This window comes from Chelonia mydas, chromosome 1 (assembly GCF_015237465.2).
Source record: "Chelonia mydas isolate rCheMyd1 chromosome 1, rCheMyd1.pri.v2, whole genome shotgun sequence".
Lineage (NCBI taxonomy): Eukaryota > Metazoa > Chordata > Testudines > Cheloniidae > Chelonia > Chelonia mydas.
Window position 1 is genome coordinate 211,258,296 of NC_057849.1, and position 70,981 is coordinate 211,329,276.

The 70,981-nt window shown below is 48.0% G+C and overlaps 2 protein-coding genes across 14 annotated transcripts; one reads left to right on the top strand and one right to left on the bottom strand.

The window, feature by feature from the left end:
* Positions 1-10,149: 10,149 nt before the first annotated feature.
* LOC119567341 (tapasin-related protein) lies at positions 10,150-28,541 on the bottom strand. 13 transcript variants are annotated; one of them, XM_037912446.2, is made up of 8 exons: positions 28,338-28,511; positions 27,292-27,543; positions 15,576-15,851; positions 14,718-14,813; positions 14,263-14,604; positions 13,719-14,048; positions 13,000-13,095; positions 10,150-11,932 (listed from the first exon to the last, which is right to left on the bottom strand). In XM_037912446.2, exons 1-8 carry the CDS (start codon positions 28,384-28,386, stop codon positions 11,892-11,894), a joined length of 1,482 nt encoding a protein of 493 aa, XP_037768374.1. In that variant the 5' UTR covers positions 28,387-28,511; the 3' UTR covers positions 10,150-11,891. The 13 variants fall into 13 exon arrangements, with proteins under 13 accessions (XP_037768374.1, XP_043408132.1, XP_043408384.1 ...); XM_043552197.1 differs by having other exon boundaries at positions 27,292-27,540; positions 28,338-28,510; XM_043552449.1 differs by lacking the exon at positions 14,718-14,813 and having other exon boundaries at positions 27,292-27,531; positions 28,338-28,541.
* A 1,288-nt stretch (positions 28,542-29,829) lies between these two features.
* LOC114019696 lies at positions 29,830-45,738 on the top strand. Its single transcript, XM_043546714.1, has 5 exons — positions 29,830-29,856; positions 30,467-31,189; positions 41,966-42,068; positions 43,324-43,442; positions 45,464-45,738. The coding sequence occupies exons 1-4, from the start codon at positions 29,830-29,832 to the stop codon at positions 43,359-43,361; spliced, it is 891 nt and encodes a 296-aa protein (XP_043402649.1). The 3' UTR covers positions 43,362-43,442; positions 45,464-45,738.
* The last annotated feature ends 25,243 nt before the right edge of the window (positions 45,739-70,981 follow it).

The window sequence follows — 70,981 nt, forward strand, 5'->3', positions numbered from 1 at the left end:
AAATGCCCTGTAACCCCCATATTCATCATTTGTATATAAATTGTGATATTTTATGCAGAGCATGCCATATGAGGTATCGTGGGAAAGATTATGATCTGCTCAAAGCCACTGTTCCATCTAAATATGCATATCATTAATGCATTTGAAGTTATGAGAATTGTGTTGTATGATTGTCACAAATATATGGTGTGGGTTTGGGAAGTGCCAGGATACTAGCTCCCCAAAGACAATAACCAGGGGATAACCAACACCCAGGTGGGTGTCGAACAACCATCAAAAGCCATTGTCCAGCGAAAGAGCTACAATGCAATGACTCAGCTGCACAAGGCCACACCAGGGGAATTGCTCAACCTTGCCTGGTGACTCAGCAATGTACCCTGACATGCCTGGACTTGTGTTCTCCAACCACATGGTGGGACTAAGGATATAAAACAAAACACAGTGACCCTATACTTTGCCTTTTCTCCTCCCCCCACAAATGCTACAAGCAACAAGGACACTGAGAAGACTGAAGACTCCAACAGAGGAGACTGGCCCAGGTTTCACGGGTGAAACCTGTGTACCATGAACTGCAATATCTAGTGGGGTGAGAAAAACTGCTTAATCTAGATGTTGCCCAGTCTAATTGGGTTGAGAGTTTAGACTGCATACTTATATTTTATTTTATTTTGGTAACCACTCTGATGTTTTGCCTATCACTTATAATCACTTAAAATCTATCTTTTGTAGTCAATAAACTTGTTTTACTATTTATCTTTACCAGTGAGTTTGCCTGAAGTGTTTGGTAAATCTGCACAGGTTTACAGAGGCTGGTGTATATCCACTTTCCATTGATGAAGCGGTGAACCAATTAATAAACTTGCACTGCTCATCAGACAGTATATTCCTGAGGTACAAGGCTGGGAGGATTTGTCTGGTGCCTTTCTCTGTGTGATTCATGAGTGGGTCTGGGAGCATTCATGCAATCTACCTGGGTGTGGGGCTCCACATGCTGTTGTGCTGAGTGATAACAGCACCTGGAGGGGTTTGCTGTTTGTCACTAGCAAAGCATTGTAAGAGATAGCCCAGTCTGGAGAGTTCAGGGGGCACAGCGGTCCCACAGTCCCAGGCTGCACGCCAGGGATCCCATCACAGCATGATGACATGTTTAAAAAGACAATAAGGCCTCTGAGACAGCTGAGACAGGGCTAAGAGCCTGGAGGATTTCATTGTCTGAAAAACTGGACATGGACATGGAGAGCATCCCCTGCAGGCCCAATCAGACATGTTGAGGCATCTGGTTGAGCTTCAGGAAAAGCAGCTTGAGGCTAAACTCCTTCTGCAGCCCATGCAGAACTGCCTGCAAGCATTGCCCTGTTCCCAATCCCTCTCCCACAAACGTTCCAGGAGCTGGGAGTGGGATGTGCAGTATCCCTTCCGCTCAACACTGGGGAGGGTACTAAGAACAAAAGGCAGCCATTCGAAGATCTTTGATGGGCAAGACTTCTGTGCTTTCACAGACAAACTGATTTGGTTTCTCCCCTCCCAATATTATCCCACCATTTGCCCAAGGTTAAAGAAACAGAAAGAACAGGAAAATAATGTATGTGTGTGCAATAAAGGTAATTGTTTAGAGAATGAAATGCTCCTTATTAATTCCAATCATTGGGGTTGGGGGGGGGAGGGTACAGAGAAATTGATGCAATGGAGGGGATGGTAGGGGAAGGCACAACACAGATAAGCGGTGCACATTACTGAAACAAGTTTTCAAAGCATCCAGGAGATGCAGAGCTCCTTGGTGAGCTCTTCTTATTGCCCTGGTATCTGGCTGCTCAAAATTAGCTGCCAATCTATCTGCCTCCATACCCCACCTCTGCAGAAACTTCTCTCCCTTTGCCTAACAGATATTATGGAGCACACGGCAGACAGTGATAACAATGGGGATATTGCTTTCACTGAAATCCAACCTAGTAAGCAATTTGTGCCAGCAACCCTTTAAACGTCCAAAGGCACATTCCACCACCATTCTGCACTTGCTCAACCTTTTGTTGAAATGCTCCTTACTGCTGTCCAGGTGGCCGATGTTTGGCTTCATGAGCCATAGGAGCAAGGGGTAGGCTGGGTCTCCCAGGATCACGATTGGCATGTCAACATTGTCAGTGCTTATTTTGCGATCTGGAAAAAAGTCCCTGATTGCAGCTTTCTGAACAGACCTGTGTTCCTAAAGATGCGCGCATCATGCACCTTTCCTGACCCTCCCACATTGATGTCGATGAAACGTCCCCTATGATCCACCCGTGCTTGCAACATCATTGAAAATTATGCCTTACGGTTTATGTACTCTTTGGCAAGGTGGTCTGCTGCCAAGATAGGCATGTGTGTGCCATCTATCACCCCACCGCCGTTAGGGAACCCCATCGTGGCAAAACCATCCACTATGTCCTGCACGTTGCCCAGAGTCACTACCCTTCTTAGCAGAAGTCGATTAACGCCCTGCATGCTTGGATCACAACAGATCCCATGGTGGATTTACCAACTCTGAATTGATTCAGACTCTGAACTGGATGTGCCATGTTTGTCTTTCTTCCACAGGACAGAAGCGACTTTATCTGTACAAAGTGCAAGCTAGTATCCATATTGGAAGAGAAGATTGAAGGTCTGGAGCAACAGATATCGACCCTGCGTTGCATACGAGAATCTGAGGATTTCCTGGACAAAAGTCAGGATATGCTTCTAAAGATTTAGAGCAGGTTGCACAGCGGAGCCAAGAGGCCAGTGAAGAAGCTTGGCAACATGTGACCTCCAGAAGAAGAAGGGGGAATGTCCGGGTGCCAGCAACGCAGACACAGGTAAGTAACCGTTTTCATGTTCTCTCCACAGGTACCATTGCGGAGAGTGGACCAGATGATACGTCTGGGGGGAGAAAGCAGAAGGAGACTCCGCTGGTTGGAAGGCATGAGATGCGATGTCCTGAGGTTGGGGGTTCCACGACCACCACTCCCAAGAGAAGGAGGCGGGTTATGGTGGTCGGGGACTCTCTCCTCAGGGGGACTGAGTCATCTATCTGCCGCCCTGACCGGGAAAACAGAGAAGTCTGCTGCTTCCCAGGGGCTAAGATTCGTGATGTGATGGAGAGACTGCCGAGACTCATCAAGCCCTCGGATCGCTACCCCTTCCTGCTTCTCCACGTGGGCACCAATGATACTGCCAAGAATGACCTTGAGCGGATCACTGCAGACTACGTGGCTCTGGGAAGAAGGATAAAGGAGTTTGAGGCGCAAGTGGTGTTCTCGTCCATCCTCCCCGTGGAAGAAAAGGCCGGGGTAGGGACCGTTGAATCGTGGAAGTCAACGAATGGCTACGCAGGTGGTGTCGGAAAGAAGGCTTTGGATTCTTTGACCATGGGATGGTGTTCCATGAAGGAGGAGTGCTGGGCAGAGACGGGCTCCACCTAACGAAGAGAGGGAAGAGCATCTTTTTGAGCAGGCTGGCTAACCTAGTGAGGAGGGCTTTAAACTAGGTTCACCGGGGGAAGGAGACCAAAGCCCTGAGGTAAGTGGGCAAGCAGGATACTGGGAAGACGCACAGGCAGGAACGTCTGTGAGGGGAGGGCTCCTACCTCATACTGAGAATGAGGGGTGATCAGCAGGTTATCTCAAGTGCCTATATACAAATGCACAAAGCCTTGGAAACAAGCAGGGAGAACTGGAGGTCCTGGTGAAGGCAAAGAATTATGACGTGATTGGAATAACAGAGACTTGGTGGGATAACTCACATGACTGGAGTACTGTCATGGATGGTTATAAACTGTTCAGGAAGGACAGGCAGGGCAGAAAAGTAGGGGGAGTAGCACTGTATGTAAGGGAGCAGTATGACTGCTCAGAGCTCTGGTATGAAACTGCAGAAAAACCTGAGTGTCTCTGGATTAAGTTTAGAAGTGTGAGCAACAAGAGTGATGAAGTGGTGGGAGTCTGCTATAGACCACCGGACCAGGGGGATGAGGTGGATGAGGCTTTCTTCCAGCAACTAGCAGAAGCTACTAGATCGCACGCCCTGGTTCTCATGGGCGACTTGAATCATCCTGATATCTGCTGGGAGAGCACTACAGCGGTGCACAGACAATCCAGGAAGTTTTTGGAAAATGTAGGGGACAATTTCCTGGCGCAAGTGCTGGAGGAGCCAACTAGGGGGAGAGCTTTTCTTGACCTGCTGCTCACAAACTGGGAAGAATTAGTAGGGGAAGCAAAAGTGGATGGGAATCTGGGAGGCAGTGACCATGAGTTGGTCGAGTTCAGGATCCTGACACAGGGAAGAAAGGTAAGCAGCAGAATACAGACCCTGGACTTCAGGAAAGCAGACTTCGACTCCCTCAGGGAACTGATGGGTAGGATCCCCTGGGGGAATAACATGAGGGGGAAAGGAGTCCAGGAGAGCTGCCTGTATTTCAAAGAATCCCTATTGAGGTTACAGGGACAAACCATCCCGATGTGTCGAAAGAATAGTAAATATGGCAGGCGACCAGCTTGGCTTAACAGTGAAATCCTTGTGGATCTTAAACATAAAAAAGAAGCTTACAAGAAGTGGAAGATTGGACAAATGACCAGGGAAGAGTATAAAAATGCAGCTCGGGCATGTAGGAATGAAATCAGGAGGGCCAAATCTCACCTGGAGCTGCAGCTAGCAAGAGATGTTAAGAGTAACAAGAAGGGTTTCTTCAGGTATGTTGGCAACAAGAAGAAAGCCAAGGAAAGTGTGGGCCCCTTACTGAATGAGGGAGGCAACCTAGTGACAGAGGATGTGGAAAAAGCTAATGTACTCAATGCTTTTTTTGCCTCTGTCTTCACGAACAAGGTCAGCTCCCAGACTGCTGCGCTGGGCAACACAGCATGGGGAGTAGGTGGCCAGCCCTCTGTGGAGAAAGAAGTGGTTAGGGACTATTTAGAAAAGCTGGATGTGCACAAGTCCATGGGGCTGGATGCATTGCATCCGAGAGTGCTAAAGGAGTTGGCGGCTGTGATTGCAGAGCCATTGTCCATTATCTTTGAAAACTCATGGCGATCGGGGGGAAGTTCCGGATGACTGGAAAAAGGCTAATGTAGTGCCCATCTTTAAAATAGGGAAGGAGGAGGATCCTGGGAACTACAGGCCAGTCAGCCTCACCTCAGTCCCCGGAAAAATCATGGAGCAGGTCCTCAAGGAATCAATCCTGAAGCACTTACACGAGAGGAAAGTGATCAGGAACAGTCAGCATGGATTCACCAAGGGAAGGTCATGCCTGACTAATCTAATCGCCTTCTATGATGAGATTACTGGTTCTGTGGATGAAGGGAAAGCAGTGGATGTATTGCTTCTTGACTTTAGCAAAGCTTTTGACACGGTCTCCCACAGTATTCTTGTCAGCAAGTTAAAGAAGTATGGGCTGGATGAATGCACTATAAGGTGGGTAGAAAGTTGGCTAGATTGTCGGGCTCAAGGGGTAGTGATCAATGGCTCCATGTCTAGATGGCAGCCAGTATCAAGTGGAGTGCCCCAGGGGTCGGTCCTGGGGCCGGTTTTGTTCAGTATCTTCATAAATGATCTGGAGGATGGTGTGGATTGCACTCTCAGCAAGTTTGCGGATGATACTAAACTAGGAGGAGTGGTAGATACGGTGGCAGGTAGGGACAGGATACAGAGGGACCTAGACAAATTGGAGGATTGGGCCAAAAGAAATCTGATGAAGTTCAACAAGGATAAGTGCAGGGTTCTGCACTTAGGACGGAAGAATCCCATGCACCGCTACAGACTAGGGACCGAATGGCTAGGCAGCAGTTCTGCGGAAAAGGACCTAGGGATGACAGTGGACGAGAAGCTGGATATGAGTCAACAGTGTGCCCTTGTTGCCAAGAAGGCCAATGGTATTTTGGGATGTATAAGTAGGGGCATTGCCAGCAGATCGAGGGACGTGATCGTTCCCCTCTATTCGACATTGGTGAGGCCTCATCTGGAGTACTGTGTCCAGTTTTGGGCCCCACACTACAAGAAGGATGTGGAAAAATTGGAGAGAGTCCAGCGAAGGGCAACAAAAATGATTAGGGGACTGGAACACATGACTTATGAGGAGAGGCTGAGGGAACTGGGATTGTTTAGTCTGCGGAAGAGAAGAATGAGGGGGGATTTAATAGCTGCTTTCAACTACCTGAGAGGTGGTTCCAAAGAGGATGGTTCTAGACTATTCTCAGTGGTAGAAGATGACAGGACAAGGAGTAATGGTCTCAAGTTGCAGTGGGGGAGGTTTAGGTTGGATATTAGGAAAAACTTTTTCAGTAGGAGGGTGGTGAAACACTGGAATGCGTTGCCTAGGGAGGTGGTAGAATCTCCTTCCTTAGAAGTTTTTAAGGTCAGGCTTGACAAAGCCCTGGCTGGGATGATTTAATTGGGGATTGGTCCTGCTTTGAGCAGGGGGTTGGACCAGATGACCTCCTGAGGTCCCTTCCAACCCTGATATTCTATGATTCTATGATTCCCCACTGACCGGTAGCAGTCTGGCATTGCAAGCTTCCACAGAGCGATCACCACTTGCTTCCCCATAGTCAGAGCAGGTCTCATGTTAGTGTTGCTGTGCTTCAGGGCTGGGGAAAGCTCTGCACAAAGTTCCTGGAAAGTGGACTTATGCATTCAAAAGTTCTGTAGCCACTGCTCGTCATCCCATAGCTGCCTAACAGTGCAATCCCATCACTCAGTGCTTGTTTCCCAGGACCAGAAATGGCGCTCCACCCTGTTCAGCTGCTGCACGACTGCCAGCAGCAACCAGGAATTTTTTCATCCTATGGCTTGTGGCAGGGCTGCCTGCATGACATTGCAATGTTCCACACGGCAGTGCCTTTCTCAGCTCTGGAAATACTGCAGGATAAGGCGCAAGGTGTTTGTAATGCTCACAACAGGAGTGCACAGCTGAGTGGGGTCCATGCTTCTTGGGCTACAGCATACGCACGGCTAAGCCAGGCTTTCGAAGAAAGGCATGAGAAAGTATGGGTTGTTTGCCATTGATATCAAGGTAAGGAGGGAGGGAGGAAACTGCATCACGGGAAGCCAAAGCCATGTTTCCATTCCCCCCTGAATCGATGTTTTGGTCCCATGAGGTGTTGTAAGCTCTTCCCCAAACCCCCTGTGGCTAGTTGCACTGTGGGATAGCTACCCACAATGCACTGCTCTGTGCACTGATGCAAGTGCTGCTAGTGAGGACGCACTCCACCAACACAATGAGCGTGGCGTGGACTGGCACAACCAACTTAATTACTGCAGCGGCCGGATGTCAACTTACCTTGACTTAACTTTGTAGTGTAGACATGCCCTCACAGTTACTTTTTAGTTTGCAGTACACCAACCACCAAACCCATGGAGATAACTTTCATAAAATTAATGCAGATATCTCCCAGTTTCTTCACAGCAGTATTTTAGTAGCGGTTTTACCAATGAAGTCTACCAGTATATACTTCCCTAGTACTACTCATTACTCCCCTCCAAGGAACTTTTTGCCACAACATTGCTTTGGGATCTCATGATCCCTACATCCTTTTTCCAGGAGATCTCATTTGGTTGCATTCTTTCTTCTTAGATATATGACCTAAACTTTTGCTGTATTAAAATGCATTTGGTTTGAATGAGCTCAATTTACTGAGAAATCCAAACCATCTGGATGACTGCCTTGTCCTCATTTACCACTCTGCTAATCTCTGTGTCATCTGCCAATTTCATCAGCAGTGATTTCATATTTACTTCCAGATCATTGGTAAAAATATTAAATATCATCAGCCTTGTAGAACCCCACTAGAAACACCTCCATTCAAAGATTATTCCCACTGATTATTCCTTTTTGAAATCTGTCAGTTATGTCTGTCCATGTAGCATGAGTTTTATTGATATTGTCTACATTTCACCAGCCAGCTCTTTCAGAGCTCTTGTTATCTGGTCCTGATGCTTTTAGAACACTTATCCCTAGTAGATGCTGTTTTAACATCCCCCTTAGTTACTAAAAGGCAGGGAAGCAGTTCATCATCCTCATGTAATCCAAATACATCAGTTGGCTTCTTTCCAAATATAGAACAGAAATATTTATTAAACACTTCTGCCTTTTCTGTATCATTTTATTAACAATTTTACCATTTTCACCTAGTAATGGGCCTGTCCCATTATTGGGATTTCTTTTGTTCCTGGTATACTTTAAAACCACTCCTTATTGTCCTTAGTTCTGCCAGCCATGGATTTTTTCTGGATGGCTTTAGCTTTCCTTATCAATTTTCTACACTTCATAACCTCTAATGTATATCGTTTGCCATCCGCCTCACTTTTTTCCATAGATATATCTGCCAGATGGAATAGGCAGCAACAAGGGCTGGGGCTCATTGTTTAGGGATTCCTCTTACCAGTACAAAACAGAACCATCTCAAGCCCCTACCCAGTAATCTGATAAAACTAATTAGCACCCTTGGGCACCTCTAAGAGTCAATACTTACCCACTCAGAAGCATTGAGTCTGTGTATAACACAAGAAAACTTTTTTTAAAAGGGAAATAGAACCCAGCATTACCTTGGGAAAACACCACAACCATGATTCAAAAGCTTGTAACCATAAGCAACACTCACCTCACAGTCCCTTCGGGCAGTGTCCTTTGTCTCAGTTTCCCATCTTGCAGCATGAAAGTCTGACAAATAAATGTCCCTTTAACACACCACTCCCCTCTCCCTGCACTGCACCCTACTCACAGTTGGCTGTTCTTAGTCAGTGAAGACCCTTAGTTCAGAGGTGCACTCCCCTGGATTCACCTCCCACCCCTGAAAAGGGAGGGGGAGCGTCGAGCAGTGTCTCTGCTGCTGCTTCCACTGTACTCTGCCGCCGTTAGCTATGTGCTACTACCTCTGTTGCTGTTACCTCTGCCGCTGTTCAGCAATGCTGCTGCCATCAGTGCTGCTTGCCACTCACTACCACTTCTGCAATGCCCCATTTTGAGGTTCCACCACTTAGCCCAGCTCTTAGCCCAGGTCTACACTGGGGGTGGGATCGATCTAAGTTACGCAACTTCAGCTGTGTGAATAACGTAGCTGAAGTCGACGTACTTAGATCGACTTACCGTGGTGTCTTCACCGCGGCGAGTCGACTGCTGCCGCTCCCCCGCCGACTCCGCCTGCGCCTCTCGTGGCGGTGGGTACAGGAGTCAACGGGAGAGCGCTTGGGGGTCGATTTATCGCGTCTAGACTAGACGTGATAAATCGATCCCCGCTGGATCAATCGCCATCCGGTGAGTAGTGTAGACATACCCTTAGTGATTTCCCTGGACAGCGAGGAACCTCTCTACTGTTGCTTCTTGTCTTTCATTACAACACTGTGCTCACACCAGGCTGAAGGCTTAGAGCTGCTCATCAGTGATTTCAGCTCTAGTAACCACCCAACAGAAACAAGAACTTTTAACTGAGTTTACTCAACTCTCCCTTTGAACACTAAAGAGAAGAGAATCAAATAGTATCTAGAACCCTGTAAAGCAGAGCCCCCCCACTAGATAAAAACATCGATCCCTAACCCCTCTAACTTTCACTGGGATGTGACATCCCTACCCCCTGCTTAGCAAGCGGGTTTGAGGTTAGGGTGACCCCTTCAATCAGGGCATGCTAAGCACAGTTCTGCTGCCCTTTATTCGTACAGTGAGGATAACAACATTGCATTCTCCCTGCATTCAAAGTGTTTTGTATCCCAAAACCAGCCACAATTGATCACTTTGGCGATGCAGCTCTGTCTGCTGAACACCTAGGTGTGTGTGCACATATAGTCCGGTCCCGAAGTCTTCCTCCCCTCCCCCCATTTCTTTTTGCTGAGTTTTCTTTCTGCTGCCGTGGTTGAAACTCCTGCATGGGGATGGGGATCATTACTGAGACAGCCTTTACCCCAGTTTGTTTCCTATCAGTTACACTTCATATTGCCCTTTACAGAATGAGGCTGGGAATTAAATACTTCTTTTTACCTTATTACTTCTGAAGAAAAGGACAAAGAAGAGAATTGTATAATAACCAGTAAACCTCTACTGTGATCTGTCACTGCAATTTCACCCTTCCACCCCTCCTGAGAAGTGGTGGCATGATGCTTCTCCCTCCCCAGACTTTCCAATTCAGATGAGTTTGGAGTTAAAGTGGAAATGTGTTAGAAAAATAACAACAGGGTTTTATTCAGAGGTCAAATTCAAACTAGCACAAAGTGCAGTGAATACCGTATCTCGTTTGAGCCAGTTACAGAGTGAGCCCCACTTCTCGCCCACTCCCTCTCCACCCTGAGCTTCCCAACACAGCTTTTCATCAAGATACTAACAAGGGATGTAACTGGCTCTCAATCTCTCCTGCTGAAGAACCTCTTCATTATAAATAATTAAATATTTATTTAAGAAAGAGGAGTCAAAGCAGGAGTTTGACTCTGTAGCTCAGTGGTCAGGGCAATCCCCTGAGATGTGGGAGAGGCCCGGCTCCAAAAATATTTCATTTATATCAAGTGGAACAGCTGCAGCAGGGGAGACTGAGACATAACCACCCCAGAATACTCAACGACTCAGTGGTTAGAGCACTCACCTGGGATGTGGGAGAACTGACTTCAAGTCCCTGCTCCAACTCAGGCAGAACAGGGATATAGACTGGGTCTCTCACATTATAGGGGAGTGCTCTGTCCACTAAGCTAATAAGGTTATTAGTTGCATTATTGTAGCACATAGGATCCCTAGTTGTGGACCAGGACCCCATTGTGCTAGGCACTGTACAAACAGAACAAGAAGACAATTCCTGCCCCAAAGAGCTTACAATCTTGAGCGTAAAGCAAGAGACTTGTAGGGGAATAAAAGGAAGCAATGAGACAATAATGGTCAGGACGATTGGCATTCTAACCATTGTCAATATATTACAGGCATCGCGCTAAAGGAGAGTTTTGTGGATGTATTTGACGGTGGATGCTTTATGGATGGTCTCAGGGAGCCCCTCCCAAGTGTGCTGAACAGCGTGGGAGAAAGTAGAAAGATGCTTGTCTGAAAATGTAACCTGTGGCCAATGGAGGCTGGCATGATGGGCCCATCAGAGATGAGCATCAACAGTTCAATAGCAAATGAGAGATGATAGGTAGGGTGGGAAATGGCCAAGAAAGGACTAGAAGGTGAATATAAGCAGCTTATATTTGATGTGATAGAGAAGGGAGAGCCAGTGGAGGGATTAAAAGCTAGGGATGACATGGGCAAAGTGACAGTAAACACGTACACACATATGTGTATACACACACCCACCAAATTTCTGACCTGCTTGCTCCTAGCTGTCTCTGTTCAAGGCCTGCTCTGATAGGTATGCTCTGAGCATGCCTCTGGGATCAGGCCCTGCAGGCGACAAAGGCAGGGTATTGCCTAGGCTGACAATCCTACCAGGGGTTATGCATGAGCTAGGGAACCAAGCAGCTCAATGGCATCAGGAATTAGGTGATTTTGTGTATGTCCACAGGCAGAAACTTAGGTGCTTAAGGAATTTAGGTAGCTAAACGGTTAGGCACCAGCTGAGCAGAGCTTTGAGGATCTCAGTGGTGCCTAAATGTTGGTCTTAGGCACCTAAAATGTCTACATCCCTTTGTGTATCTAGCTCTGTGTACCTGAAAGTGTGAGAAGAACAGTGTTCCAGTGAGGTTAATGGTATTACCCCCGCTCACATGATGGAGACACCCCCTTTTCTCTGACTCCACCTTTCCAGGGTCACAAGGGTCCTCCAATCCCTTCCTATAGAGCTGCAAGAGGGTCCCTGGAAATGGTGATAGCTCCATTAATGTAAAATGGGAGGTTAATTTCTGAGTGGCTGGGTCTTCATCTGGTATGGGGTCTGTCAGAGGGGGCGCAGGAATAAGGGTAACTGAGTTAACTGTCCCTTTTACCCTGAAGTCTCCAGAGATTCCTCAGATTTTGGATCAACTGAAAAGAAAGAAAAATAATTGATTCAGGAAGACAAAAACAATCAGTAAAATGTCATTCTCTTCCATGATCTGCAGCTACCAGGGCGATGGTAGGCTACTATTAAGAGCTTTCCCTTCGCCCTGCCCTGGTTCTTGTCATGCAGACAGAAAGTAGAAGAGCAGAAGTAGTGCACCTCTGATCCTACCCCTTATAATGTATGGTCATTTTGGAGGGTTTTGGGTCTGGGGGCTTCAGTACCACCTCTTTCATATCCCATGGGAGGAGTAAGGAGTGAGGTTGTGCTCCAGTCAGGGACAGGGATTTCTTTGGCTTTTAGTGTTTCTTATACCTTCCCCTCCCATCCCCCTTGCCCTCCCGACTGGTTGCTTGACCTTATCTCGGGAGAGGAGTTGAGGCAGGACTGTCCTTCAAGTGACTGCTTTTATATTACACACCCATTCTGCCCAACAACACTTTAGCACTATCTCTTATCTCTTTTCACCTGATCTGCTTGTGGGCAGATGTAACACCCAGTATCTTTGTTCTTTGTTCATACATATTAGTAAGAATATAAAAATATCAAAAGTCAAATGAGCAAACAAGACCCAAAATTCTATCTCAGGCAAATATACAGGTCTGAGTACTACATTATCATCACTAACACTCCTAAGAGCTACCCCCTCTCCTACCCAGCAAGAGACACTGTAAGAAGAGAAGCTGGAGAACTAGCTATGGAATCATCTCCCAGTTACTCCATTTCCAGCTTCTCCCTCAAGGAGGCAAAATGGAAAGGAAGTAGGCGCACGAAGTAGGAGGGGAGCTCCCAAATACTCTGGTCCAGGCTTCTCCCAGCAAGGCTGCTGTAGGGAAGGAGGCAGGACAGCTGGTTGTGACGGAGCTTCCCGCTATGCTACTCCCTGCAGGAAGCACTGTAATTAGAGTGGCAGGAGTGCTGGCTGTAGCAGGTGCTCCAGGCTACTCCAGTCTCTGCGTCTCACAGCCAGCGGCACCATGGGGAGCAGGAGATGAGCTCTGACTGTGGAACCTCAGTCTAGGGAGAGGGCTGAAGTGCTTTACACTCTGACCTGCTTTTCTTCTCCTGAGCATGAGGCCAACGAGAGCAGCAAGGAAGATGGAAGTAGCAATGAAGGTTCCCACAAGCCCATTAGATGTTTTTTGCTCTGTTGGAGAAAGAGGGGGAGTCAGTGATGTGAAGCTCATCTGAGTCTGTTTCAGAGAGCTAAAATTCTTCACACAGATCACACACAGGGCAGGGCTGGGATCCTACTGGAGGAGAGATGTGGAAGGTTTCTGGGGAAAGATTAGGATCTCATTAGAACAGTGCCACAGGGAGCAGGGACTAAGCTGAGTTCCTATTGGGGAAGGAAGGGGGTGGGGGCAAAGAAGGTCCTGGTTCCCTTGGAGACAACAGTGTATAGGGGTCCTTGGGGCATGGTTGGGTTCCCAATAAGGAGTCCGTGTGCTGCCTTTTTGCTCCCTTGAAACCACTGCCCCCTTAACAGTGTAAGGTGCTGCATGATGCAGAGAACATGCTTTACAAAGAGCTGTAGAGGGTGCAATGAGAGCTGAGGAAGTGCGACTGCCAGGAGAAGCCAGGAGAGGAAAGAACGGATGGGGAATGAGGGCAGGCAGGGGAAATGGGAGGGTGCTCCAAATGGGATGGGGCTTCAGTACCCCAGAATTGAGAGGTGAGGGAAAAGCTGGAGCTAGGAGATCAGAGGGTTGAAGCAAAAGCTGAGAGGCAGGGGCAATAAGGAGAACTCGCCCTCCTTTCCCCGTTTACCTGGTGTCCTGAGCTGGGCACTAGCTGTAATTGGCTCTTCAAGGGCCAGATGCGAGACATGGCAGCTGTAGGTGACAGGTCCCAGCTCTATGGCTGTGTTGATACTCAGGTATGAATTGATGCCGTAGGTGCCATCCTGGGCTTGCCTATGGCTGGAGAAGTATGTGCTTGAGCCTGAGATAGGGATCTTGTCCTTGTCGTCAGGGGCCTCCCGTGTCCACTTCACCGACACATCCAGGGGGTAATAGCCAGAGATCTCACAGGTCAGGGTAGTGGCTCCATCCCCCTCACGTGACACCAACTCTGGGAACAAACGGACTCTCGGGGGCTCTGGAGGGGGGCAAACAGGAAATTAAATCCAGCTGGTGATAAACTGTGTTTGAGGGAATGGAGTAGTACAGAGGAGTCCCTCATCCCCACTGGGTGGGGCTGGGGAAGCAAGGAGGGGAGCAGAGAGATACGGGGAATGGTCAGGTTCCAGTGAATGGGGCCTGTCTCCCCTATTGCCCCCTGACTAGGTATCCTTAAAGCATCATTGCCTCACCGACCAACTGCAGCTGGATGATGTTCTGGGCCTGGTGCTGGGGGGTGGACACTAAACAGATGTATGTCCCTTCATCCCCCACCCCCACTCCATGCAGGCTAAGTGATGCATCTCCAGTCTCCAGCAGCTGCACCACATCCACGTGGGCCGTTGACTGTTCTGCTTGTGCCACGTCCCCCGCCTGGTAGTGGAAAACTCTACGCCCGCTGCCTCGGTGCTGCAGCCTCCACTCCAGCGAGGCCAGCGGAGAGCTGGAAGCCAAGGCAAAGCTGCAGTCCAGGGTGACGGAGGTGCCAAGTCGGGTACGCAAAGTAGGGGTGCGAGATGACAACTGGAATTCAACTAGGAACAAAGAGAAGGAGAAAGACAAATAGACTGAGAGAGTGTTAAATATATGTGGTTATGGAAGACTCCCCCTGGCAGGACATCAGGGACTGGGTCACAGCTCCACCCACCTGGAGGAAGCATGCTGTGGACTGACTGGCCATGCTGGGTTGAAGGGTTGGACATGTGTCTCCCCACAAGAAGATCCCATCCTGCAGGCTGCAGAGCTATTAGCAGGATACGGGGAGTAAGTGCATATTGCTCTCCTTGCTACACCGAACTCTTGGAGAGCAGACATAGCACTTGCCAAGGGTCACAGTGGTGTGGCAAATAATGAACATAAGAACATAAGAATGGCCATACTGGGTCAGACCAAAGGTCCATCTAACCCAGTATCCTGTCTTCTGACAGTGGCCAATGCCAGGTGCCCCAGAGGCAATGAACAGAACAGGTAATCATCAAGTGATCCATCCCCTGTCGCCCATTCCCAGCTTCTGGCAAACAGAGGCTAGAGACACCATCCCTGCCCATCCTGGCTAATAGCCATTGATGAACCTATCCTCCATGAACTTATCTAGCCCTTTTTCAAACCCTGTTATAGTCTTATAGTGACAGTGGTGGGGAGAACAGCGGGGCCAGAACTGGGGAGTCAAGGGGCACAGAAGTGCAAGGGCAGAGTGATCAAGGGGTCACATTGGTGGCCCAGCGGTTACATCCCGCAGATAGCAGGAGGGCCCCTACATTTGAGCTTCCCTCAAGAAGGGAAGGATTATCTATCCTGCTGACTCACAGCATGTGCAGTCCTTTTCTCTAGTTCCCTTAAGTCCCAGACTACAGAGTGGGGTGGTATTCCTGGGGTCTCTAGTTCCCCTAGCACTCCTTAATGTGGAGGCTTCAGCCCTGGAGTGTCTGGCTCCCCTAGTGCTCCCTGGTGCAGTAGGTGCATTCCAGCACTAAAGTCTTTTCCCCTCATTCGCCACTTTCTTTACCTGTGGTCAGCACTGTGCCCTCCTTGCTTATAGGAACCTTCAGCCTTGGGTGCAGTACAGCCATTCTCTCATCTTCTTCCCTGACACTGCTGACCTTCAGCACCAGGGCTATGCTGATCCCACTGGATAACTTCAGGGTCCCCATGAACCAGGAGGCCTGGCTGGGCCCCTCATCTGCCAGGTGTAAGCTGTATGGAGAGATCTCACAGGTCACTTTCTCCCCAGCACAGTCTGCATGCAGCAGGGATTCCGCATATGGGATGGGTACCAAAGTTTCTGTAATGAGAAAGAGAAGACATGTAGTTTGATGAATGGAACAGGAAAAACAGGATCAAGTTTCAGTAGGGACCTAATCTGGTGAGACACCAAGGGCTGTGTCTACACCTAGTGTAAAATGGGGTCAGGCTGCTGCTATGCAAACACAAGAGCCTTAGCATGTAACATTGGTCTCCCAGCTTGTTTAAAGAAGTTCTTGTGGCGAATGAGGAAGTCATATGTATTATTTTTATGAATATCATATATTCCTCAGTTTACCTGTTTGCTTTAACTTTGCAGCCAGACTGGATAAGCTCAAAGGCTGTTGGGGAAAAACAACAGGGAACAAAACAATAACAGACAGACGATACCTTAAGGGAACAATAGGGAGAGCTATAAATTGGGAAATACCTACCTGCCTACATACCAACCATGCTAGCAAGGTTTATTCTTCCCAAGCCTAAACCTAGGAGCAAAGGGGATGCTGAAACATTAAAGGTCCCAGCCTAAAAAAGGAAGAGGTATTGAGGGTGCAGCAACAGCTAGAGATGAGTGTCTGTCAAAGAGAAAATCTACCTGCCAAATCCATTATTGTTACTGAAGCACATGCCAATCTTTCTTGTTGCCCTGCACTCTCTTCAGCTATACTCCCCATGACAAAATATGGGAGCACTTTAAATAATTTGTTAATACTGTATATTGGCCTGGCTCTGGTGAGGTGGTTTTTGTGAGAATGTCTTCGATTAAGGGCTTCCCAACAGGTAACCATCTGGGATGGTCCAGGCAGAAAGGAGAAGATGGCTCAAGATGATCCTGTAACAGCTTTGCCAACTTTTTCTTATAGCCCCCGCTGAAATCAAACAATTGCATGAGAATTTCAGCTTCGATTAAAAAAGTAAGTTTCTAACTGTCATGATTGAGGAGAAAAACTTTGTTTCAACTGCTAAGTAAATATTCTTTGAGCAGGGGGTTGGACTAGATGACCTCCTGGGGTCCCTTCCAACCCTTATATTCTATGATTCTATGATTTTGTTTTAAAATATTTGATTATTTTGTTGGTCATTATTACTGGTCACAGGTTCCCATGGGAAGGAAACACAGGTGCCCCAAACCTAGCTGGACCTGCACGGTGATAAGCAGTTGTCATACATGGGGCAGTGGTCCCAGACCTGATCCAAGTATGGAAGAGTCACAAGATTCCATCCCAAAACAGACAAGGGCAAGAGGCCCAAGACCTGATTTAGGTTCTCTGAGAGAGACTAGAAAGAGGACTGAAGTGCAGCTAGTCCTGTAGCTGTGATACTCCCTTTCTTGCACCCTCTCCTCTCCTTGTATCCCTCCCTTATATCCCTGGCAAGTTGCAGATCCAGGGTGAAGTGTACATTCTTCCACGAAGGAACTCTGTCCTCAGTTGAAGGCAGCAGGTTCTGCTGCTTGGTGTCTAGGTGGGACATGAGGGCAAGGAAATGTATAGTACAGAGCATGAGCATACCGAGATGTTTCACAGATAGTCCAAATGTATAACATGCAGCCGGTTTGAAAGGTGCACAGTGAGGAAGGTGCTTGCAGAGTCCGGGGAACAGGGTACCTGTAATTCTGCTGCTGGGTTTGATGCATATTCATTACGATGATATGATTACATTTTTAAATTATCATCACCCATGATTTTTCTCTGCATATATCATCAACTGGTTTGAACTCAGGACTTTCAGATCAACACCACAGACTTCTACCACTTGATCTCACTGGGTATGTCTACACTGCAAGTAGACACCCCCAGCTGGCCTGTGCCAGCTGACTCAGGCTCATGGGGATCAGGCTGCAGGGCTATTTAACTGCAGTGTAGACGTCCGGGCTTGGGCTGGAGCCCAGGCTCCAGGACCCTGCGAGGTGGGAGGGTCACAGAGTCTGGGCTCCAGCCCAAGCCCAGAAGCCTACACTGCAATTAAACAGCCCTGCTGCTTGAGTCCCTGAGGCCCAGTCAGCTGGCACGGGCCAGCCACGGGTTTTTAATTGCAGTGTAGACAAACCCAAGGAAGCAGTAAGTGGAAGCAGAAGTATCCAGTCGAGCCTACGGACCAGGCACGAGAGGGTAGCGTGACATACTTTGCTAGCAGGTTACACAGCTGCTTGCTTGACAGCACAGAACTGTGGGTATCAGGATTCTCAGGCTCTCTCCTCCTACATTCTCTCTAACCAAACAGCACTTCTGCACTCTCATTGCAGACCATCCTCAAATCCCCACCACTTCTTTGCCACTCTCACGTCCATCCTTAAACTCTCCCCTCTCCTGTCATTTCCACTTTTCCATTCAAAATCTTGCTGATTTTTTCGGCAAGATTAGAAAAGGCCACCCTTTCCTTTCCTTTTGCTATCTTCTCCTCCTTTTTCACTATCACTGAAGCCGGGATCTCTCACCTGTAGCTTTCCTCCACTAACCATTTCAGCAGCCCCACATCCCATCCAAGTGTGTCATAGAATCATGGAAGATTAGGGTTGGAAGAGACCTCTGGAGGTCATCTAGTCCAACCCCCTGCTCAAAGCAGGACCAACCCCCACTAAATCATCTCAGCCAGGGCTTTGTCAAGCTGGGCGTTAAAAACCTCTAAGGATGGAGATTCCACCACCTCCCTAGGTAACCCATTCCAGTGCTTCACCACCCTCCTAGTGAAATAGTGTTTCCTGATATCCAACCTAAACCTCCCCCACTGCAACTTGAGACCATTGCTTCTTGTTCTGTCATCTGCCACCACTGAGAACAACCTAGCTCCATCCTTTCTGGAACCCTCCTTCAGGTATTTGAAGGCTGCTATCAAATCTCCCCTCACTCTTCTCTTCTGCAGACTAAATAACCCCAGTTCCCTGAGCCTCTCCTCATAAGTTATGTGTCCCCCTTCATCATGTTGTTGGGGACACTGGGGCATGGCCACTAGGTAACTCGAGGGGATGGAAGACCACGAGTGTCGATGAAGCTCCCTCGCACTAGGCCCAAGTCTCCTTGGCCCCCCCGCCTGGAGGCACTCGCAGCAGTTATGCTGAGGATCTGCAACAATATGTTGCAGAGTCAGACTGCCTGAAACTAAACAAGGCCAAACAGGGCAGATATGGAAGAAAAATGCTGAATAAAGCAGCTTTATGTATAGTTTAACAAATGATACAGAGAACAAGGGCACTAGCTGGGAACTGGATTGGCTGGCTATATGGATACTTAGGGCAGCTTGCTATTGGATAAGTATGCTGGGAAAAAAGGATGTATAAAAGCCTGTGTAACTTCCTGCTCTGTGTGCAGGATTTGAGATTCTATTCTCCCTGTACCTTTTTGCAGCTGCAAATAAACTTTTCTGCTTCTCCACCCCGTTGTGATTATTGGGTGTAGCACACCGGGTAGCGAACCAACCCGAGCTGTTGTTTAGCCTCTCGGCACTGGGTGCCGGCAACAATGTTCTCCTTTGCCCCACTCTCCCCCTTCCTATCCTCCCTCATTCCCACCTTCTTCCTTACCTTCATCCCACACCTTCCCTCTTGCTCTTACTTATCCCTGCTCTCTACCTCTCTACCATCAACTCCACCATGCAACTTTGCACTCTCTCTCTCTCTCTCTCTCTGAGTGTGCCTCTGTCTTTATCTATGTGGTTATGTGATTATGGCAGTGGTGGACTAGAGTTCAGGAGCCCAGGGTTGCACACTGCAAAATTGCCACGCAGTAGCAGCTCCTGGGGTCCAGGAGTGTAAGTACACCTACAGAAATCACGCCTGGATATGCACTGACTTGCATGGGCAGGACCACCTGGGGCAGAGTGTGCAAAAACATCCATCCCAAGATACCCCACACCTGGCCCCCATTTTTTAAGTTCTCCCGTGATCCTGTATTACCCTTGCAAAGTCCCAGCGCCGGCTACTCCGCCTAGCAACAGGTCTCACCCCCCAATAAAAAATTCAGGCGGGGAGGGCAGCAGCCAATCGAAATATGATTTTGCCCTGGCCAATCATTAGGCTCCAAGCTCAGCCTCCTCTGCCAATTACAGTGCCAGAGAAAGAGTGTTTTTTTCTACCCAGCAACATGGAACATGTGGCAATCACAAAACCACACCAATGGAAATATCAGGTGGGCAGAGCCAGCCCTCACTGCTATCCTGCCTAGCAATGTCTCACAAAGGGCCTAAGGCGGTAACATCAGGACAGATTTAGCCAATCAGGAAAGGAAGCAAGGTGATTGACAGACCAATATTAACCCCTTGAGGAAGCCAGTGCTGCAGGCTGCTGGTTTGCTGTCCTTGCCTAAGTAATGGAATTTGGGTGAAGACAGCTCCCCCACTGCATTGAGAGGGGGTGAGGCTGGGAGTATTCAGCAGATCTTGGCTGGATCTAGGATGCCCTCACTGATCAGGAGGGCAATTCTTGCAGGTGCTGAGGCTGCTGAATACCTTGTGTGCGTTTTCCTGGACCACAGTGTCCTGTATCCACTGTCCTCGAGAGTATCTCCTGGGATGCCCAGCTGAAGTCATCAACAGCTGGTATCAGAGCCACTGTAACTGTCTTGTCCAGGGACAAAGAAGATTCTTCTGGTGGTGAAGGCAGCTGGAGCATTTCCCTCACTGCTTCTATCACATCTTCAGAGACTCCCTCCGGTTCTGACGGGGGTGCTCTGGCCAGCAACACCAGAGGCAACTGAAATCTTCTCCTCTTTGCTGAGACATGGGAGGGGACCCTGCTCCAAGATCTATGGGAGGGCTGGCCAATGAGGCCATGGTGGCAGGTTGTACTGATACTGGCATAACTGGGTATGCCCCGTCCAATGCTAGTTCTGCACCAGGACTCAGTGCTGCATGCTTCAGAGTACCCTTGGCGGTATCGACCTCACTCCTCAGGTGAGGGTCCCTGCTCAGAGTGGCAGAGAAGGAGTATATTGGTGACAGGGATGAAAAGTAGCTCTCAGGAAATGGCAATACTGATAGTTGTGACAATGGCTCCAATGCTAGGGCCGATGGTGCCAACATCAATGTTGATGCCTCTACCAGCATTGGGTCTGGTGCCAGTCAAGGGCATATTTTGAAACTCAGAGGGGCTCCAGTTTTGAAGTTATGAAGTGTAGAAAATTGATAAAGAAAGTTACAGACATCAAGAAAAAATGCATGGCTGGCAGGGGCAAGGACAATAAGGAGTTTTGTAAGTATATGAAGAACAAAAGAAATCCTAGCAATGGTATAGGCCCATTACTAGATGGAGATGGTAACATTGTTAATAATGATGCTGAAAAGGCAGAAGTGTTCAATAAATATTTCTGTTCTGTATTTTAAAAGAAGCAGGATGACATACTCATATCACATGAGGATGATGAAGTATTTTCAAGAACTTAGTAACTAGGAAGTATGTTAACCAATATCTATAAAGCACAAAATAATTTAAATCACCAGGTCCCCAGCACCCAAGAGTCATAAAAAAGTGTTGGCTGAGGATATCTCTGGCCCACTGATGTTCATTTTTAATAAAGCTTGGAATATTGGGGTGCGATGGGGTACTCATCTCCTGAATGCCTCCTATTGGCTGGGTGTGGTACTGCAATCCTCTTTTCCCCACTCGTGGTACCCTCTATAGGTTGTCAGCCACACTAGGCAGGTCTTCAGTGGCTCAGCCCTCTGGCCAACTCACTGTCCTCAACAGATGAACCCCTTCCGGGGTAGCAAATGTCCGACAAACTATCTGCCCACATGAGGGTCTTCAGACCCACCTCTGGGACCTTTAAATCCAGTCCCTTCGCTCAGGCTTCTAAAGGAAACTTGTCCCCTTCTTGGGGCTTAGGCCACTTTGCTAGTGGCCAGTGGGGGAACACAGGCCCACCCACTACTCCAGGTCCCAACCCAGGAATCCTATAAACCGCAGCCACATACTGCTGCCTCCGGTGTGCTGCTGCTGTTCCCTGGGCCTTTTCCCACATAGCCCCCTTCTCTTCACCCTTCCCTTAGGGCTGAAGTTCTCAGATCTTCTTCCTCCTCACAGAACACAAGTAGCACCAGAACCCTCCCTCTAGTTCTCCCTCAAGCTCCTGTGACCAGCAAGGCGCACCCTGCCTTGCTCCTCTGGGCCCAGCTAGGAACTGACCTGCTCAGGCCCAGCAGCAGCTTTTATTTGATCCTGCGGGGCTCTGATTGGCTGCTTCTATGCAACCCCTTGAAGCAGGCCTGGAGGACCCACCTTCACTGCTCCTTTCCTGAGGCAGGGTGCGGTAAGACCACAAGGCCTCCAGCAAGGGGCCTCGAAGGGCCAGGTACATCCTGTCACATGGGAAATTCCAGAAGACTGGAAGAGTGCTAATGTTGTGCCACGTTTCCAGAACAGCAAGCAGGATGACACAGGCAACTATAGGGCAGTTAGCTTGATATTAGTCCCCGGCAAAATAACAGAATAGCTGATACAATTAATTCAATTAATAAAAAAATTAAAGGACAGAAATATAATTAATGCCTCTCCAGAGGCTTTTATTTTAAATAGATTTTGTCAAACAAACCTGAATTCATTCTTTGATGTGATTGCAAGTTCGGTTGACAAAAGCAGACGTAAGACATTTAGACTTTTGTAAGGTGTTTGGCTCAGTACTGCATGCCAATGTGATTCTAAAAATTAGCATGAACACAATACCAATACAGCACATGTTACATGGATTAAGAACGTTTTTGTCGATGATATGGAATTAAATACAAAATCACTGCTGATAAAATTTTCAGATGACACAAAGACTGGCAGAGTGCTAAATAGCAATGAGGATAGGGCAATCATACAGAAGGAACTGGACCAGTTGGTAACGTGGTGTGACATTATCTGATTAAAATATGACCATGTAGATCAGGGGTGGGCAAACTACGGCCCGTGGGCTGGATTCGGCCCTTGGGATTGCCACCGCCGTGGGCCCTGCACTGCTTCTGGGAGCGGTGCGGGGACAGGGCAGGCAGGCAGGGAGCCTGCCCTGGCCCCACTGTATGCTGCTGCCACCCCGGAGCCGCTCCAGGTAAACAGCGCCAGGCCGGAGCCTGCACCCTAAAACCCTCCTGCACCCCACACCCCAACTCCCTGCCCTGAGCCACCTGCTGGACCCTACCTGCACCCCTGCCACACCCCGCCTCCACCCCAACCCCCTGCCCTGAGCCCCCTGCCGCACTTCTCCCTGCACCCCTGCCCCGAGCCCCCTCCCGCACTCCGCACCCCCTCCTGCACCCCAACCCCCTTCCCTGAGCCCCCTCATACACTCCGCACCCCTCCTCTGCCCCAATCCCCTGCCCTGAGCTGCTTCCTACACACCGCACCCGCTCCCACACTCCGCACTCCCTCCCGCACCCTAACCCCCTGCCCCAGCCCTACATTCATGGCCCTGCATGCAATTTTCCCACCCAGATGCGGCCCTTGGGCCAAAAAGTTTGTCCACCTCTGATATAGATCATTGTTGCTATCACTGTTATATAACTGCAACAAATACTGTACGAAGGTTGTCAATTAAGGTGTCTCTAGAAAGGCTATGATTTGCTGAATATGATTATGCTATTTGTATGCATGTAACACTTTGTATTTGAAGTTATGAGCATTGGTTCTATACCTGGATTTCAAATGTTTGTGCCTGGGGTAGTGCCCACAAGGTAGTTAGCCAGCACATCTTGGAGGAACTATTGAAATTGAGTGGCCCATCAAAAGAACATTTAACTTACAGTGGAAGACGCCCACCTACCCTGAATGGACTTTCCTGTGAACATGCTGTTTGAGGTATAGGTAATGGCTTCTACTGTGTCTAATCATGCATGGACATGTGACTTGCCCATGTGACTCCAAACATTATCTTGTCACCTGTGATTTTCCACTAGCTGTGCTGAGTTCTTTGTTTGAAACAATGGGTTTCCCTCCACATGGCAGAAGCTATAAAAGGCCCTGGAAATACCTCCATGTTGCCTCTTTCCTGCTCAAACCTCTGGACTATGTATGGACTTATACTAATGGGAGCATTCTAACCAAGGGATCGAGGACCTTCCATTGATTTGGAAGCAACCAGAGACTTGACTTAAGCCAGCAGTTTATTCCATCACCGCTACAAGCCTGAACGAAGAACTCTGCAATTATTTTATGTACTTGATTCCTTTAACCAATTTTAACTTTCACCTTTCTTTCTTTTCATTTATAAATAAACCTTTATATTGTGCATACTAAAGGATTGGCAACAGCGTGATTTTTGGGTAAGATCTGAGTAATATATTATTGACCTGGGTGTGTAGCTGGTCCTTTGGGATCAGAAGAAGCTTTTGTTTGATTAAATTGGTTTTAAAGAACCACTCATCTCTAAGTCTAGTGTTTACAGTGGTGATACAAGGACTGGAATGCCTAAGGAAACTGCTTTTATGACTTCTTGTTACCCAGTGTGGTGAAACAGAAGTTTACTTTTGTTGCTGGTTTGGTATATCTCATGGGAGAATAACCACTAGTCTGGGGTATGTCCGCCCTATTTCTCAGCAGTTTGTCCTGAATTTGGTATTCTCAGTCGTGACCCACAAAGGCACTGTTACACCTGGGTGCATGCAAACAATTTGCACTTGAATACAGCCAAATGCAAAACTGTACATCTAGGAACAGGAGATGCAGGCCCTAGTTATAAAATTGAGGCTGTATCCTGAAACTAGTGACCATCCAACAGATTTAGGGGCTATAGTTGACAAACATTCAATATGAGTTCCCAGTGTGATGCTGTGGCAAAAAGGGTTAATGTGATCCTTGAACATATAAACAGGAGTGTAGTGTGTATGCCCCTGGTGAAACTGATAATGGAATGCTTGTACAAATGTGGTGTCCACATTTTAAACAAAACATTGAAAATTTTACAGAGGGTTCACAGACGAGCCACAAAAATTATTTGAGGGCTGGAAAAAATGTTTACAATGAGAGGCTTAAAGAGCTCCACCTGCTTAGTTTATCAAAAAGACTGAGAGGTTACTTGATTCCTGTGTATAAGGGCCTCCACGGGGAGAAAATATCAGGTGTGAAAGAGCTCTTTAATCTAGTGAGAAAGGCCTAACAAAGAACTAATGGCTGGAAGTTGAAGCCAACCAAATTCAAATTAAAAATAAGACAGATTTTCTAACAGAGAGGGTGATTAACTCTTGGAACAATTGCCATCTCTTTAAGTCTTCAGATCAAGATTGGATGCCTTTCTGGACAAACACCAGTGACTGGGCTCAATACAGGGATAAAGGGGAGAAATTTTATGGCCTGTACTATATAGGATGTTAAACTAGATCAGCCGTTCCCAAACTGTGGACCAGGACCCCAAAGTGGGTCACAACCCCATTTTAATGGGGTCGCCAGAGCTGGCTTCGACTTGCTGGGGCTTGGGGCTGAAGCCTGAGCCCCACTGCCCGGGGCCAAAGCTGAAGCTGAAGCCCGAGGGATTCAGCCCTGGGCGGCGGGGCTCAGGTTACAGATCCTCTGGCTGGGGCTGAAGCCCTTGTGTTGGGTCGCCCACAAAGTTATATAAGTATGATAGAATTATAATTATGTAGTAGTAGAAATAAAGATAGACAAAAGAGTATATAGGTATTGTAAAAAGGTATGAACATCAGTTCCATGCTGCTGAATTTCACTCTGTAACAAATGCAAGGCCAAAGTGCGAATTATTTCAGGCCAGTACAGGACAAAGAGTCTGTGCTGGAAAGTGATAAGAACTTTGAGGAAACAATGCTGTTCTTTAAAACAACACCCTGATGCTCTTCCCCCGCGGGGACCCCTTGTCATGCCTATGTAAATCTTGGTATCCAAAGAGGGAAAAACAGATAGTGGGATAAAACTTGTTAAATGAATCAAGAGTCACAGATTGTGTTGTTAAGTAAAAGAATGAATGATGAGTGCATGGAATTGAGAGCCTGAAGCAGGGAAATAATTGGTTAGTAAATGGTGCCAGCCTAATCCTAAGAATTTCAACCTTGATATCGATGGGCTGAAGAATATGCAAAGTGGAGATAACCGGATGACCCCCGGAGGGAGAACCGGAATCCACCCAAAACGCATCAAGGAAGAACAAGAAGATAACACCTAGCCATCATGGAGCCCTCATGGATGTATCACCTGCTGATTGAGCTGATTGATGGTCATCTCAATTGTAAATTCAGCATGATGAAGCAACTTCCATAGACTTGTATTGAACCAGAGACCTATAAAAATTGGGTCCAGGGACTGTGTTCTTTGAGTCTGGTTCTACGACCACCCTCCAGGAGCATCGGATGCGCATCTGACAACGACTTGGCTCCACTCTCGTGTCCAGGCCACCTGGCCAGTGACTTGGCACGAGCAACATCTAGGCTGGTAACTATAACAACCTTTATGTAGAACCTGCGTGTGAATGTCTGTGTGTGTGAATGGATCTATATAGAAATTGCATATAGGAATATTTTGTTGTATTTACAATAAACGTGGCAATTTGCCTTGTCCCTCTTACAAGATCCTGTTGGTATCATTTTTATTAGTGTAACACTTGGGCTTCGGCTTTGACCCCTACCCTTTCCAGGGAATTGTGGCTCAGGCTTTGGCTTTGGCTCCCCACTTGGGACAGTGGGAATCATACAGACTCAGGCTTCGGTCCCCCCTCCTGGGGTCATGTAGTAATTTTTGTTGTCAGAAAGGGGTTGCGGTGCATTGAAGTTTGAGAACCCCTGAACTAGATTATCTAATGGTCCCTTCTCGCCTTAAATAGATGAATATATTAATTAAAATCTATGAATATTCTGGTCTATGGCCTTGTCTATCTTGAGACTTTAGCTACTGATATAACTGGGATTTTAGCCAGAGTGCAAACTCCCTTCTGTATGATACAATTTATACAGGTGAAGCCTGATTATCACCAGGGCAGTTTATTCGGGTTTCAATCTCCATCAGTGAAAATAATGGCTTTGCCTTTTTTCACTAGGAGTACCAATGCAATTATCTCAGAAGGGCATTGTGATAGTAATTCATTAATAAGTATGCGGTGCTCAGATATTCTGGTGGTGGGGTCATGTGGGTAAGCAGTGTTCGTGTAGCCATGCTGGTCCCAGGATTTTAGAGAGACAAAGTGGTTGAAGTAATATCTTTTATTGGAGCAACTTCTGTTGGTGAGAGAGACAAGCTTTCAAGCTACACAGAGCTCTTCTTCGGATCTCAAGGAGGGCTGAAGAAGAGCTCTGTGTAGGTCAAAAGCTTGTCTCTCTCACCAACAGAAGTTGCTCCAATAAAAGATTTTACCTCACTCACCTTGTCCCTCTAATGTAAGTAAGTTGATAGATAGTGACTCTGTCTCTATTTACACAGTGCCCTTCATCCTGCTATCCCTTTGTCCATCACATGTCCTATGTGAGCCCCTGGGGCAGGGCTCTGTGTTTTGAGTCTGTGCAGATTTCAGTTCACTCATGGCTTACTGTGGCTGGCATGGCAATTCTCCTATCCCCAGCTCCTCACTCACCTGAGACTTCAAAGATGATGGGAGAAGCGGAGTCAGTATTTGTGCCTGGCACCTCATAATTGGTGACGCTGTCCAAGCTTCCATCATCGGCAATGCTGACACCTCTCAGCACTAGGGTGGCAGGGTCTGAGGAGAATGATCCGGCAAAGGCACCCGGAAATCCACCCACAGCTTCCTCTATATAATGACAGTCCAAGACCACATCCACAGAGCGTAATTGGGACCCCGGGGCCAGCTCCACTGGCAGCTCTGCTGAGAAGGAAAAGAACCAGCTGAGAGGTGGGGTGCACACACATACACACACATACCTGCTGCCCCATCGGGACAAGACATTTGGCACTGACATCTTGCCCTTTGCTGGGGCAGCCCTATAGAAACGGGGATGATCCAGGTGAGCCCTGGGGCACGCTACCACCACACAATTCCCCTCCTTCCCTGAAACACCTCCCCTGAAGTACCTCTTCCCAGTTTGGTATTACTTCCCTGTCCCCCACTGCCATCATCCTTTTGGAAGACCCCAAGCACCCCCCCATGATTATCAGCTTATACTATCACACCTCCCTCTGGTCCATCCATCGTTGGGGGGGGGGGCACGGGGGCTCACTTGTCTAATCCCTTCTGGGACACAAGCTGCTAATCAAACTGTTCCCCCTCTTGCCCCCTGAGCCTATAACGCAGGGGTGGCCAAACTGTGGCTCATGAGCCACATGCGGCCCTTTTACCGTTAAAGTGCGGCTCACGGAGCCCCCCCTCCCTTCCCCCCATTCTCCACTTAACAGACTGGGGGGTGGGGAGGAGCTCAGGCCCTCTGCCTTGCAGCAGGGTGGTGAGGTAGGGGCTTCTGCCCAGAGGGGAGGCGGGTCTCAGGGCTTCAGCGGAAGCAGGGCTGAAGGACCAAGGGGAGCCCTGGCAGGTGCGCCCTGGCTCTGGAACTTCTGAAGATTGTGCTATGCGGCTGGGAGGGTTTGGCCACCCCTGCTATAATGGGCCTTCTGAAGAGGCATCCCTGTAGACCAGCCAGAATCCCTGACACCTCCTAAACTCACCAGCCTTCAGAGCCAGCACTCCACAGATGAGGATGAGCCCTAGATTCATTCTGTGCCCCAAAAAAGGGGTTCCAGACACCCTAAAACATCAGGCGTCTGTGCTAGAATCAAACTCTGAATGAGTCTTCAGACTGCCAGTGCCTTTCCTTTCACTTTCACTCTGACAACCAAAAACAGACTGGAGAATATTAACTCCTTCCTTACCTAAGAGAGGAGCCGGATAGCCTGAAACACTTGAGAACTAGATAATGGGAGATCGCAGGTTAGGATTGAGGGGCATCAGCAAAGCTGGGTGTGGGAGGCTGTTTTACTCTCTTAATTGGTTTTTTAGATAAAACTCTCCTGTGTCAGTCTCTTCCAAAACCCATTTTGTGCCATGTTTCCTTTTTTTGAGAACCCCAAGCTTCTGTGAAGCCTTTTGAATCTGGGTTCAGATGCATTTTTAAAAGATTTGTGCTCACAAAAAAGTTTTTGCTGATCATTCTTCAGCTGAATAGAAGTGTTTGAAAGTTGTCTCCTCTATGAGTTATGTGTGACAAACTATCTGAGTTCAGTGCGTGTGACATGAATTCCAGAAACAAGGAGAGTTTGTTCTCAGAATGGGGAAAAAAAATAATCTAGATTTAGAAAGTGAAGGAAAAATCCAGCAACTCAACGGAGATGAGTGAGCAAGAGGCTGAGCATTTCTGATATACCAAAGGTTGACTAAGTTTCTCTGTGTCTCTCACATATACTGCCAGAAAATGGCTTTTTAAAAAAACAAAATTAGGGAGGAGCATACTGTTATCTTCCCACAGATTTACAGTTGTAGAGCTATGCTGTGAAAAAAAGATCTTCTATACTTTCCACAGTATGCATCCGATGAAGTGAGCTGTAGCTCACGAACGCTTATGCTCAAATAAATTGGTTAGTCTCTAAGGTGCCACAAGTACTCCTTTTCTTTTTGTGTTGGAAGTGTCACTTTAACTTTGCTTTTCCTTGCTTTATGCTTGTTGTTTGTTTGAGTTTGAGGGTTTTTGTTTGTTTGTTTGGTTAGTTAGTTTTTGTTTTTCTTTTCTTCTTTTGAGGCTGTAAAGAGTTTTGCATGTGAATTTCACTTGTTTTGGGAAGAACTGGGGGTAGTTAAGGGGGTGCGATTGAGGTGCATCTGTAGGAGGGCTTCCTGTATACAGTAAGCTGCTCCACAGGTAGTCCCTCAGTCATGGCCCCCTTCATGCTGGAGCTGTGACTCTCATGAGGATCGGAATGGGTTTAAGGTTTTACAGTGTTCCCTTTTCCCCAGAAAACTATCCAGTGGAATGGCCTTCCATCCCAACATTACCGCAAACCCACCCACACCTTGGGAGTGTTCGAATGAACCCTTTGAATCCCAAGGTTCCTGCATCTTTTTCTGAATCTGCCATGTTTCCTTCTCTCTAACTCCTCTCCACAAGCAGAACCTCCCTACATCCATTCCCCACCCTAAGCAGACCCTTACACACCATCATCAGTCATGACACATGGCTTCAGAGGCAGATTGGTAGATGTTACAGTCTTCTGTAGCAAGCTGAGTTGAAAGAGAGAGGTTAGCATGTGAAATCCACCAGGCTTTGTCAGAGAAGCAAAATGGTGCAGAGCTTTCGTTCCTTAGTGGAACTCTGGATTGCTAGAAAAAGCCTCAGAATTAAACCTCCCACCTTACTGTGAACCCGTTTTCTCTCCAAAAGCACTGGGAGTCATGCTGAAACTATACCTTGTGTCCCAGAATTTGCTGCACCTCCAAGCCTCCTCCCAAAATGATGTCGGGTGTCCTTTAACACACAGCTTCTGAATGCTCTGTCCCTCCTCCCACCCAGGTGCAACGCGTTCCTTCCTTCCGGAACCCAGCCCCCAGCCCTGCTCCAAGTCTCTCCACATTGCCCTCACTTCTGCAACATACCCTGGGCTCCCTGGCCCGACACACTGTCCTCAAGTACCAGGAAAGACAGAACAGAGCTCAGAAAATGTACACTGGTATTTCTCCTCTGTCGTGAGTGGAGCTGTCATTCCAGCCAGTTGGAAAAACAAGGAGGCGTCCTTGGGGCCCCTTAGAGACTAACACATTTATCTGGGCATAAGCTTTCGCGGGCTAGCCCCCGCTTCCTCACTAGCACGGCTACCACTCGGAAACCAACTGGAAAAGACACCCCAGCCACCTCCTTGAGTCCCACCATACCCTTATCTCCGGTGTCTCTGAAGCAGAAACATCAGAGCTCCTCGCCCCCACCTCCCAGCCGGGTACAGCTACGAGCGGCTGGGAGGAGACCCGGCCACGTCCCAGCATCCCGGCCCCGGGGCTCGGCGCGATCTCCCTTGGCCGGGGGGGTGCAGTGTCCGCGGTGAAATCCTTCCTCTCCTGGGCGCGTTCAGCCTCTTTCCCTACGTGCCGGGCGGCGGCTGCGCTGCAGTCTGTGCCCACAGCTGTGTGGGAGCGAGACCCGGGCGGGGGAGGCTGCGCCGCTGTCTCTTCACAATGGGCCCCGCGGCCGCGTCCTGCCGGCGCCCGGGCGCTCCCACGCGGGGCAGAGACACCCGGCGGCTGCCCCGCTCCGCCTGCGGGCGCCACCTGGCCGGGCCCGGGGTCGAAGCGCTGCGGCGGGCGCGCCTCGGCCCCCCGCTGGCCGCACCCCCGGGCCGCGGCGCCGGCCGCTGTGTGGCTCTGCGAGCGGCGCTGCCGGGCGGGCGCCGGGGGCTCGGGCTGCGGGAAGTGGCCGCTTCGCCAGGACACAGCGTATCCGCAAGTGCTGCGAACTGCGACACAGACACAGACAAGAAGAAGCTGCCGTGCACAGACCAGCAGAAACCACACAGAAGGCGCAGAGAATAAAGACACAGTGAGTACACACAAGTGAAGGCCAAATTAAAGCCGTTAAACTAGAAAAGGCTATTTTCAAAAAAAAAAAAAAATCCGGAAGAGGGAGGACTGTAAGCCAACCCCACCTGTATCTTTCTGTTGTAATCCTGCTGGAGATGGGAACAAACCTTCCAGATCTATATGAAAACTTCGGGAGCAGATACAAAAGAACCGGGGATAAGAGTAGCCATTTTACCGGAAGCTCTGGAAGTTTATAACATTCTTACAGCAGCCAGCTGAAAATGCTTCTCTTTTGGATGAGATCTTCACAAGGCTTAGGAACTATGGTAACCGTAAGAAAAATGTTGTGTTTGAACGGCACCAGTTCTGTCGTGGCCTCACCTGCACTTAGGGGAAGAGCAGATAGATAAGTATGTCACAGAGCTGAGGCAAAAAGCAAGCATTTGAGTTTGCAAATACTGAAAAGGATATTCTCAGCTACAGTACTGTGCTTAGGTTTCAGAGTAGCAGCCGTGTTAGTCTGTATTCGCAAAAAGAAAAGGAGGACTTGTGGCACCTTAGAGACTAACCAATTTATTTGAGCATAAGCTTTTGTGAGCTACAGCTCACTTCATCGGGAGCTGTAGCTCAGGAAAGCTTATGCTCAAATAAATTGGTTAGTCTCTAAGGTGCCACAAGTACTCCTTTTCTTTTTGCGAGTACTGTGCTTAGTGTCACTGATAAAGGGCTAAAGGAAAGGTTGTTGAGGAAAGTGGAAACCTGATTTGGGCTTGCAGAAAGGAATAGGCATTCGCAGAGCCTCACAAGCTGCAAAGACACAACTAGAGATCCCGTCTGGGCCACATACTGGCAAGTTTGTAGAGGCTGTTACACAAAAGAATACTCATGGGGAGGGTCCAGCGGCTGGTGAGTCAGAGCAAAGCAGGCACACCAACCACTCACACAAAAACTCTGTACACACTGTGCTACAACACACCTAGCCTATGGAAAAATATGCCACACGTGGAAAATTAAATCACTGTTCTATTTGCAGAGCAACACACTTACCCAAAAGGCAAAGCCACAAATCTCTGACTGAACTAGAATGCGAACAATCTCTTTTTGTGTGTACAGTGTCACAGGGAAACAGAAATCCTATAGCTCTGTCAGAAATCATATAGCTTGCTCACAGAACCTTGGTGTCCTACACTGTATGTAAGGAAGGTACCTATGAAGTTTAATCTTGATATTGGGGTGGAAGCTAAATGTTTTCCAATTCAGTGTTTGAGAAAGATAGCAGGTCCCATCTAGATAAAGCAGTCTGATGATGTGCTTATAGCATATGGTGATTCCAGAATATACTCTGAAGGGGAAGTCTCTTTAACAACAGCAACTGTTAAAGCTAAGGTCAGTCTTCAATTGAAGACTTCACCTTAGTGATGAAGACTTAATCACTAAGACATTTACAACACTACTGACAGGCAGAGAAGCCTGCATACGGGTACACCTAGTATGTATGAATGAGTATGCTGCACACCAAAGCACACAGCACTAAGAAGAATTGCTTGCACAATACCTGGAATTCTTCAGGGGACTAGCAGAGTTCTGTAGGAAGCATCGCATATATACAGACCCATCAGTCACCCTTGTCATACAGTGCATGGCTGCAGAACTACACCTTTTGCAGTGACAGACTCAGAAATTCACTCAGACAGTTAGAAAAGGAAAGAGTCCTAGCCAAAGTGAACTCACCCACTCCATGGGTTAGCAGTTTAATCATAACTGAGACAAAATATGGCAAGATTAGGATTTGTTTGGATCCCAGATGCCTTAATAAGACTATACTGATACAGCATTATTCTATCCCCACACCAGCAGATGTCCTGACTAGCTGGTAAAAAAGCATATTTATTATGCTAGATAAGAAAGATGGATATTGATAAGTCACATTAGATAATGAGTCATTTGATCTTTGCACTTTTACTACACTCTGGGACAGATACAAGTTTCTCTCTTTACCTTTTGGAATAAGAGATAAGGTGGTTCAGTAAAGATAATGCCATAATAAATAGACATGAGGAATGACTAAGAGAAGATGCCACTGTGTTCTGTTGTGTTCCAATGGTTTGAGCTGCACCGTTTATCTGCATGCACACCAGCTGCCTGAGGTGTAACTGTATTGAATGGTGGAGCAGTTGGAGCAAATTGGCTGCTCTGTCACTGTGGTATGAGGAGAGTTGCCTCTGTACTTTGAGGGATCAAGTATTCCTCATTTCGGCATTGAGTTTATAGGCTTTGTCAGTAGGGGGTGCCGGGAGTGTGTCTTGCTATGGGGATTGTCAGCTATCTGGTGGTCTACGTGACTAGTCTCCAGGCCTTAGTGAGGAGTCAGTGAAGGCAATGTCTCAGAAGGAATCCTCAGGGCAAGGGTGAAGAGGTAGTAACATTTAGCAAATCTGGGATGGTTAGTATTTGTGTGTAGGTCGCTGCTGTTTGCTATGCCTGATCTAAACTTGAGTTTTGCCTTAGCAAAGAGTAGATGCTAGACTTTGTCCTACAGTGCTTATGTGCTCTGTTCCCAGAGTGTCTGTAGTATCTGTAAGGGCAGTGTGTTATTGGCATGCTGGAGTATCACTCAGAGGGCAGAGTAAAGGTTCCATTGCACAAATGGTTTGTACCTTAACTTTTTATTTCCTTGTTTTCAGAGGTTTAAGGTTACCCACTGTCCACATTCTGGAAGGGCATTAGGCCGCACCGAGTAAACCTAACTCTGTATTAATGAAGGTTTGGGGCAGTTAATTTCCTTGGTATTTTAAGGGGAAAAATTCTTACTACCCCATAGAGTGGTTGCCCTTGCTGAACCCCTGAGGGGAGGTGCAGTTGCCCTGAATTGTGACACCTGCTACTAGAGGGAGCTGTGGAGACTGTTCTGTTGTTTGAATCCATAAAGAAAAATGCACCAAAATTTGAAAATAAACTCTCCCCATCATGCCAGGCCTGGAAAGAAGGGATTCAGCAGGGGAGGAAGAAGATGACAACACGGGTCAGCACCTCTCACAGGTTCAGATAAAACAGAGGGAGCCATGTTTCCATGGTTTAGGGATATCACACCAGCAGGAGCACTATTTCTCTGCACTGCAAGAAGTGCGGTAAGCGGGAAAACATCACCTGGTCTTTCCACAGTGCCCCACAGAACAGCAAAGAATACGCTGAGCGGAAGCCATCAATGACTGCAGATAGGAGCCACGGAACTAGTTATGTGACTAGGAGGAGTCGGGCCCGGAGGCAGGTTGTCTCCAGATGAAAGGATATGTGAGCTGTACCATTTCACAGAACTGTATATGGTGGAGACTAAACAGATGTCATCACCTGTATTATGTTAATGTAAAGGTTAATGATGTGATATTGACAATGGAGAGAGATACAGGAGTGGCAATGACCATGATCTCTGAGGGGGCTTACAAAAAAAATGTTATCTGAGGTAAGAAACTATTGTGCTTTTACAGAATTGCAATAAGGGCAGAGAGGGGTATTAAGCTGTCTCCCTGTCACTGTAACTTATAAAGGTGTCTGTTCACCGTTAGAATTAATTGTAATGGAAGGAAATGGCCCCCTAGTAATCGGCAGAGACTGGCTATACAAGATTAAATTGGATTGTGGTACATCATTTGCCAGACAGAGTGGGGGCACTAAAAGACCAATGTAATTAGTACAGATATGGGTTTGGTGAAAGACATACACCAGCAAAGCAAAGGCCAGTCCTAAATTTCTGAAGGCTACACCTGTTCCATATGCTCTGTAAGAGCCCATGGAAAAGCAACTGGATGACTTGCAAAAGGAGGGTATAATTTCTCTGTGGAGTCCAGTGAAAGAACTGTACTAATTGTGTGTATCCCAAAAGGTGATGGTAGTGTAAGAATTTGTAGGGATTATAAAGTCACTATAAACCCCGGGCTGGAGATGGACAAATATCTGTTTCCTAAACCACAAGATTTATTTGCAAAAGCTGACAGAGGGAATGAAGTTGAGCAAACTCGACTTGCCCCAAGCTTACCAGCAGATGGCAATGTAGCCAGATGCAAAAACATTTCTGTCCACAAAACACACACAAGGGTATTTAGGTATGAAAGATTACCCTATGGGGAGCTAGCACACCTGTTCTGTTTCAATGAATAACAGATCAGGCACTGCAGGAGGTAAATGGTGGTGTCTGTTATTTAGAAGATCTATTAATAACTGGGAGGACTTCAGAGGAACATTTAAAATATCTAGAGGGGACTTTAAAGAGATTGCAAAAAAACTTGTAAAGTTAACAGAGATAAGTGTGCTCTTTTTCAAAATCAGGTTACTTGTTTGAGGCATTGTGTAGATGCAGAAGAGGTTTACCTATTAAAAGAGAATACAAAATCCATTGAGAACGCTCAAGTGCTATAGGCTGTCTCAGAGCTTAGATTGTTTCTGACCATGTTAAATTATTATGGAAGATTCATTCCAAATTTAGCAACATTAATTGCAGAAACTATAAAGTGGGTTTGGATGGAAAAGGAACATAAAACTTTTGAGGTAGTGAAAAAGAAACTAGTTCCAGTTTATTGGTAGATTGTAAAACTGAGCTTTCCATAATTAGGGCCCTGAGAAAATTGTGACTGCACAGAAATTGTGGAATTAGCCCAGTACTGCAATTTTTCCTACAGTAGGAAAGTAAAAGTGGGCACCTGTACATTCTCATGCTTGGGGAAATCTGTAGCCTCACCTGAACTTCTGCTTCAACGTAAAACTGCCCATGGATGCCTGCTTCTGTTGCTCCATTGTAGGGGAAATTGCAGCAGTTTGGGGTGATTCAGTGTCTGTTTTTATACAAAGGAATGCAGCAGTGACCTTTCACTGATGGCATTCTGTGTACATCCTGTGAAATTTGCTACTTTACCTGTGACTGCTATAATTAAAAAACAAACAAAAACAAAAAAACCCAAGATTTTCTCAGGGCCCTACCCATAACTTAGCCTGTGATGCCTCTCCTGTAGGAATTGGGCCTGTCATTTCACACATTTGTAAAGATGGGAGTGAAAAATCCATAGCATTTGCTGGCAGAACATTATCAAAGGCTGAGAGAAAAGACTCACAAATTAAAAAAGAAGCTTGAGCATCATTTGGGAGGTTATTAAATTCCATGAATACCTGTTTGGAAAACAACTGACCTTAATCACTGATGTAGAAGCATAGGGTTGGAAGGGACCGCAAGGGTCATCTAGTCTAACCCCCTGCTAAGATGCAGGATTTGTTGTGTCTAAACCATCCAAGACAGATGTAATCCAGCCTCCTTTTGAAAACCTCCAGTGAAGAAGCTTCCACAACCTCCCGAGGCAGTCGGTTCCATTGTCCTACTGTTATTAGTGTTAGGAAGTTTAATCCACAGGTAAAAATACTGGGTCCAAAGGCGTTCCACCATTAGTGGCAGCAAGGCTGAAGCGATGGGATTTGATCTTAGCAGCGTACCCGTATGCCATTTATTATAGACCATCAGAAAAACGTGCTACTGCAGAAGCACTGTCCTGTTTGCCCCTTTACACAGGGAAACAGAGAGGAAAACTGCGTATCGAGTCTCTTTCCTAGATGACCGTCCTATTACAGCTAATGAAATTGCTCTGGAAAAAAGAACCAAAATGGGATCTTTTAAGGTGATGCACTATCAGGGTGGCCAAATCACATAACCGAAGAACAACTTAGCCCTTACTATTTCAGGAAACTGGAGTTATCCCTGTAGGATGGTTGTTTACGATGGGGACTAGGGTTGCCTGGTGTCCAGTTTTCGACCAGAATGCCCTGTCGAAAAGGGACCCTGGTGGCTCTCGTCAGCACTGCTGACCAGGCCTTTAAAATTCCAGTTGGCCGCCCACAGCAGGGCAGGCAGGGTGCCTGCTCGGATCCATGCAGCTCCTGGGAAGCTGCCAGCATATCCGTCTGGCTCCAAGGCATAGGGGTGGCCACAGGGGCTCTGCATGCTGCCCCCACCCCGAGTGCCAGTTCTGCAGCTCCTGTTGGCCAGGAACCCCAGCCAATGGGAGCTGTGGGGATGGCGCCTGCAGGCAGGGGCAGTGCGCAGAGCTGCCTTGCCGCACCTCCACCTAGGAGCCAGAGGGAGATGTTGCTGCTCCTGAGAGCTGCCTGAGGTGAGTGCCACCCGAAGTCCACATCCCGAACCTCCTCTCGTGCCCCAACTTCGTGCCCCATCCCTGAGCCCCCTCCTGCACCCAAACTCCCTCCCGAACCTCCCCTTCCCAAACCCCTGCCCCAGCCTGGAGCTCCGTCCTGCACCCCAAACCTCTCATTTCTGTGGAGCCCACACCACCAGCCCAGAGCCTATACCCCCTCCCACACCCTGCCCCAGTCTGGAGCCCCCTTCCACACTCCAAACCCCTCTGCCCCAGCCCAGAGCCTCCTCCTGCACCCCAAACCCATCATCTCCAGCCCCACCCCAGAGCCCGCACCCCCAGCTAGAGCCCCCACCCCCTCTCACACCCCAACCCCCTGCCCTAGCACGGTAAAAACGAGTGAGTGAGCGAGGGTGGGGGAGAGCAAGCAACGGAGGGAGGGGGAAATGGAGTGCGGGGTGGGACCTCAGAGAAGGGGCAGGGGTAGGGCCTCAGAGAAGGGATGGGGTAAGGGTGTTCGGTATTGTGTGATTAGAAAGTTGGCAACCCTAGTCCTGTGTAAGGCAGTAATGACATTTCCATGAGAAGCAGGGAATGAAGAGGGAAAGATGTCTGAAGCCTGAGTCCAGCAGAATGAGCCTTACCTGGATTTTAGCTTTTTGTCCATATTGTGTTACAGCCTATACTGGTTTCCTGACAGCCCCTCCCCCAGGTTTTTCTGTCTAGGGTAGAGAGTATTGGTACGAAATTACAAGGGGCGGATGAAGTAGGAAGAAGGTGTGGTAAAGCAGATATTGGGATCAGTGACACATCTGGTAGAGGTAAAAGGGGGTGGGGGTGGGTAATGAAGAGGCATTCATTGTTACCAGATAAAGGCTCAGTACAATTATAGGATGTGGCTCCTGAAGTTGATTTAAGCAGGGTCTGAATGAGCTCTTCTCTGACACCTAGTGATCAGCTGGGGGGAAAGACTTCAGGAACCAGCCTTGTTTGCATAGGCACGTCTATTGTGCCAAGATGTGCAGCGTGATGGAGCAGCTTTGCCCAAATGACCACTTTTGGCTGGTGTAGGACTGCAGGTTACTGTGGTGTTGGGTGCAGGGGTGAGGAAAGGTTGTTGTCCTTGTTGTATGAGTGGGGGCAGCAGAACTGTGCTTGGCCTGCCCGGATTGAGCGTGGTCACCCTCAACTTTACTGCCCTCACTAAGCAGGGGTGGGGTGCCAAAGGCTAGCGGAGAGGTGACTTGGGGGTGGCTGACTGAGGTGGTATAATAGGTATAGGCTTTGCCCAGAGAGTCCTAGACATTGTTCTGACCCTTTGCTCTCTACTGTTTAATAACTAAGCGGATTATACTCATTTGGGAGTCTCTTGTTTTGTTACAGATCACTAGAGCTGAAGTGGCTGATGCCCAGGTGCGTGTGACCTGCTGTGGGGCAGTATCTCCAGTGCAAGAGACTGACCAGTCTGCTTTAGGAGCAAGGCTGCTCTTCTAACGGCTGAAATTACCGAGAGCTGTGTTAAGGGGCGGGACGTCAAGGCATGGCGGAGGTGGCAGTAGAGCGGCACAGTGGTGGCATGAACAATGAGGCGGCCAGCGGCCGAGGGACTGGCAGCGACGCGGCCAGCGGCAGGGTGAACGATGAAGCAGTGGCAGCAGCAGGCAGCAAGGCAGAGTGAAGGGTGGAGCAAGCCGCTGAGGCACTGTTCAGCCCCTCCCCCATACCCACTGTGGTGGGAGGTGAACTCACCCGAACGCACCTCTGAATTCTGCATCTTTGCTGACCAAGCACAACAACTGTGAGTGCAATGTGGTGGAGGGAGAGGGGAGTGGCAAGTTAAGGGAACACTTGTTTGTCGGACTTTCACACTGCAAGGTGAGAACCTGAGGCAAAGAACACTGCCCAGTGTATTGTGGGGTGGGGGTTTTGCTCATGGTCACATGCTTGTGGTGGTTCCCCAAATTAATGCTGGCTTCCTTTCCCCTTTTTATTGAAAGTTTTCTTTTCTACACTCAGACTCAGTACTTGCCAGAGGGGAAGTATTGACTCTTAGAGGTGCCCAAGGGCAGTGTAATTTTTGCCAGATTACCAGTGGGGACTCAAGCCAGTTCTGTATTCTGTTGTTAAGAGGGATCCCTAGATATTGAACCCAACCTCACCTGGCAGAAGGGTTACATTGTAAAAACAGTTACTTCTACTCTAAAGAGCTAATAGAGAGGGTAGAGGCAGATCTGTCAGAAAGGTGTTTGAGAACTGCCACAGTGTTAAATGCAGGATGGGAGCGATTGGGGTTTTATTGTCAGGATTATTTTCTCTTTGTTATAGACAGTCCTGAGATACAACATCCTCATGCCCAAAAAGATATCTGGGTTCAATCTCTCTCTGCAGACAGCGAATGCTTCCTGCACAGCAGCCTTGCAGCAAAGTTTGATCTGCTCCTTTCAGCCAGGTCACTTCCCACCATTGCCCCAGCTCCCTGAGTGATAAGAACCAGCCAACTGGGAAACAGGGGAGGGGAGGGTTTAAAACAGGACTATCGATTATAAATATTGTTACAAATCTGGAGCACCCAAGGACTTCCCTGTTGTCACTCTGCTGAACTGCATGGCCCCTGAGGGCTGCACTGTGACTGTGTGCATAGGACTTGGCTTCTCCTGCCCCAAAAACCTGGGCCTCAATGACTGGAGGAAAAGGAGATTCTCCACTAGATGTTAGCAGTATAGAGTCTATGGTACACAACTAAGCATTTCTGATTCTATCCAGCAATGCCCTAGAGTGCACATATACACTAAATAGTTGAGTACAGTGTTAGTGCTGTTTTATAATGGGGATGATTCCTCCCTGGGCTCAATCGTTAAGTAGTCCCAGCCCTTGTATGGGGCCACATCCCCAGGGCTTCCTCCCTGGAGACACTATCTTCCTACAGCTGGGCTCAGTCCTTTCTCAGTCCCAGCAGCCAGCCGGGAGCTCCTTCATTGCTCCCCCAGTTCCTGCTAGCAAATTGTCTTTGGCTCAGTCCTGGCAGCCAGGCAGGAGCTTCTTACTCCCCCGGTCCCTGCCCCCACTTAGCTGCCTGTGCTCTTGCCGCTTTTCCAGCCAGGCACACAGTCCTTTCTTCTCCAGCTCCAAACAGCAACTAACTGATGATCTGTTCTGCAGCTCCTTTTATATGGTCCTCCTGGCCCCTGATTGGCTATTCCAGCAGCCCCTCTGATTGGTTGCTTCCTCGCAACCACTCTAGGCCTCTTGGAGGATCTCTCCACAGGTCCTTTCCTGGGATGGGTGTGGCAAACCCTGAGGCCTCCAGCCAGGGCCTTTGGGCCTACTCCACCCCATCACAGGCCCCCAGATAACAAAGTCCAGTCATTTTGGATCGTGTCCCTGTACTATGGTCCTAGTCAAACACTTGGAACATTAGTTCCCTCACCCTGCATGGAACTTAGGGTGTTTCCATAAAGCACAGTTTCTGTCTCTAGGTATTTATAGAGCACCAGCACCATAGAAACCAGGCACTGTATTAATAGGCCTCCTCTCATGCCCTGTCCCTCCAGGGGGCCCTTTGCTACCCTCTCTCTCCTCCATGTCATTAAGTAGCCACAGTGCAACAGGTAAATCAGAAAGGTCTTCACAGGCTATTCGTGCTCTGGAGCAGAACGTTTCCTCCTCATTCATGATGTAGACTGATCCAGTCTCCCTGGTTTCAGTAATGCCGGATATGCAATAGCTCCAGCATGGCCACTGTTGATGGCAAGATGCTCTCAGGCTTCATCTCTCTCAGATCATCCCTGCGGAAGGTAAACGATGGAAGCGACAGTGAATAAACCACCCCAGGGGCAGAGGGGGTTACAGGCTGTTATACCCTGGGCTGGATAAAAGGAGAGGACCGGGCCAGCCAACCAGTGTTCTGAGCATTGTGGGCATTCACTGGAGCCCACTTGGCTCAGGACACATTGCCATCCCCTTCATTACATACAACCAGTAACCCACTTAATGAAACAAACATGATACTCAAGTTGTGTGTAGATTTCCTGTCAAACTGCTGCAGACTAGCTTAGGCCACACACATACAACCTAGAGACCGATTTTATAGGTATCTAGGTATTTAAATACCTTTGAAAATTTGCCCCCAGTGATTATTTTGCAGTTCCCACTTTGACCACTAGATGCCATTGTTCTTTCACAGGAATAGAACTGCCACTACTCCCAGTAGCTAAGGAAGTGGTGGGTCATAATATCATCACATGGGCATTTCTGCAGGATCTGGGACGCCTCTTATGTTTAATGCTTGTTCATAATGGATCCTCTTTCCCATTTCTTTGTTTAAAGCTTCAGGATGATTGTGTGATGATGCGGATGGAAACCAAGAACAACTGTGTCCCCTTTACATGGAGAACATAAATTCAAAGAGAGATTTCCCCCTGGTGTTATATATGTCTACAAGCTTTAAACAGATGCCTTTTGAAAATTTTTAGTCTCAGGGCCAAAAATCTTAACAAGAGCAACTGTAAAGAAACTGATTGGATGAACAGGGACTCTCTGGGGTGATGGTGCCATGCAAGGTGGGAGCCCCGTGTATTTGGAATCCACCTCAGTAGGTCTTTGGTGGAGAGAAATTGATATTAAAATAAAACATCTAATGCCCTCCTCTGTCCTCCCATTCCCAGGTCTCACAAAAGAATATCAGTTTCTCTTTCTCAGCTGAGCAAGAACTTTCTTTGTCCAACATCAAACCAGCTTCAGTGCTGATATGTGATTACTATAAAAGAGGTAGGAGGCCTGACTGAGATCCTTGTCTATTTCCACTAAACTGGGTGATGTGTATTTGCACTTTGCTGCTGGTACCTTACCACAATTGACAAAAGGCCACAACCAGCCTGTGTGTTGGATGTTAGCCCCATGCCCCTCCCAGGTGCGACCAGTAGACTCATTGGAACTCACCAGACACTGCCTGGTTTTTGTAGCTCTGCCTTGGGAATGGATCAATCTAAAATGGGGAGATTTCAAGAGAGTTTCCTCAAATATTTAGTGACTTTCTGAACATGTCAGATTCTGCCCAAGAGTTTATAGATCAGCTGTGAAGACAGGTCATTCTGAAACAAGGGAGGCTGTGAAGCAGGGGGAACTCTTGGTGCCAACTGGTGGAAGACACAGGGATGCATAAATGTTTCAGGGATCCCCCTGGGTCTGGTATTTACATACTACTTTGTCAGAGTCTGATGCAAGGTCTCTACTGAAATCTTGTCACACTGGCCATCATAATCCTTGCAAAATATATGTGTAGTTAATATGTAAGGAGTTAGGGTACAGATGTGGGGACCTGCATGAAAAACCTCCTAAGCTTATCTTTACCAGCTTAGGTCAAAACTTCCCCAAGATACAAAATATTCCACCCTTTGTCCTTGGATTGGCCGCTACCACCACCAAACAAATACTGGTTACTGGGGAAGAGCTGTTTGGACACGTCTTTCCCCCCAAAATACTTCCCAAAACCTTGCACCCCACTTTCTGGACAAGGTTTGGTAAAAAGCCTCACCAATTTGCCTAGGTGACTACAGACACAGACCCTTGGATCCTAAGAACAATGAACAATCCTCCCAACACTGGCACCCCCCCTTTCCTGGGAAATGTTGGATAAAAAGCCTCACCAATTTGCATAGGTGACCACAGACCCAAACCCTTGGATCTGAGAACAATGAAAAAGCATTCAGTTTTCTTACAAGAAGACTTTTAATAAAAATAGAAGTAATTAGAAATAAGAAATCCCCCCTGTAAAATCAGGATGGTAGATACCTTACAGCGTATATAATGAAAATTATGTTTTAAGTTCTGTGAGTTGAATGCACCCACCAGCAGTGGATAAACAAGTTTATTTCAGCCAGAAAATGTTTATCTATTGGTCTGTCTACAATTAAATTGGGTATTGTATACTTCAGAATGAACACCTATTTACAGTCTGAGCAAAATGCTAATCAAGTGATTGCAAAGTCTCCAGTGAAGACAATGGATTTCTTTTTTACTTCAGCTGTAGGGACAGAAACAAACTCTGCATTTTTCCACTGAGGAGGCAAGAGGTCAGCATACTTGTATCATGAATGGAAGATCACAGCGTAGCTTGGCTGTAATACGCTGGAAGGATTTTGGGTGAGTTTTTGCTCTGTCTGATATGACAAGTAAAGTATAGGCTCTAGAATGCATGTTACGATTTTATTTTATATGTAACACTTTGTTTCCAAAATGTCTGCTTATTATCACTTGAATCTCTGCTCTTTGTTTAAAAAACAAAACAAAAAACTTTCTCTATAGACAAATCTAAGTGCTGTGTGTAAAGCAGAGCTGTGCTGTACTGCTCTTTGGAAATGTCAGATCTGGAGAAGCTGAGAGTGTCCGGTGGATCGGGGGCTTCGCACTGCAGGTGGATGCTTGGAGGGCTCAGGGGTTGGAGCGTATCTATCATTAACCAATACAGAGAGTGGGGCCTAGAAGGTAGTGCTTGTCTTGCCCCAGGCTGGTGGTGTTGGAGAACCGCCCCACAGCAGGTACAGACAAGGCTTCCTCATGCTCAGGGTGAGTGGTAGCTAGGTCCCTTATATCCATGGATACCACTGGGAAGCATCACACAGGCTTCAACTTCTCAAAGGTTTTTGTGAGTTGGGAATACTCTGTAATGGGGGCAGGGGACATTCATATGGAGGTTACAGCAGTGGTTTGATAGAATGTGACATTTGGGTTTTTTCTTTCCAAGCGAAACATGTCTTGCTGAGTGCAGCACAGCCTGTGGTCAGACATCTCACCCGGAAAGCAGCTGCAAGTCTGCAGCGATTAGAGTAACGTGTGAGTGATACTTACATAGAGAGCGATAAGAATAGGGAGAGGGGAAGGTGGGGGGAGGAGAGAGTGGGTGGCATGCAGAGATGTAGTTAAAGGAAAGGAAGAGTTGTTCCAAATCCAAAATGCTCTGAGGTATTTGAAAATGAGCCCATGTCACTGGAAAAATATACAAGATTTTGCAGATGTTGGGCTTGGAAGTGAATCCCTTTTTACAGTGAAAATAAACCTATTCCTGAGGAGAAAATGGGCCCATCAGGAGGGATTTTCAAAAGCAACTAAATGACTTAGGAGCACACGTGCTATTGAAAGTCAGTGGGCCAAGTACTCCTGAGGCACTTTTGAAAATCCCGCACATCAGCTGAAAGTGACTCTGGAATCGGAACTCCTGCATATTCAGGATTTGAAACGTCTCACAGTGCTGATGCTGTAACAGCCACTTCAGGGAACTTCATGGAAAAGTGAAACGTGGGGCATGAAATTGCCTAAAACACGGTGAAAATCTCTGTGCTGACTTCTACAGCTGCAGTTTCATGCAGCTGCAGTGATTTGTAGAGCAGGAGACGAAAGGAAGTGGGATTAAGTGTGGATTTTTCCCTCCTGGCACAACCAGAATTCCCATTAAAGCCCATGGGGCAGATTCTGATTTCTCTTGCTCCAGCATAGATCAAGAGTAACTCCCATGAAGTCCACAGAGTTACAGCAGTGAAGGAGAGAGCATGGGTGGGGATGTAGGATTGCTCTGCATGGGCCCAAACAGACTGTTTCATGTAATTAATAGAACCCCCCTTTCAGGACTGGCCTGTTTAGCTGTACAGAATGACGTCATTTTCTGGGGAGAAAATTGGGCTTTTTTTTTTTGGTGCAGACTCCCCCTTTTCATTGTAGTGACAGAGTGCTGAGGCTGAACAGCACCCTCATGGCTTTAGCCTCCATTAGTTCCCCCGGGGACAGCTGCTAGAGCAATTAGCTAATCAGAAGGGGAGGCTGGGGAGGTAAGGAACACATTAGCCCTTAGCTGGCTAACCTGATAGAAGCCAGGAAGGAAGTGCTACAAGGGAAGGAGGACTTGGCTAGCTGAGTCCAGGCTGAAAGTTCCCAAGAGAGGGAAATCTCTTTTCCTCCTAGGACCCTGGTAAAGATGGAGTGAAACATGTAGGATTAAAACTGTGATGTTGCCCTGTACTGGTGTTGGTGGAAGGGTTTGGAATAAAATACAGACTGAACACTAAAAGAAAGTGGGTCTGAGCAGTTTCTGGAGCATCAGAGGATGGACAGAGCATCACCCTGTTATAATCATTCATGGTTTTTTACTCTGTGTTTTCTCTTCTTCTCAGGACAAGCGTGGAATGTGAACTGAGGAAAGAAGCCGGACAGCTTATCTCCCTCTGACTATAGACTGTTAGTAAATGTTACACTTACAGTCTGACAGACCGCACGCTGTGACTGTGCAGTCGGTGACTTGGCTAGATTCAGCTCTAGTGTGTAGGTCCCCTCCACGAACTGCCCCCAGATCTAGAAGACCACACACTACCCTGGTTCCACGGTCAGACTGAGAACAGTAATTGGTCAAAGCATGTAACATTTCCCATAATAAACTTCTCAAATTCCACATGCCTGGGTCCTGGTTATCTTGTTCTCTCCACACACTTTAGTGGCATGAAACTGAAGAACATTTTTTGCTAGTAAACTCAATGGCATTTCTCTTTTGTAGTGCAATAATAACTTATACACACCCCAGCTGACCAATTCCAAAATTTCAGGGAATGTTCTAGGCATCAGTGGGCAGAACCCTGCAGATTTTGAAGAAACATGGACAACTGGAAAAGCCTGATTTTCCACTGGTGCATGTGTGATTTAAAGTCAGGCATACAGGATGCCCATTTGGTGCTGCGGGCAGAGAAATCTCTGGTGCCCCCTGCTGCTGCATACACAAATCACAGGCAGCTGTTTAATATGCTGCTGTCTCTCCCTTAGGTGGATTGCTGGGCCTATGTAAGCAATGATGTGTGCAGTTTCTAGTTAGAGCTAGAGGCAATCCCAGAAAGAAAGTAACAAAAGGGCAATGGAGTTATGCATGACTCTTGGATGAATCGTCAGGAATATTGTGGGCAAGGCAAAGTATCTGCTTCACAGCTCTGCCAATGCCCTTCAGTCCTGCCCTGCAGCCCCCTGCTATTCCAGTCCTGGGCTCCGTACACAGCTCTGCCAGTGCCGATCAGTCCTGCCCTGCAGCCCCCTGCTAGTCCAGTCCTGGGCTCCCTACACAGCTCTGCCAGTGCTGCTCAGTCCTGCCCTGCAGCCCCCCTGCTAGTCCAGTCCTAGTCATCTCTTAAGAGCACTATTCACTAGGTCTTCCACAAATTTCCATACTACATATAACCTGACCACTGTGGAATTAAAAAACCACACACACCCCTCCTTTGTAAGTAAGGGAAGGGTAAGTAAGAAGGGGACTGTGCCATTTAAAGGACAGAGCATCCCTCTGCCTTGTCCACCTCACAGCACCTTCCCAATTACTCAGCCCATTACAGGAAAAACAAAAGGGAAAGTTGGCACCATTCCATTTGGCCTCATTCAGTGCTGAATCAGTCACTCCTGCCCCCCACCCCCCTTCCCTTGATCCTTGTCCCTAGGATGTACCAGCTTTAGGTCAGTACTCAGTTCAGAGAATACCACAATTACCCTAATGCAGGATAGGACCCACACAATCAGTGTGTTGCTTGTGTCTATGATACAGCTAGAGCCAACGATTATGGGGCCCCTGTCATGTGACTGTCCCCTTGTCAGTCTGACCCACATCATATTTCTGGGACCAACACATACCGTCTAGTTTGTTCCCAGTACCCCTTCACATCAGAGCATTAAAACAAGGAGGGGAGGTCCTGACTGACCACTAGATAGTGTGGCAAGGCATCTCCTTCACCCCAGCAGGCTCACTGCTTCCCCCTCTGGCAGTGGGGGCCTGGAGTAAGTCAGCCCTGCTCCGGATGGTGTTTATTCTCCTGCTTGGGATTTATTTCTCAATATTTTCCAAGTAGGTCTCAGAGCAGGCCCAAGGAGTGCCCCTCCACCAAACAAAAAGAAATATGTTCATAACACAAAGCAAAAGGGAATACCTTTTCCTATCCTTCTCTGGAGGCGTGTTGCCTCTTATTGGCCCTGGAGTACCAGTTCTTCCCCTAAACAGGCAGGCAGGTAGCTTCCACTGTAAAGAGAAGAGCAACCATACAACCTGGCAAAGCCTTTCTCCCTGCTGCCACTAGCCCTGCAGCAGCTTGTCTCTCACCTGAGGAGGCGTTTTTAAAAGTCTCAGGTAGCCCTTAATTGGACTCAGGTGTCCCTAGTTGACCTGAGGTAACCCCTTTTCAGCTTCTCCCCTTTCTCATTCTGGGGCTAATATACCCGCCCACTTCCCAAAACCCAACAGGACCCCAGCCTGACTTTGTCATAATAGTAACAAGCTAGCAAGGCTGACTCTAGGGTTAAATGCTGTGGGCATGCCTACATGGCCCTGCAGTTTGAAGTACAGGGGTGTAACAGTGCACACTAATGTGCTACACTATAACTGCCCTGTGTAGACCCTGTGAGCGCAAACTAAAAGTTACATAGTCTACATTAATGTAGTCCTGTTTCAGGAGTATGGCAGTGCAAATTATGTACCTTTTATTTGCACCTGTAGGGTTTATATGGGGCAGTTACAGGAAAGAATACTAGTGCACAGTGCAGTTTGCAACCCTCCAGTTCAAATTGCAGGGCCATGTAGACAAGCCCTTAGAGAAAAAATAATGAAAATACAGTAATGATTAGTGTAGACAGTATTTCCACCAATAGATGGTGCTGTATCTTTATCTTAGTGTTAAGTTGTTGTCTTGTGTGTTATGTTGTTGTATCCGATGTGGGCAATTTAGCTGGGAATTCAGTCCTGCCTGTGGTGCTGGAGTTATTACTTGCCGTGTCCCAATAAATACTTTGGGTTCTACAAGCAAGTATTACAACTGGTGGCACCAGCTTCAAGATGGCAAAATCAGTTTTGCCTGAGAAGAAATGTGCTGATCGTGCAGATGAGACTGGAGTCTGTGAATAGTTGGCAGACTTTCAGCTGTTGCTCTCTGTTAATGAGTGGTCTGGTGAAAAAGCAGCATGTACCTAGCAGTGTGTTTGGATGGTGACTCCAACTAATTTTACCAGCACCTTCCCACTGTGGATCATGTTTTTTATAGACAGTAACAGGAACATTTGTATGACCACCATGGGGGGCGGGGGAGAGATTCGTCATTTTGAAATACTGGAAGGAATGGTAAGCCAGGAAGTGGCAGGGAGGGGAACATCTGTGTAGGTATTTGAGTGCATTGCAGACACTGTTCGAAAGGACTTTCCCTGCACCACCCTGCCTGGGAGATAGCTCAAATGAAGCAGAATCTGTTGCACTGAATCTGGAACTGGCAATGCAGAGAGGGGGCCTATGCCTAGTGGCAAGCTGTGAGAGAATCCCGTGTGAAAAGTAGTTTATAAACTGTTCAACAGAGGATCTTCATAAGCTGATGGTGAAGAAAGATCACATACTGGACAAACCTAAGGGCCAGATTATACAGAGAGTTGCAAATGTGGAAGCAGAAAGTGATGTTTCCTTAAAGGTAGCAGCTGTTAATTCCCAGCCCCGGTGTGACTCCTGTGCAGCAACTCTGGACAAGATTGCAAGGGAAATGGCTAAAAAAGTAGAGGCCCAGGTGCAAGCTGTGCACGGACATCTAGTGGGTCAGAGAGAGACTATTTCTCGAGTGGGTCCCAGGCCAGATGACATTTGTGGGTGATGTAGAGGCAAAGGCCTTGGGAGATTAAATTGCCCAAACAGGGGGAAGCCATACCTAGGGAAACTAGAAGTTGCTGCTACAGTAGGGCCACCCTACTAAATGGGCTCTTCTTCTGGTGACCAACATTTCCAGTGATGTTGTACTGGGAGTAGATTTCATCTAGGGAATCACAAAATCCTGGGGTGGATGCTGGGGGGCAACTCTTGGACCTTCGAGATGCCTCTACCATGCCTACAGGGTGATACCCCGTGGTAGCTCCGAATAAAGCAGCCGTAGAAGGCAATGAAAGGACAGAATTAGAACAGCTGCTTTCATGGCATGCTCGTGTGTTTCCCAAGTTCTTCATTATTCCTGGAAGATAGGATTGGGTGCAATATCAGACTGTTCTTAAACCTGGGATTGTTCCAGTGGGACATCATCATACTGGAGCTGAAGGGGGAGCAAAGGTGCGGTGGGAGGGCAGAACTGATGTGGGAGCAGGGTTGAAAAGCAGAATGAATTGCTGGGCAGGGGGCAGGCTGATGTGGGGGTGAGTCCCTGTAGCAGGGGCCAAAAATCACCTTAATGAATTCAGGTGAGGGGGCTACACTAATTGTCACATGGACACACACAAACACACGGATGGACAGACACAGACCCACTGGGTATAAGCAGGGGTCGTTCAACAATCAAAAGTTAGGCAAAAATGCAATACAATCTTTTTAAAAAAACTTGGTTTTGGGCCAATGATTGGGCCCTGACTCATGATTTTTGAACTTCTGGGTTGGCAATACTGAAAATGTCACAGCTATAACCCCTATGGAGTGTGAAAGGGTGGGAAGAGGGCACGAGGGTGGGAGAGAAGGAAGAGGAGGGGGAGGCTGATGTGAAAGGATGGGGAAAGGGCACGGCTCAGCAGCCCAGCAGAGAACCCTGCCAGCAGATGCCCAGCTCCGCAACGTTTAAGGCCTGTCTAGAATCCAGGCCTGTGTAATGAAAACCCTGGGCCAAGCAGCTGCAAAGAGTGAGGCAATCACCAGCCCCCAAACTTTTCCTTTGCTCCAAAGATTGGAGGGAGTGTGGCTCAGCTGCCCTATAGGGAACCCCACAAGCAGATGGTCAGTCATTTACTGTGTGTTGGCCGAGCCCCAATGCTCGTCACAGCCAGAGCAGCAGCAGTTCACCCTCTGTGACCTGCAGGTCAGCTGAGCTGATCCCACACTCTCCCAGTATGTGGGGGGCACACTCACCGCTCAAGGAACACCAGCAGGCAGCATGGGACAAAGATCAGTCACCAAACAGAAGGAACAAGGAGACAAAAAAAATAATAAAAATTAAAGTGTGAATTAAAAAAAATCAAATATTTGAAAATAATTAAACAAAAATTCCAATTGATTTTTTTTTCACAAAAAGGAAATTTCTTTGGCATCTGTAGTCTTCAAAACAGCAATTGTGATGAATAATTTTTCATTAGAAAAATATTTCATCAGCTCTCCCCTGACATGTTTGGCTCTTGCAGGAGTTAGTACATTTCTGACTAGCAGAGGAAGCTTTTGAAACAGACTGGTGCATACAGGAAAGCATGCACACACACCCTGATCCAGAGAGATTTGTCTCAGGTGTGTGTTTAAAAAAAGGGTCCCAACATTCTCTCATTTGAGATACAGAGATTAATCCTTATAAACTCAGACTGAACTGCAGAAACCACAGTACCTCCTCTATACAAGTCTCAAACTCCCTCAAGGCCTGAGTGAGGAAGAAAGTGGTTTCTTTCCCACCACTCATTTCCCCTCAAGCAATGTTGCTCCTTCCTCCCTGCTATTAGTTCCATCTCTTACATAAACATCCTTATAAGAGATAACAGCTGCTGAAAATCAAACCTGCACTCATAAAAACATACAGCTGTAAACAGAACTATGAAACCCCGGTAATTTGGCTCTTGGGGAGTGTGTGCTCTCTCTCTCTCATATATATTTTTAGACTGTAAGAGTTTGCAGGGCAGAGGATATCTTTTAACATATATGTCTGTACAGTCCTCAATGTACAGTGGGACCCTAATCCTGATGGGGGCGTCTGAACACTAAAATTATCTGTAATTATTTGTATTACTGTATTAATAGGTCATTAGCAAAGTCCATTTTTTAAATTCTTAGCACTAGACCAATTCTCTAAAAGATTTTCTGTGCTAAAAGCGTATCTGCAACCATTCTGAGAAATTTCTAGTTTCTACACCAAACCCCAGAGATGCTATTGCTGTTCAATTGAAGGTGGTGGTGTTTTTTTTTCTAAACAATGGTAAAATTGTATTTTTTTCTTTTTCTTCAAACGTCTGGCCTCTTTTGACTGATTTTGTTCTTTAATCACCTTAAGGAGAGTCTAGGTTAGAAAATTTCCGCCTTAAAGATAAAAAGTTATAAAGAGGTGGAAAGGATCCCTTTAAAATGGAAATGCCCAGGCAACGTTAACTGTAGTCTGGAGCACAGGTGTTGCTCTGCACTCCACCTGCAATACACACAAGAAGACGACCATCCCCCACACAGCTGGATGTGGCTCTCAGTGGTCAGCTCTTGTTATGAATTCACTCGGTTTTGGCAATTCTCTTGGATAAATCTGATTCAATAAAACTGGTGACCTCATGTGACCTTAATTTCTCCAGAGTGCAGGCTTCATAGTAGAATTGGTTGAATAATAAAAAAGATGTAAAAAATAATCTCAAACTGCTCTACCCAGCTCATACCCAGCTCCATGAAGGAACTTAAGTTTTATAAATTGTTAGATTAAGCTAGTTCAGAACAGCACATGAATAGCTGAAAAACCATTAGTGGAGAATGAGTGGCTTTTAGGCCCAGATTTGTCCTCGGTGAGGGTGTCCCCAAACAGGGGCGCTTCGGGCTCGGCAGCTGCAGGGACCAGGGATCCCAACTCCTGTTCAGTGTGGGGGAGGCATTACAGGGTGATCAGCAGCCCCTCTCGCTTGCACCATGATTTCAGGAGGGTCACGTGATAGATTTGGCACTCTTTTCGCTGATCCGGCTGATGGACCTCATAGATAACGGGGCCTGCCTGGCGCATTACCTCATATTAGCCCTTCGACTGGGCTAGAAGCTTGGCCTCCTCGGAGGGGACCAGTACGTGGCCCTGATACCCCGGTTCAAAGGTCCGAGTGCGCTTTCCGGTTGTAAATCCTGGCCCAGGCCCCCTGGACGGCCTGCAAATTCTTCCTCACTAGGTCCCCGGCTCAGGTTAGGTGTTGTTGCAGTTGCATGACATACTGTAGGAGCCCCTGGGTCTGGGTCGGTGCCTGTTCCCAGGTCTCCCATATTAGGTCGAGCAAACCCTGAGGTTGACGCCCATACAGTAGGTCAGATAGCGAGAACTAGGTGGAGGCTTGCGGTGCCTCTCTCATGGCAAGCAGTAGAGGGGGAGGATCAGTTAGTCCCAAGAGTGCAAGGTGGAACTTTCAGAGCATCTCCTTGAGGATCCAATTGAAGCGCTCGACCAGTCTGTCCACCTGGGGGTGACAGACTGATGTCCGCAGCTTCTTGATCCCTAGGAGGCCGCAAACTTCACGGAGCAGACAGGAGGTGAAGTTTGTCCCCTGGTGTGTCACAATCTCCCAGGGTAAGCCCACCTAAGCAATGATCTTCAGGAGTTCTGCCACAATGCTGCATGTGGTGGTGTTCCATAGGGGGACTGCCTCGGGAAAGTGGGTGGCCTAATCCATCACTACCAGGATGTAGTGGTAGCCAGCAGTGCTTTTAGCGAGAGGCCCCACCAGGTCCATCACGACCCTTTCAAAGGGTGTTCCCACCACCGGAAATGAGACCAGGGGAGCTTTCGGTACCCCCGGAGGTACTGGCAGTTGGCACTCCAGGTAGGAAGCGCAGTAATCTTTGACATCTCGGTGTATGCCCAGCTATAAGAACCAGGCCAAGACCCAAGCCAGGGTCTTCACCTGACCCAAATGGCTGGCTGTGGGGACATCATAAGCCATCCTATGTACAGTCTGACAGTGACACTGGTGGCATGACTAGCTGGGACCAGGGCTTGCAGGTCTGAGGATCCTGGGAAACCCTTGTAGGCGCTTCCCTGTCAGCTCAAATCGTGGCCACTGGGCTGTGCGCTATAGGTTCATTGCCGCCCTGGCCATGTAGGCCAGCTGCTTATAAGCCCAGCTGAGGGTGGAGTCCTCCCTTTGGTTCCGGCTGAAGTCAACCCCCATGTTCAGGGGGGCTTCCCGGTCGTCTGACTGGGTTGGAGTGCTGAGACCCCCACGTGGGGCTGGTGGGTCGCCTGGGTGAGCCTCCCTTCATACCACAGCCTGCCCTCAAGGGGGTCTCCCTCAAGGGCCATCTGCTCTGGCAGGTCCCAAAGGCTTGTGGTGTGCAGAATCCTGGTGAACTCTGTCCAGTCAAGTCCAAGGATGATGGGGTAAGGCAGCTTCAGGGCGACCCCTACTATTATTACCCAGGTCACTCCATCCACAGTTAATGGCACTCGAGTACTCGGATACACCTTCACATCCCCATGGGTACAGAGGAGCCAAATCTGGCCAGGTCACTTGCCAGGGCAAGCCCCTGACACACTAAAGTCTGCCCACAGCCAGAGTCCACCAGGGTGTGTACCTGTTTCCTGACAAGATCCATGGGAATCATCACCTTGGCAGTCGGGCACCAGCAGGCATGGGTCTCCTCTGTGTAAACTTGCACAAAGGAGCAGTCCATGGTTGGGCACTGTCGCTGGAGGTGCCCAAAGCTGCCGCAAGTGAAACAGGGCCCAATCTTGGCAGGGACAGTCTGGGCCTTGGCTTCCCCCCTCCGCTGTGGCTTGCAAGCATCCCATGGGACTTTGGGATGGGTTGTGGCAGGGGACCATTGTGATGGCCCTTGTCATGGTTCGAGTCCCAGTGGGCTGCTATCTTAGGACTGGAGGGTCTTTCTGAGGCGGGGGTTGGGGGGCTTTGAGCCGCCACTGCAGTTCCAGGTGTAACTTTAGCGTCCTTGTGGCCAAGATGGAGTCTGCTCTGTAGGCAACTCTGGCCAAGAGACGATGCGCGCAGGAATGCAGAAGGAAAAATCCCTTCCACCCCAGGGGCACCTGTTCCAAACCCGCCAGAGTGAATACACACACCCACCGGAAAAGTACAATGGATATAACAACGGGAGATATTTATGTACAGAGGCATGAGTGGAGAAAAACAAGGGGAAGTATAGGGGGAGCAGTAGAACAGGGTTGCATTCAAACCAAGGCCCCTCAGGCCCAGTGGTAGCACAGTCTGAAAGGGCAGACACTGAGCAATGTGTCTGCACACAGTTTGGAAGTCCTGAGCAAAGTTCCAGTCCAGTGCTGAGTCTTGGGTGCTCCTGGTCGTCTTCACCACCAGTGAACTTTCCCCAGCAAACCCCTCCGGTGCCCTCTTCTGCCGCTCTTTGCAAAGCCACAGAGCGACCACCTCCCCACTTAACTAGCTAGCGGCCTCCCTCCTTATTCCCAGTGCAGAGTCACAAGCCCCAGTACTCAGGGCCCCATGCAGCTCTGGGCAGCAGTGATACTGGATCCAGCTCCGGCCTGTCCTTCTCGGGCGATTCCTCCCTGGCACAGTGCTCCTCCTGGCTCCTGTCCTGGGGTGTCCCCGATCAGCCGCCCTGTCCCTCTCAGGCTTCAGGCAGGTTCGCTGCTGCTTTCCTTTTGTCCAGGGCCTCCAGCCTGCAGCCCCTCTCTCCCCAGAGCTCCAGATCCACACCCCAAAGTTTCCTATCTTTCTCTCACTGCTCCCCCTCCCCCCTAGGAAAAAGATTTAAAGGGGCCACACTCTCTAAACCTCAAAGGGGTTACACAGGCATCACAGGAGCCTCTGTGGCCAGGAAGTCCTCCATGAGGCCAAGTGCCACCTTTAGGGCGGTGGGTGGATGTCGCAGGACACAGGCACTCCCTCGGGGCGAGAGGATATGCACAAACTATTCAACAACCACCTGCTCAGCTACTCTGGGATGGAGTGCCACTTGGGTTGGAGCTACCACCAACAGGTGTCCTTAAGTTCCTAAGAGTGGATAAGTCTTTCCCCAAAACTGGCACCAAAAGGTTTTGTGGGTGATGTCTAGGTTGTCCAGGATAGCCATCCTTACCGCCCTGTTGTCATGGGTCTCATCATTGGGGAGGTTACGATATATGGCCTGGGCTTCCCCCATTAGGTAGGGGGCCAAGAGTGTGGCCCATTGGTTTGGGGCCCACCTGTCAGCCGAGATGACCCACTCAAAGACGATTAGAAAGGTCTCTGGGTCATCTTCTGGTCCCATTTTTGTGAGCTGTACTGACAACACGGGGGTACAGAAGTAGTCGCTCCTCTGGGAGCTGGGCTGGAGGGGCTAGGCAGAAGGGCAGACAGTTGCTGGAAACACAGCTGCTGGTACTCCAGCAGCTGGGTCTCCAGCTGCCAGATCAGCTGCTGCTGCTAGGCCCCCAAGTTCCTGGAGCAGCTGCTGTTGTTAGAGCTGGGTGGCCTATTGCTGCTGCTGGCTCTCAGTTCACCATTTCATCAGCTGATCCAGTTCCAGGGGTAACACTCGGCCTGGTGGCGGGTTATGAACAAGTGCAGTCCCCCTCTGTCTCAACGGGCGAGCGCTGCCCGCATTCTGCACCATGTGTAGGAGTGTGTGGTTGTCCCTCCACATCAGCCACGGAAGGAGACTATGCCCCATCACTCTCAGATCCCTAGGAAGGCAAGGATTATTGGACGATTAGCGGTCTCTAAGGCCCTGGCCCTCTAGGCAGGGCCAAGAGGCAAGTAATCCAGCGCTCTGCCTCAGGCAGGGCAGAGCAGCAAATCTAGAGGCTCAGGCCCTCAGCCAGGGTGGAGCACTAAACAGTTTAGGGGCTCAGGCCCACAGGCAGGGCGGAGCAACAAACAGTCTAACGTCCTAGGTCTGGCATACAGCAGACAAACACAGGCCTCCTGACCAAAGGTGGGTGGAGGCTGCCACCCCAGAGGTGGTGTTGGCAGCAGAGGGTAGGGGGGACTCGGCCTATTCCACTGGGTCCCAGCCCAGGGCCCTAATAGTGGTGGAGTATTCTGCCACTGGATCACCAGGGTTCCAGCCAAAACACACTGACTTGGATTCAGGCAACAACACAACCAGACTATAGTCCGGTGTCCCTGGGCTACTTCCTACACTCCCCTCGCTGGGTACCTGTATACTGGGGTTTTTCTCCATCTCCCCAGGGTCCACCACCAGCGGCATTCCCAGTAGCTCCTCAGTGTCCAGGTCAGCTGGCAGTTCTGGTGATCCTGGCGAGTCCTTAGCACTGTAGAGGTCCTCTTCAGGCTCCCGCTCTAGCAGCGGGTGAGAGGCATATGTCTCCCTCAGCAGCTCCAGCCCAACTGAGATGCTGGGCCCACCTTTTATACTTTCTGTCCTGCCCCTCTGCTTCCAGGGGGTGGACAGTTGTTCCTCCCCATCAGTCTCAGAGGGAGGCCATGCCCCCTTGCTACAAGGGCCCTGAATCCATGCTGGTGTGTTTGGCTGGTAGCATGGGGCAAGCATATGTTAATACTTGACCTACTTCCTTACCTGCCTACTTTGCAGTGTGGAGACAGCAAAAGTACAGGCACCTGGCCTCATGTTTAGATAGTCCTCCAATGCCATTCCCACAATGTCCTGCTTCTGTATCTCCTGGCATATCGCCCTACTCACTTCCCACTTGCCCTCTATGCACTGGAAGCTACCTGATAGCTCTTCAAGTAATGTCCATAGGGGTGCTCCACTACAGGTGCACATATACCTCTCGAGGCCTTGATCAGAGATTTCTAGCAAGCAGCGCCTGTTCAACCCACACATGCGCCCTTTGCTTCCTCATGGCAGACACCGAGGCTATATAGGAGTGCGTGGGGTGAACCACCCGGAGTTCCTTCTCTACCACCTTGGCCCAAGGCAGCGCACTAGTGTGTCTATCTTGAGCATACTCAGCCTCTCTCTTCACTTCTAGTAAAGTTAGTTTAGTTTAGCATTGTTGTTAGCATTAGTATAGTTAACGTAAGAGGATTGCTTTTTCCCCCTCTCTTTACTCCTGTGAGATTTGTCTTCTTCTGGTAGGGTATGCCTAATTCCCCAGGCTACAAATGTTTCTTTCTGTTTTTTCCATTGACTGCTCCCCCATGGGAGGATGTGGAGGAAGAAGACTCCCAGTTTGTCTCCTCGGTTTCTGTTAGGGGTTCTCCTACAACCCCTCCAGAAATCTGCCTTCTCTCAGGGAGGATGTTGCAGTGCATCAAGCATGGTGGAACCAGCCCTATATGCCATCTCCCTCTCCCTTATGGACCCCCCACAATGGCAATCTTGGAACCACTGGGTTGCCTATAGGTAACAATAAACCACTGGTACCATCCTGGAGGGAGACTGGAGGTCCACCTCCTCCCTTCACCCTTTCAAGACAGGCAAAGACATTTGAGGAGTTGGAAGCTAGGGTAGATGAGGAAGTTGCCCCTGAAACTCCTATTTCATAGTAATTGCCAGATAAGGTGCTTATGCCTGCCCCTCCTTCCATCACCGACGACTTCAGACAGTTCCAGAACCTCATTAGAAGGGTAGCGGACACTCTGCAGCTCCCTCCTGGATCCACCTAAGATGGTATGGCAGACACTATTCCACCAAGTGTAAATGGGCAGACAAGTAGTAGTATGAGCCTGCTAAGGACTGTGACCTTTTGTTTTCCCATCCCCCACCCCACTCCCTCATGATGGATGCTGTGAATGAGCAGGGTAGATATCACTGTTTCAGGGCTACACGATATGACAAGGACCAAAATGATTGGACCTCCTTGGACAAAAGTCTTACTCAGCCACAAGCTTGCAGTTCTGATCGTAAACTATCAGGTGATCATGGCTAAATATAACTTTACTAATTATAGCAAACTCCTGGCCTTTAGCAAACACCTGCCACAGCAGGGAACAATTCCAATCAATTGTTGCTGAGGGTCAGCTGTGGGCCAGAATGGCTCTTCAGGCATCCTTAGATGCTACAGATACTGCTGCCAGGTCCATCTCCACAACAGTAGTTATGCACAGGGCATCCTGGCTCCAGCTTTCAAGGTTTCTGAGAAAGGTCCAAAATACAGGAGAGGACCTTCCCTTTGATTGTCACAAGCTTTTCTTGGAGACCCCGAATGACTCCCTGCTCATGCTTAAGGACTCCAGGGCCATCTTATGTTCCTTGGGCATGTATACATCTGTAAGTAAGAAGCATTTCAGGAGGTCACAGACTGCTCAGAGATCAAGCCCTGCTCAGTTCTCGGAGTACCAGAGACCTGCAGAACCCTCCAGAAAGAGAGACAGGTTTCAGAGGAGGAGGGCCACCCATCTTCCCTCTGGGACATCCAGACATAATCTAAATAACAGTTTTGATGATTGGTCAAGGGTTCAAGTCCTCCTGCTCCTCTGATTTTACAGTTGAACCCTTTAGCTCATCTCCCTTACTTTGGGGATCACCTTGTCCATTTCCATCAGGATTGTGAGCAGATTACCATGGACCAATGGGTCTTGGAGGTCATAACTTTGGGCTACATCGTTTAGTTTTTGACATACTCCCTCCCTTCCACCACACTTCCCCATCCCTCTTCCCCGTCCCTCTCTCACAAGCTTCTACTAAGGCAAGTGGTCTCTCTCCTCTGGCTAGGAGCGAAATAGATGGTTCCTTTCCCTTACAGGGGCAAGGTATTATACTTCCTAGTACCGAAAAAGGATAGAGGTTGGAGGTCGATCTTAGATCTAAGACAGCTGAACAAGTCTGTGAAGCCCCAGAAGTTCAGGATGACGATTTTCACAACTATAATTCCTGCTCTAGAAGAAGGGGATTGGTTTTCATCCCTCGATCTACAAGATGTCTACTTCCATATAGCCATTCACCCATCACACACAGGAAATACCTGATTCACTGAGGGCCAATATAATTTCCAGTACAGAATGCTTCCCTTTGGTCTTCAAGGCTCCAAGGGTGTTCTTGAAGGTTCTAGTGGTAGTGGTGTCTTACCCTGGACAGGAAGCGATTCTCATCTTCCCATACATTAATGACTGGCTTCTCAAAGGCTACTCTTTTGAGGCAGTGTTGTCATCCACTCAGAATGCCCTTGCAGTATTCCAAGAGTTGGGCCTATAGCTAAACATAAAGAAATCCATGTTAGTACCAGTGCACAGAATTCAGTTCATAGGGGCATGCTTGGACTTAGTGACAGCCGAGCATACCTCCCTTCTTTAGACAGATTTGTGATTCTGTCAGGTCTGGTAAGAACAACTCAGGGAAGCCCTTGGACGTCAATTAGGAACTGTCTTCAACTCCTAGGCCACATGGCAGAGTGCGCCTTTGTGACCAATCATGGAAGGTTACACATCTGCTATTTCCAAGGTTGGTTGAGAACTCTCTGACCAAAGATGCCCTGGGAAGGCAAGCGGCCATCCACTTCCATATAAAGAACTCCCTGAATTGGTAGAAGGAGTGACTCCACTTGTGTAGGCATCCCTTTCTGCCACCCAAACCCATTAGTGACTATAACAGCTGCTGTATCCCTGTCAGGGTCGGGAGCCTAGCTTGGCACCCTCACAGTTCAGGGTGGATAGACAGCTTATGAGTCCAGTCTCCACATCAACCTGTTGGAGCTCAAGGTGGTCAAAAACATTTGTCTCCATTTCCTGCCCTTGATCGGGGCAGAGTGATCAGGATAATGAGGTACAAGAAGGGAGGCGCAAGATCCCCCTCCTTGTGCTCTGAAGCTATAAAGCTCTGAAACTGGTGCATAGTCAACCACATCCAGCTTTCAGCAGCCTACCTTCCAGGCATCTGGAATACCACTGCTGGTGCCCTCAGCAGACACTTCTCCCATGACTACAAATGGGAGCTGGATACTCAGATCCTCCAGGACCTATTCCAGAGATGGGGATGGCCAGAGATTGATCTTTTCTCCACCTCCGAGAACAGGAAGTGTCCTCTCTTCTGTTCAAGAGGGCATGGGGGGCACTGCTGCTTGGGGATTGCTTTCCTGCTACTGTGGAAGAGGAATCTGTTCTATGCCTTTCCCTCAGTGTCATTAATTCTAAGGGTGATGAACAGGATCAGGCAGGACAAGGCCAGAGTTATTCTCATGGTACCTACCTGGCCAAGACAAGCTTGGTACCTGTGACCCTACGCCATATATTATTCATAGAGATATTGTTATGATATGAATATGGCATAACTAAGATGTGTTCTATGCAAGATGGGTCATGTAAGATATCATTGGAAAGGTTATGATTTACTGAATATGATTATCCTATTTGTATGCATTTATCTTTTCTGTATCTGAAGCTAGGAATATGGACTATGTATCATTACAAAAGTGTTTGCACCTGAGGAACGCTCACCAGACAAAATGCAATCAGGCTGTCTGGTTAATCAATAGGCCATTAGGGAAAACAATAGGAACACAGAAGATGCTAATCTCCCACCTTCCTGACAAGTTTCCTGGGATGCTGCTTTGTCACTGCAGGGTCATGTGATTGTGTCACTTGGTACTGGACCCCATTTTGGCCTACTAGTATTTTTCCATTAATAGGGGGTAGGGACCAAACTGGGAAACAAAAGATTCCCACCATATGTAAATCCTATTTAAGGCAGGTAAGTGAGTTAATCTTGGTTCATCCCTGCCCAGGATGATTGCTGACAACATCTAAGAAAAAAGGACTCGGGGGCGGGGGAAGAGCTGAGCCCGGGCTGGAAAAGGTGTCTCGCTTGTGAAAGAAATGCCTACAACAACATTTAAGGTGAGAAATTATGACTTGTAACCAGTTTCTTTAGTGTATTGAGCTTAGTTTGCGTTTGTTTTATTTCGTCAGTAATCTGCTTTGCTCTGTTTGCTAACCCTTATAATCGCTTAAAATTTACCTTTTGTAATTAATAAACTTGTTTTGTTTTGGGGGGCAAAATCTGTGCATATGTTCCTCCACATTGAGGGAGGGAGTGAAGAGCTTATGCTCTACAGTTTTCTGTGCAGCGCAAGACAGTGTAATTTTAGGTTTGCACCCTGGGGGTGGGGGGGATACGCACTTGAGTACCGGGCAATCTCCTAGCTGAGTCTTCCCATGCAGAGCTGATTTCAGTGTCTGTGTCTTTCTGCAGCTGGGTGTGTCCCTGCCTGTGTGTGTGCTAGAGGAGGCTTGAGGGCCTGGCACAGCAGGACAGGGTGAGGGAGCCCAGGCTGCTGGAATGGGCAGGCTCATTGGGACTCCAGTACATGAGGTGGCACCTCGCAGTGTATGGGGAGGGGGGCAATCCGTCACAGTACCCTTACCTGCTTCAGCTGTGTCCAACAGCAGATCAAGCTCCCAGCCATTCCCTATCTCCTGTCTCAGGATGCCAGTCATGCACTTCACCCAAACCCGGCAGTTCAACATCTCAGAGGCTGGCTCCTGGATGGTTCTCGGGAGTACACTCCTGCTCCATTGGTATAGAGCAGGTGTTATTGCTCAGCAGAAAAACATCAACCCACACGACTTACCTGCAGAAGTGGAAGAGTTTCACCCACTGGTGCAGTGATTGTTATCTTCAGCCTGAGTTGGTTCCCCTTTCCCTCATCCTGATTTACTTGCTGGATCTGAACACATCTGGGTTATCCATCAGTTCCATCGCGGTACACCTGGCTGCATCAGCCTTTCATCCCCCGGTCAAGAGATGTTTCCATTTTTGCTCACCTGGTATGGTCCAGATTTATTAAGGGGACTGACTAATCTCTTTCCCCACATTAAACACCTCATTCCTTCTTGGACCTCAATCAAGTTCTCAACCACCTCATGAGGCCCCCATGTGAACCAATGGCTACCTGATCCCTTCCTCATTTGTCTGTGAAGGCAGCCTCTGTAGTTATCAACACATCAGCCCATAGAGTAGGGGGGTCTTTGATGGTGGATCCACTCGGTACCACATTTTTTTCGTGATAAGGTCTATTTATGTCCCACATCCCAGGTTGCTGCCCAAGGTTGCTTTGGAACTTCCATCTTAGCGAATTGATCCATCTACCAGTATTTATTCCAAAATCTCTCAGTTCTCAGCAGGAATCCTGCTTCCATACCCTGGATGTTAGAGGGGCCTGTCACGTTATCGACTTGAACTGGGACGTAATAGAACATGCTTGCAACCAAGGTTCTGTAGTGGCACCAAATCTTACATAAAGTGGGTCAAATGAGGTGTCTCAGACAAGGTTATGGTTTGCTGGTTATGATTATGCTGTCTATATGTGTGTGTATAATTTTTGTAGTTAAAGTTATGAATATTGGCTCTATACTGTCTGTATTTCAAATTTATGCTATGCTTCTGGGTGACACCCCAGACAAGTTGGTGTCAGCTCTGCCTAGCCTGCTGGATGGCCCGTTAAGGACCATTAGATATACAATTGACCCATTGAGAGAAGGCAGACACGCCTTGTGACTCAGCAAGACATGCAGGGACGTGCCTATGGACAGAACTCTGAGGTTTTTCCAGGCCATGCGATGGACAGCTTGTCTTTGAAACAAAGAAAGAAAGACCACATGGCAAGAGAATATAAAAAGCTGCAGCAGCTCCTCCATCTTGTCTTCAATCCTGCTTCATACCTCTGGAGGGACTTGACTACACTGAAGCTTTGAACCAAGGACTGAAAGACCCATCCCAGTTGTGGATGTACTCCAGAGACTTGATTTGAACCTGCAGTTTATTTTATCACTGCTGCAAGCCTGAACCAAGAACTTTGCCATTACTGTATGTAATTGATTCCATTTAACCAATTCTAGCTCTCATCTATATCTTTTTCCTTTTATGAATAAACCTTTATATTTTAGATTCTAAAGGATTGGCAACAGCGTGATTTGTGGGTAAGATCTGATTTGTATATTGACCTGGGTCTGGGGCTTGGTCCTTTGGGATAGAGAAAATCTTTTTTCTTTTACTGAGGTATTGGTTTTCATAACCATCTGTCCCCATAACAAGTGGCACTGGTGGTGATACTGGGAAACGGGAGTGTCTAAGGGAATTGCTTGTGTGACTTGTGGTTAGCCAGTCGGGTAAAACCAAATTCTTCTCTGTCTGGCTGGTTTGGTTTGGTTTGCCTCGGTGTGCATAGAAACCCCAGCCTTGGGCTGTAACTGCCCTGCTTTAAGCAATTTGTCCTGAATTGGCACTCTCAGCTGGGTCCCACCAAAACCAGCATCATTATAGGGCTTTAGCCTTTTACTTGGGTAGGACTAAGCAGTTAGGAGATCACCTCGACTCTTTATATCCTTTGCTAATAGGTGTAAGTCCCCGCCCCCATGCCCTGTGTGATGGGGCAGTTGGGGATGACCCAGGATCCTCTTCACAAAGCAAGAAAGGGGTGGAAGGAGTTTCTGTAGGTGTCTGGCTGGCTGGGTTCCTGTTGAAATGGTCACTTAATGCTGCTGGGATTTGAATGTGTTATAAATGCCATCCAGGAGCCTAGAGCCTTCGCTAGGTATCACTTTAGTATTCAAAATCCAAATAAATACATCAATAATTTGGGCTCCAACAGAAATGTTTGTTTGGTCCAAATCCAACAGCTCCAAGGACCAAATCCTGACTCGTCACTCCCCCATTTACTCGCTGAAGCCAGTAGAAGTTTTGCAAGTGTGAGGTGAGCAGGGTTTGACCCAAATAAGGCCTGAGCTGCTTCCTCCCACAGAGGGTGGGATGTGTGTGTGCATGTGTTGGGGTGCAACGTGCAAGGCCTTTACCCACGAGGGTATTGGAAGCTCTTCCAGCAGGAAGATTTATCCTGCAGGAGCCCTGCCTCCCTCTCCCAGGGTTTCTGCTGGAGCAGAGAAGCTTTGAATCCTAGCTGGAGTCTAGAGAAGACTGACCAGCACAAGCTGCATGGCAGAGGTGCTGTAGCAGGGCCTCTCATGGCCACATTGGTTTCATTCCCTCAAGGCCGCCCCTGCCCAGTTTCAGGCTGCTCTGATTCTTCCAGTATGTAGGGGTTGCAGGCTCTTTGCCACGTTGTGTCCCAGCTCCAAGCAGATTTAACACCAGTTGGGGGGCGGAGGGAGACCATAGGTTGCAAGTGTTGGTGCAACTCAGGGAGTGAATCTGGCCCCAAGTCTCCCAAACATATTGAAAAATCAGGTTAAAATCTAATGTGGGACCCAGATATGATTTAAATAATACATGGTCAGAACTTGTTTGGCTGGGGTTAACAGCACTAGAGCTCACTGGGAATTTTTCAATTAAATGGTTTTCACTGGAAGATACCAATTTGATGAAACCAAAATGTCTTATGGAAGCTTCCTTGGTTCTGACAATCTGTGACTGAAATACAGGCTGGTTCTGAAGGAACCGCCCCCCCTGGGCTGGAATCCATCGCAAACCTTTCTGGTTTCTTGCCAGCTCATCTGGTGGGCTCCTCGGGAGCCCAGGCTTCTAGGATCTGTAGCTTTTGGCCAGTTGACTGCCTGAGATTGGGAACCCCAGAGCTTTCAGGATCCCTGCTGAGAATCCATTGGGCTTGGAATCCCTGGGAGCTCTGGGTGCCCTGGCTCGAGTTGGGCTTCTCAGGGATTTTAGGTTCCTTGCTCCATGGCAGATGTAGTGTTCAGCCACTTTGAGCCCCAGGTGCCTGTAAAAAGATCCTCAGTATTAAGTCACCAATTCAAACTGTCTCTGCTAGAGATTATGGGCTTCTGGAGTGCCCCTCCCCCCAGCTATCTGGGACAGTGAACAACAAAAAGATACAGTACCCAATACCACAGTCTTGACCTAATCTGGAAACACCAGAGAGCTGATCAACTAATTCATGGGGGAGGCGGGTATTTACCCTTAAGGAGGAGGAGTCCCCCTCTGTGGTTGAGAAGGCCAGGAGCATTGTGGAACTTCCCTGGAGCAGCAGCCAGAGACTTGTCATCCCACAGGGTATGGGAATTCCCAGCATCTTTCAGGTCAGATTGTAGCAGCCACATTTACCACAATAACATGGAGATTTTTCTTGGAAAGTTTGTGTCCCCTCTCACTGCTCAGAGTCAGGGTGAATCACCATCTCCCGTAGAAGAAGGAATAGACCGAGACTAGAAATCCTGTTCCAGGACCCAAATGTTTTTGCCAGTCCCAGAGTTCAACTGTTCTCACTGTGATGAATTTCTGGTTCTCATTTCTCCAGTCTCCTACTCAGATGATTCAATGACAAAGCTGCAGTATTACACTGGGGACAGCAAAGGGGAAGACGATCCTGGATCAGAACAAGGTAAAAGGGGAGGGGCAGACTCAGGCCAAAAGACCCAAATCTGGAGAACAGAATTTCTATCACACTTTCGGCAATCACAGCCATTTTCCCTCACACAATTCCCATTTTACACAGTCAGGTCTAATCCCATTGAACAGGATTTCTGTCAGAATCTCAGGATGGGAACATGTGACCATCTCATGAGCACAGATCCCTGGGAATGCCTCCCAGTGACTTCCCCAGGTGAGCAGCAGGAGGAGATGGGTCAGTCTCTTTCAGTGGAAGCATCAGTGCCCAGCAGGGCTCATCTTACACCCCTGAGAAAGAGAGGAAGATTGTCTGTGTTTTAATTACAGATGGGCTCAGCCCAACTCACTGATCCAAACCCACCAGAACTCTGGGGAAGGAAGGATTCACAGATTCTGGATCTCAGTTATGCAGCTGGCACCTGTCACTATAACAAGCTGAACCAGAACTCTGGATCTGAACTTCCTGGCCTGGGCTCATCTCTAATTGTAAACAGGGTAGTATTTCTACCCCAGCTGCTCTCAAGGGAGTCCATGAAGTTTGGCCCCCTGGGAGTTTAGCCTGTGGCTGGGGGGAAGACACACTGAACAGATGAGCCAGTTCTGCTGAGAAGCTGAAGCACTGCTGTAATGAGGCTGGTTCTGGCGGGACCCAACTGAGAGTGCCAATTCAGGACAAATTGCTTAAAGCAGGGCAGTTACAGCCCAAGGCTGGGGTTTCTGTGCACACCAAGGCAAACCAAACCAGCCAGACAAAGAAGATATTGGTGTAAGCAGTGTCAGGATGAGCTCCACCCTGATATCTGGTGGTGAGGTGTGGCAAGTTGTGGAAAAGAACTTCAGGGGCTGATCTCATTTGCATAGGCACACCCACTCCGCCTAGAATGAGGCCATAGCTGCCCAAATGGTCACTTTGGCTGCTGTGGGATCCCCAGTCTCTCTGTTATTGGGGCAGGAAGAATAACTTGCTATTACCCTGATTATGGGAACTGTGCTTGGAACTGTACTTGGCCTTTTGTTATGATGGAGGGATTCACCATCAACTAAGTAGCACTCGCTAGGCAAGGGTCATGGGTTCCAAAACTCTGAATTGAGAGAGACTGGGAATAAGTATTAATACTTAGTGGCATGGGTCCCTGGGTGAGGGCCTTACATGCTAATTGCACTTCCTTCTCTCTCCACTGTAGAATATCAGAGCTAATTTTGATTCCATTAGGAGTCTAGTTACAGGCTGCTGAGCTCACTTTGGGCTAATGGTGCGCCAGCACTGAGGCTCCCCTACTACAAGCTGAATTCACCAAAGAGCTGAACTGATTAAGAGCTGAAATCACTGAGTGTTGTGTTAAGTAGGGGGGGAGCCTGAAGAAATATTGTGGAGCAGTTTGTGGGATGGCTGGAGTGCCTTGTGGACAGGCTGATGGAGCAGTTCGTGGGACGGCGGGAGTTGCTTGTGGGACGTGGAGCAGAGCAGTTTGTGGACTGGCTGGTGGAGCAGTTTGTGGGACGGCGGGACCTGCTTGTGGGCAGCAGAGCAGAGCCAAGCAAAGCAGTTCGTGGGGCGGCTGGCGGAGCGGAGCGAAGGCCTATGGAGCTGTGGGGTGGTCAGCTTCAGATCACGTAAGGTGCCCCTTACCTCTCTTCCCCCGCCACCCCATCTCCACCCAGGTTGGGAGGTAAAGCTCTGCAGATAAACTTTCGAACTCTGGGGCTGCCCTGACCAGGGAAAGAGACTTTTGGGTCATTGGACTTTTGGGACTTTGGGTGATTTGGGGTTGCTGGACTCAGAACCAAAGGGAAAGAGCATGCCCCAATTTGCTTGAGGTGGGGTTCTGCTCACGGGTTGTGTTACAAATCCTGTTGGTGGTGTTTCCCCAACAAAATGCCACATTGTTTCTCTCTGTTATTAAAAGGCTTTTGCTACACTCAGACTATGTGCTTGCGAGAGGGGAAGTATTGCCTCTTGGAGGCGCCCAGTGGGGGTGGTATATATTTGTCCCAGGTCACTGGGTGGGGGCTTGAGCCGGTTTGCATTGTGTTATTGGAATGAATCCCCTAGATATTGAACCTGGCCCTTGTTGCTGCCAACTCTGACGGGCAGAAGGGTTACATTGGTTTTACCCCACTGGCTAACCATAAGTCACACAAGCAATTCCCTTAGACACTCCAGTTTCCCAGTATCACCACCAGTGCCACTTGTTATGGGGACAGATGGTTATGAAAAGCAATACCCCAGTAAAAGAAAAAAGGTTCTCTCAATCCCAAAGGACCAAGCCCCAGACCCAGGTCAATATACAAATCAGATCTTACCCACAAATCACGCTGTTTCCAATCCTTTAGAATCTAAAAGCTAAAGGTTTATTCATAAAAGGAAAGAAATATAGATGAGAGTTAGAATTAGTTAAATGGAATCAATTACTTACAGTAATGGCATAGTTCTTGGTTCAGGCTTGTAGCAGTGATAGAATTACCTGCAGGTTCAAATCAAGTCTCTGGAGAACATCCACAGTTGGGATGGGTCATTCAGTCCTTGGTTCAAAGCTTCAGTTCCTCCAGAGGTATGAAGCAGGATTGAAGACCACATGGAGGAGCTGCAGCAGCTTTTTATATTCTCTTGCCACGTGGTCCGTCTTTCTTTGTTCCAAAGACAAGCTGTCCATCACATGGCCTGGAAAAACCTCAGAGTTCTGTCCATAGGCACTCCCTGCATGTCTTGCTCAGTCGCAAGGCGTGTCTGCCTTCTCTCAATGGGTCAGTTGTATAGCTGATGATCCTTAATGGGCCATTGAGCAGGCTAAGGCAGAGCTGCCACCAACTTCTCTGGGGTGCCACCCAGAAGCATAGCATATGTTTGAAATACAGACAGTATAGAGCCAATATTCATAACTTCAACTATAAAAATGATACACATATACAGATAGCATAATCATAACCAGCAAACCACAACCTTGTCTTCGACACCTCATTTGAGCCCCTTTATATAAGATTTGGTGCCACTACAGGACCTTGGTTGCAACAATGATCTATATGGTCCCAGTTCAAGTCAATAACATCACAGCCCCAATGCAAAATTGATGCAGGAAGGGAGGACACAAACATCACTGACTGCATCCCAAGAGCTCCCCACCCTTGGTTGTCTTACTGCAGCTAGTATTGGGTTAGAAGCCGTACCAGTGTATAACAGAAATTATTTATCAAAGTCATGTTCAATAACATGAATGAATCTCTTTACAGACTCAAGGTAAAATTTGGTTAGAACAATAGAGGATTGTTCTCGAGAGATTAACTACACAGCTGTTCTGCTCTGCAGACTCAGCTACCCAGTCTTCCCTCTGAACCTGAGACACAGACTGTTCACTCACAGAATCAGCATGGAGACATTCCTCTCTCAACAACCTTGTCTCCCAGACAAGCTGGCCAAACACAGCCACTTGGTTATAGGACTGTTCAACTTTCTTACCAGCTTTCACTCCGAGACCTTCTCAAAGCTATCCACACTGGATCTTTCACAAGGAAAGTCAGTGGATCCATTCACCACAGAAAATTTCTGGCGGTTAGAAACTGAAACTTTCTTGATTAAATCCCTTTCACAACCTTCAGTTGCCATAAACTGCTTGCAAAGACTACCATGAGGATTCCTTTCCCCAGGAGCTTGTCTAAGCAGCAATTCACCCCTCACAGAAATTCTGCCTTTACCCTCTTCACCTAGGGCTTGCTCTAAAGGAACATTTCCCTGAGCAACAACAGACTCTTTCTGGGTCTCACTTACATCCAGAATCACATCTGGCCCATCAGGCGGATTTCTACACAATCCCCCTTCAGGCAAACTTCTAGACTTCCTAGATAGAAGCATTCTCCTTCCCTTTGCCACACACAAGCTCAGGAATCTTTTCCTTCTTGCTACAAGTTTCCACACCATCAAATCACCTTTCTGCTCTCTTTGTGCCCTGGCTAGGCTATCACCCTGATTAGACAGAGTTGCTACACCCTTTCTCAACGACACATTAGCAACAGGCAAAATCCAAGCACCAGAATTGTCTGGTCTCTGGGATTTTGCTAGGACCCTAACTGGATGCACCCTAGTTACAGGGCCATTCTTCCTAGCAAACACAAACTTAGGACCATTCCTTTCCTGGGCTTTAGCTGAATCCAGAATCAACTCTGAGACAACTGCACCACTCTCAACCATCACAGGCTGAAAGGCACCTTCTGTCTGCTCCACAGACAAAGAAGGTCTGGAGACACATTCTCCTTTCCCAGACACACAGCTTGGGATCTCATTTCCCTTGTCCCAGCACACAGGGCTGTTCACAGACAACTGCTTGGAGACTGGGGTCGCTCCCTCCACAGGCAAGTCAATACCCCTGACAGACACAGGCACATTTCTTTCACTGTCACACTTCTCCACACAGGTAACAGGTAAAGTATAGGGACACTCATCTTCCACTATCCTTGCCTTCCCAAACTGCTGACTAGATAAAGCCATCAGCTTACAAGGCTGCCTAGGCTCATCCAAACTTTCCTTTCCAGGCACATTGCCACTCCCCACAGATAAACTGCTGCTCTTCTCACTACCCTAAGCTACTTCCAGGAAATCACAGTTACCATTTTCAGGTTCACTTTTATAAGCTGTACTAGCCAACAATCCATCACCCATCAAAATTCTACTCTTTCCTTCCTCAGTTAGGGCTTCAACCTGACCATCCACTTTAATCTGCTCCTGAGAAACATTGTCCTGACCAATAAGTTCTTTCTGTGCTTGATCAAATTCCAGATTCACTTCTGAGACATTAGACAGACAGTCAGAAACTTCATTCACAGACAAACAGCTACTTTCCAAAGATAATTTTTTGGAAAAACCCTCCATAGACACAACTTTAGGATTAATCCTCTCCTGTGCCTGGTTTGTGTTAACTTGACTAAACATAGCTTTAATATCATTTCCAATCATAATATCCTTAGGGATTGTGTTCTTCACTCCCACAACCATGGTGCCCTCAAATCCCTTCCATTTAAGGTGGATTTTAGCCAAAGGCACCCTGACAAAATACTCAGATAGGACTACAAAAGTTACACTTTCATCTGGCCAATTATCTTCCTCCCTGACAAGACTTGCTTTAACCAAAGTAATATCTGCTGCGGTGTCCCTCCATGCCGTACACCTTACTCCATTCACTTCTGCACTGCTAATAAAATCTGCATTATTTTCCCCAGATCTAGCTTTACTTGGAGTTTTAAGGTCAAATTCTTTAGAGACCACAGAAACAGGATTTGCACACAGGGCACCAGCGCTGGGCTCTTTGTGGCTTGCCTGTGAGTTTATAATAACAGGATTAGCATTTGCCATGGCATTTGGGGTTGCTGGTTTTGGGCTGCCCTTCAGGGTTGGGCAATCTGGTCTCATGTGGCCCAGCACACCACAGAGATAGCATTCAACCTGTTTATTCTGGGGTAAGAGTCCCTACCCTCTGGGCCCCCCGTGAGCTCCTTTATAAGAGTCACTGCCAGGTTTACTTTTAAATCCTTCCCTCCTCTTGAACTGGGAAGAATGGTGATTAATTTCCCCCCTGGGGTTTATACCCCTTCCGAGCCCTGTTTTGGGTATGGGCATCTGCAATCTCTGTAGCCCGTAGGACTGACTCAGGGTCCCTGTCACACACAGCTGCTCTCACATGGTCAGGCACAGTGTCTAAGAACTGTTCCAAAGTTATTAAATCCAGCAGGTTTTCAAAACTCCCCTGCGCCTTTGCTCCCACAACCCACTTTTTAACAAAACCCATCAGTTTATGAGTACATTCTACAAACAGACAATCATTGG

Coding starts and splice junctions, on each gene's coding strand:
- LOC119567341 (XM_037912425.2), bottom strand. CDS start 28,386: ATGAATCTAGGGCTCATCCTCATCTGTGGAGTGCTGGCTCTGAAGGCT. Junction 14,605..14,717: donor CCACAGCATGCTTCCTCCAG/GTGGGTGGAGCT, acceptor CTTTGTTCCTAG/TTGAATTCCAGTTGTCATCT. Junction 13,096..13,718: donor TGCCCAGCTCAGGACACCAG/GTAAACGGGGAA, acceptor TTTCTCCAACAG/AGCAAAAAACATCTAATGGG.
- LOC114019696 (XM_043546714.1), top strand. CDS start 29,830: ATGACACATGGCTTCAGAGGCAGATTG. Junction 29,857..30,466: donor ATGGCTTCAGAGGCAGATTG/GTAGATGTTACA, acceptor CTTCCTCACTAG/CACGGCTACCACTCGGAAAC. Junction 42,069..43,323: donor ATGTGATTACTATAAAAGAG/GTAGGAGGCCTG, acceptor TTTTTACTTCAG/CTGTAGGGACAGAAACAAAC.